Genomic DNA, 72089 nt, shown 5'->3' with positions numbered 1-72089 from the left:
TTCCACACCCTAATTAGATTACTTCCACACCCTAATTAGATTACTTCCACAACCTAATCAGATTACTTACACACCCTAATCAAATTACACAACAGCTTACATTACACAACAGCTCACTTTACATACCCTAATCACATATTACACACTCTAATCAGACATTACACACCCTAATCAGATTACACACACACCCTAATCAGATTACTTACACAACAGCTCAAATTTCACAACAGTTCAGATTACACACCCTAATCAGATTACACACGACAACCAGATTACACACCCTAAGCAGATTACACATCCTAATCAGATTACACCCCCTAATAAGAGATTACACCCCCTAATAAGATGACACCCAACAACCAGATTACACACCCTACACCCAACAACCATATTACACACACAACAATCGGATTACACACACAACAATCGGATTACACACACAACAACCGGATTACACCCAACAACCGGACTACACACCCTACACTCAACAACCGGATTACAAACTACAACAAGACTACACACAACAACCAAACAAAACACAACAACCAGATTACACATCGAACAACCAGATTACACACAACAACCAAATTACACACAATAATCAGATTACACATCTTAATCAGATAAAAAAAGATTACACACCCAACAACCGAACTACACACCCTACCCTGACTACACACCCACAGAACAATCAGATTACAAATACAACAACCAGATTACACACAACACAACAACCAGATTACACACCCTAATCAGATTACACACAACAACCAGATTACACACACAACAACAAGATTACACACCCTAATCAGATTACAAACGAAAACCAGATTACACACCCTAACTAGATTACACACACAACAACGAGATTACACACCCTAACCAGATTACACAAGATTACACACCCTAATCACAAATTACACTCTAATCAGATTACACACAACAACAACCAGATTACACCCAACAACCGGACTACACACACGCACAACAACCAGATTACCCACATAACAACCAAATTACACATACAACAACCAAATTACACACACAATAATCAGATTACACACCTTAATCAGATCACACACACTAATCAGATTGCACACAACAACCAGATTACACATACTAATCACATATTACACACCCTAATCACATATTACACCCTTTTCACAGACTACACACCCTTTTCACAGATTACACATCCTAATCAACAACCAGATTACACCCAACAAACAGATTAAACACCCAAATCAGATTACACACCCAACAACTAGATTACACACCCTAATCAAATTACACGCACAACAACCATATTACACACCCTAATCAGATTACACAATAACCAGATTACACACAACAACCAGGTTACACACAATAATCAGATTACACACCCTAATCAGATACACAAGATTACACACCATAATCAGATTACACAAAACAACCAGATTACACTCCCTAATCAGATTACACAAGATTACACACCCTAATCAGATTACACAAGATTACACCCCCTAATAATCACAGATTACACCCTTTTCACAAACTACACACCCTTTTCACAGATTACACACCCTTTTCATAGATTACACACGACAACCAGATTACACACCCTACACCCAACAACCCGATTACATCCTCTAACCGGACTACACACCCTAACCAGATTACACCTTAACTAGACTACACACCCACCCTAATCAGACTACACACCCACCCTAACTGGACTACACACCCACCCTAATTAGACTACACACCCACCCTAATCAGAGATTATACACCCAACAACCAGCTTACACACCCTAATCAGATTACACCCTCTAATCACATATTACACCATTTTCACAGATTACACCCAACAACCAGATTACACACCCTAATAATCACAGATTACACCTTCTAATAATCACAGATTACACACAACAACCAGATTACACACCCTAATCAGATTACACAACCTATTCTGATTACACACCCTAATAATCTATGATAACACCACCGAATAATTGTTAGGATCGATATCAGTCATTAGCTCTGATACCAGTTGTTAGAATCGCACAACAACGCACACGCTCGATCTAGATGAACACAAAGAAAATGATAGAGAAAATTGCAAGGAGAACTCTAGCTAAAAGGATTTTTTATTGATGACTTCAGGTATGTACAACAAGAGAGAGTACAGAGAATAGAAAGTACATTTTCAAAGCTCTACCGGACCAGATATATATATGGTTTAGTTTACTATATATAGCTTTACCAGATTTAGTCATCTACTATATATAGCTATTTACCATGTATAGCTTTATTGGATATAGCTTTACCATATATAGCTTTACTATATATAGCTTTACCAAATATAGCTTTACCGGATATAACCGTTGACCAAGTTATAAATAAGTATCAGGCTCCATAGCCTAACAATTCTCCCACTTGGAGACTAATCTAGTCAACCAAGAATTTCACTCTCAAACGACCATGAGCATCTTCACTGCACCATACCAATTGAGGTTTTGCACAACCTCAATATTCCAACATCAACACATTTTGTCAACATGTTTGCTAGATTCTTTGCACCCTCTATCTTCTCCAAACACGTCACCATCTTCAACTAACCTTCAAGTGAAATGGTATCGCCTTCTGTGTTTTGAATGATAGACTGGGTTCCTCGCCAACAGCATGAGTTTCAGGAGTTTCTTGAGTATCTGCTACAACATCACTATGTGAATCTTTTAGCAACTCAACCTCAACTCCCACTTGCTTCACCTCTAGTTTCTCAGCAAGAGTCTCAGGAGTTTCTCGAGTATCCGCTACAACATCACTCTGTGAATCTTTGAGCAACTCAACCTCAACTCCCACTTGCTTCACCTCTGGTGTTTCAGCAAGGGTCTCAGAAGTTTCTTGAGTATCCGCTACAACATCACTCTGTGAATCTTTGAGCAACTCAACATCAACTCCTACTCGCTTCACCTCTGGTGTTTCAGCAAGAGTCTCAGGAGTTTCTTGAGTATCCGCTACAACATCACTCTGTGAATCTTTGAGCAACTCAACATCAACTCCCACTTGCTTCACCTCTGGTGTTTCAGCAAGGGTCTCAGGAGTTTCTTGAGTATCCGCTACAACATCACTCTGTGAATCTTTGAGCAACTCAACCTCAACTCCCACTTGCTTCACCTTAGGTGTTTCAGCAAGAGTCTTCCGGCCCATGCAACCTCCTCTAGAATTTCAGCGACGCTTCCAGCCGACACAACCTCCTCTGGAGTTTCAGCGACGCTTTCGGCCGACACAACCCCCTCTAGAGTTTCAGCGACGCTTCCGGCCGACACAACCCCTTCTGGAGTTTCAGCGACGCTTCCGGCCGACGCAACCCCTTCTGGAGTTTTAGCGACGCTTCCGGCCGACGCAACCCCCTCTGGAGTTTCAGCGATGCTTTCGGCCGACGCAACCCCCTCTGGAGTTTCAGCGATGCTTTCGGCCGACGCAACCCCCTCTGGAGTTTCAGCGACGCTTTCGGCTGACACAACCCCCTCTGGAGTTTCAGCGACGCTGCTTCCGGCCGACGCAACCCCCTCTGGAGTTTCAGCGACGCTGCTTCCGGCCGACGCAACCCCCTCTGGAGTTTCAGCGACGCTGCTTCCGGCCGACGCAACCCCCCTCTGGAGTTTCAGCGACGCTTCCGGCCGACACAACCCCCTCTGGAGTTTTAGGGACGCTTCAGACCGACACAACCCCCTCTGGAGTTTCAGTGACGCTTCCGACCGACACAACCCCCTCTGGAGTTTCAGCGACGCTTCCGGCCGACACAACTTCCTCTGGAGTTTTAGCGACGCTTTCGGTACTTTTCTTCAATTCTTTAACAGTCTTTGTGAAGCTAACTCGTTTATGTTTGCTCATAACGCAGTTCTCACAAGGACTCATAACAATCTCCGCATCAAATACACCTTGTTCATAGCCGTCGATTTTTTTTTTTTATACATATTCGACAGCGTCTTCAACAGACCTGACGTTGTCTTCTCCTTGATAATGTTGAACGCCACGTTTCTGGATAGCGTCAACCGGATCAGCCCCAAGGCTTATCGATCCTTGAGCTTCCACTGTTCCGTGGTCATGGTATCCGGCTTCACCCCCAACAGAGGTTCGTGAAGATCTTTCTGGTACAGATAATCTTCAATCTGCATCTTCCAGAAACCGAAATCGGATCCATCGAACTTCTCAATTCCAATCTTTGAACTTTCTATCTTCACAGATCGTGGTGAATTTTGCCTTGCTCTGACTTCGGCCTGGCTCTGACTTCGGCTTGGCTCTGATACCAGTTGTTAGGATCGCACAACAACGCACACGCTCGATCTAGATGAACACAAAAAAAAGGATAGAGAAAATTGCAAGGAGAACTCTAGCTAAAATGATTTTTTATTGACGACTTCAGGTATGTACAACAAGAGAGAGTACAGAGAATAGAAAGTACATTTTCAAAGCTCTACCGGACCAGATATATATATGATTTAGTTTACTATATATAGCTTCACCAGATTTAGCCATCTACTATATATAGCTATTTACCATGTATAACTTTACCCGATAGAGCTTTACCAAATATAGCTTTATTGGATATAACCTTTGACCAAGCTATAAATAAGTATCAGGCTTCTTAGCCTAACAATAATCACAAATTACACCCAACAACTAGATTACACAACAACCAGATTAAACACAACAACCAGATTACACACAACAACTAGATTACACAATTACACACCTTAATCAGAGTACACACCCTTAATCAGATTACACAACAGCTCAGATTACACAACAGCTAAGATTACACACCCTAAGCAGATTACATACCAGCTAAGATTACACACCCGAATCAAATTACACAACAGCTCAGATTACACACCCGAATCAGATTACACACCCTAATCATTACACACCAGCTCAGATTACACACCTTAATCAGATTACACAACAGCTCAAATTACACACCCTAACCAGATTAAACAACCAGATAGAACCCAACAACCAGATTGCACACCCACCCTAATCCGATTACACAACAGCATAGATTACACACCCTAATCAGATCACACACGAATCCTAATCAGATTACACAACAGCTCAGATTACACACCCTAATCAGATTACACACCCAACAACTAGATTACATACCCTAATAATCAAAGATTACACCCCCAATAATCAGATTACACCCCCAATAATCAGATTACAGCCCTTACAACAATCAGATTACACACACACAATTAGATTACACACCATAACCAGATTATACACAACAATCAAATTACACACAACAACCGGATTACACACAATAATCAGATTACACACCCTAATCACAGAATACACACCCTAATCACATATTACACCCCATAATAATCACAGATTACATCATTTTCATAAACTACACACCCTTTTCACAGAGTACACACAACAACAAGATTACACACCCTAACTAGATTACACACCCTAACTAGATTACACAACCTAATCAGATTACACACACACCCTCATTAGTGATTACAAACCCCAATCAGAGATTACACCCTCTAACAGAGTACACACAACAACAAGATTACACACCCTAACTAGATTACACACCCTAACTAGATTACACAACCTAATCAGATTACACACACACCCTCATTAGTGATTACAAACCCCAATCAGAGATTACACCCTCTAACAGATTACACACCCTAATCAGATTACACCCCCTAATAATCACAGATTACACCCTCTAAGAATCACAGATTACTCCCAACAATCACAGCTTTCACTACCTAATAATCACAAATTACACCCAACAACCGGATTACACACAACAAACAGATTAAACACAACAACCAGATTACACACCTTAATCAGATTACACACCCTAATCAGATTACACAACAGCTATAATTACACACCCTAATCAGATTACACAGAACAACCAGATTACACAACCTAACCAGATTACACAGAACTACCAGATAAAACCCAACAACCAAATTACACACCCACCCCAATAATCACATATTACACCCCTAATAATCACATATTACACCTTTTTCACAGATTACACCATTTTCACAGATTACACACCCTTTTCACAGATTACACACCCTAATCAACCAGATTACACACAACAATCAGATTACACACCCTAATCAGATTACACATCCAACAACTAGAACAAACACCCTAATTAGATTACACACACAACAACAAGATTACACACCCAAATTAGATTACACACACAACAACCAGATTACACACCCTAACCAGATTACACAACAACCAGATTACACACAATAATTAGATTACACACCCTAATCAGATTACACAAGATTACACACCCTAATCAGGTTACACACAACAACTAGATTACACAACGACCAGATTACACAAGATTACACACAACTTGATTACACACCCTAATCACATATTACACCCCCTAATAATACACACCCTTTTCACAGATTATACACCCTTTCCACAGATTACACACAACAACTAGATTACACACGCTACACCCAACAACAAGATTACACACCCTAATCGGACTACACACCCTAATCAGATTACACACACACCTAAATCAGATTACACCCAACAACCACTCCCTAATTAGATAACACAACAGCTTAGATTACACTCCCTAATCAAATTACACAACCCGTCAGATTACACAAAAGCTCGGATTACACACCCTAATCAAATTACACACAAGCTCAGATTACACATCAGCTTAGATTACACAACCTAATCAGATTACACACCCGCTCAAATTACATAACCTAATCAGATTATACACCCAACAACCAGATTACACACCCAAATAATCAAGATTACACCGCCTAATAATAAAAGATTACACCCCCCTAATAATCAGATTACACTCCTTAATATTACACCCCCTAATAATCAGATTACACCCCTAATAATCACAAATTACACCCAAGAACCAGATTACACACCCTAACCAACAACTAGATTACATCCCTAATAGTCACAGATTACACCCCCTAATAATCAGAGATTACAGCCAACAACCAGATTACACACCCTTATCAACAACCACATTACACACCCTAACCAACAACCACATCCACATTACACACCCTAATCAACAACCAGATTACACACCCTAATCAACAACCAAATTACACACCCTAATAATCACAGATTACACCCTTTTCACAGATTACACCCAACAACTAGATTACATAACCTAATCTGATTACACCCTAATAATCACAGATTACACACCATAATCAGATTACACACCTTAATCAGATTACACAAGAGTTAAGATTACACACCCTAATCAGATTACACAACAACATAGATTTCACACCCTAATCATAGATTACACACCCTAATTAGATTACTTACACACTCTAATAAGATTATTTACACACCCCTAATCCGATTACACAACAGCTCAGATTACACATCCTAATTAGATTACACACAATAACAAGATTACACACAACAACCAGATTACACACCATAACCAAATTACACATCCTAACCAAATTACACCCACCCTAACCAAATTACACATCTTAATCATATTACACACCTTAATCATATTACACACCCTAATCATATTACAAAACAGCTCAGATTACACACCCTAAAAAGATTATACACTAGCTCAGATTACACACCCTAATCAGATTACACAACAGCTCAGATTACACACCCTAAGCAGATTACACAACAGCTCAGAATACACACCCTAATCAAATTACACAACAACTCAAATTACACACCCTAACAAGATTACACACCCTAATCAGATTACACAACCGCTTAGATTACACACATTAATCAGATTACACATTAATCAGATTACACAACAGCTCAGATGACACACCCTAATCAGATTACACACCAGCAACCAGATTACACACCCTAATAATCAAATATTACACCCTATAATAATCACAGATTACACACCCTAATAACCAGATTACACCCCCTAATAATCACAAATTATACCTCCTAATAATCACATATTACACACAACAACAAGATTACACACAACAACCAGATCACACAACCTAATCAGATTACACAAGATTACGCACCCTAATCAGATTACACAACCTAATCAGATTACACAATAGCTAAGATTACCCACCCTAATCAGATTATAGAACCTAATCAAAATACACAACTTAATCAGATTACACAACAGCTCAGATTACACAACCTAATCATATTACACAACAGCTCAGATTACACACCCTAATAAGATTATACAACAGCTCAGATTACACAACAGCTCATATTACACACCCTAATCAGATTACACAACCTAATCAGATTACACACCCAACAACCAGATTACACCGAACCACCAGAGTACACACCTTACAACCAGATTACAGACCCTAATAATCACATATTACTCCCCTAATAATCACAGATTACACCCTAATAATCACAGATTACACCCAACAACCAGATTACACACCTTAACCAAATTACACACCCTAATCAACAACCAAATTACACACCCTAATAATAACAGATTACACCATTTTCACAGATTACACCCAACAACCAGATTACACAACCTAATCTGATTACACACCCTAATAATCACAGATTACACCCCCTAATAATCACAGATTACACACAACAACGAGATTACACACCCTATTCAAATTACACAAGATTACACACCCTAATCAGATTACACAACTTAATCAGATTACACAACAGCTCAGATTACACAACCTAATCAGATTACACATCCTAATCAGATTACACAACAGCTCAATCAGATTACACAACCTAATCAGATTACACACCCTAACCAGATTAAATAACAGCTCGGATTACACAACATCTCATATTACTTGCACACCGTAACTAGATTACACACCCTAATCAGATTATGTAACAGCTCAAATTACACAACTCATATTACTTACACACCCTAACGAGATTACACACCCTAATCTAATCAGATTACACAACAGCTTATCAGATTACACAACAGCTCATTAGATTACACAACATAATCAGATTACACACCCTAATCAGATTACACATAGGATTACACAAATTACACAACAACTAGATTACACACCCTAATCAACAACCAGATCACACACCCAACAACCAGATTACATACCCTAGTCAGATTACACATCCGTCAGATTACACACCTTAGTCAGATTCAACAACCAGATTACACACCCTAGTCAACAATCAGATTACACAACCTAGTCAACAATCACCCTAATCAGATTACGTACCAAATTACACACCCAAATCAACAACCGGATGACACACCCTAATCAACAACCAGATTACACCCAACAACCAAATTACACACCCTAATCAGATTGCACAACTTTACACAACAACCAGATTACACCCCCTAACAAGATTACACACCCTAATCACATATTACCCCCTAATAATCAAAGATTACACCCCCTAATAATCACAGATTACACCCTTTTCACCGACTACACCTTTTTGATAGACTAACCAAATAAGATTACACACCCTAATCACAGATTACACACTATTTTCACTTATTACACACCGTTTTCACAGATTACACACCATTTTCATAGATTACACACCATTTCACAGATTACACACAACAACCAGATTACACACCATAATCACATATTACACACCCTAATAATCACATATTACACCATTTTCACATATTACACACTCTAATAATCACAGATTACACCGTTTTCACAGATTACACCCTTTTCACAGATTACACCCTTCAACAAGATTACAAACCCTAGTAATCACAGATTACACATCCATTTCACAAATTACACAACCTAATAATCACAGATTACACCCTTTTCATAGATTACACCCAACAACCAGATTACACACACTAATAATCACAGATTAAAACCTTTTTTCACAGATTACACAACCTAATAATCACAGATTACACACCCTAATCAGATTACACCCCCTAATAATCACAGACTACACACCCTAATAATCACAGATTACACCCTTTTCACAGATTACACAACCAATAACCAGATTACACCCCCTACTAATCAAAGATTACACTCCCTAATCAGATTACACCCCCTACTAATCAAAGATTACACTCCCTAATCAGATTACACCCCCTACTAATCAAAGATTACACCCCCTAATAATCACATATTACACCCAACAACCAGATTACACAACCTAATCAGATTACACACTCTAATCAACAACCAGTTTACATACCCTAATTAGATTACACACTCTAATCAACAACCGATTACACACCCTAATCAACAACTGGATTACATACCCTAATCAACAACCAGATTACACACACTTATCAGATTATACACCCTAGTCAGATTACACACCCTAGTCACTTATTACACCCTCTAATCATATTACACACCCTAATCCTCAATCAGATTACACCCAACAACCAGATTACACACCCTAATCAACAACAGATTACACACCCTAATCAACAATCAGATTACACACCTTAATCAACAACCAGATTACACCCTAATCGGATTACACTCCATAATCAGATTACACTCCCTAATTAGATTAGATTACACAACCTAATTAGATTAGATTACACTCCCTTATTAGATTAGATTACACTCCCTTATTAGATTAGATTACACACCCTAATAAGATTACACTCCCTAATTAGATTAGATTACACTCCCTTATTAGATTAGATTACACTCCCTTATTAGATTAGATTACACACCCTAATAAGATTACACTCCCTAATTAGATTACACCTCCTAATAATCACAAATTACACCGCCAAATAATCACAGATTACACATCCTATCAGATTACACACAACAATCAAATTACACACAACAACCAAATTACACACAACAACCAGATTACACCCAACAACAAGATTACACACAAAAACCAGATTACACACCTTAATCAAATTACACCATAAACAGATTACTCCCTAATCAGATTACACCCCTAATAATCACAGATTACACCCAACAACCAAATTACACCCCCTAATCAGATTACACATTCTAATCAACAACAAGATTACAAACCCTAATCAACAACCAAATTACACACCCTAGTCACATCACACACCCTAGTTAGATTATACTACCTAATCACATATTACACACCCTAGTCAGATTACATACCCTAATCAATAACCAGATGACACTCCCTAATCAAATTACAACCCCTAATCGGATTACACTCCCTAATCAGATTACAACCCCTAATCAGATTACACCCCCTAATAATCACAAATTACACGGCCTAATAATCACATATTACAAACAACAACTAGATTACAACCCTAATCAGATTACACAACCTAGTCAACAATCAGATTACAGAACCTAATCAACAATCAGATTACATAACCTAGTTAACAATTAGATTACACAACCTTGTCAACAATCACCTTAATAAGATTGCACACCAGATTACACACCCTAATCAACAACCAGATTACACACCCTGATCAGATTACACAAGGTTACACACCTTAGTCAAATTACACAAACCACACCCTAGTGAATAACCAGATTACACACCCTACTCAGATTACACGCCCTAATCAGATTACACACCCTAGTCAACAATGAGATTACACAACCTAGTCAATAATCACCCTAATCAGATTGCACACCAGATTACACAGATTACACACAACAATTATATTACACACAACAACTAGATTACACACCCTAATCATATTATACACAACAACCAGATTACACACCCTTATCATAGATTACACAAGATTACACACCCTAGTCAGATTACACTCCCTAGTCAGATTACACACCCTAGTAAAAAACAAGATTACACACCCTAATCAACAATCAGATTATACACCCTAATAAACAACCAGATTACACACCCTAGTCAACAACCATATTACACAACCTAGTCAACAATCAGATTACAACCAGATTACGCACCCTAATCAACAACCAAATTATGCACCCTAGTCAACAACCATATTACACAACCTAGTCAACAACTAGATTACAACCAGATTACGCACCCTAATCAACAACTAGATTACACACCCTAATCAACAACCAGATTACACACCTTAGTTAGATTACACACCCTAATCAACAACTAGATTACACACCCTAATCAACAACTAGATTACACACCCTAGTCAGATTACACAGCCTAGTCAGATTACACACCCTAATCAGATTCACACCCTAGTCAGGTTACACACCCTAATCAACAACTAGATTACACACCTTATACACCCTAGACAGATTACACACCTTAGACAGATTACACACCCTAATAAACAACCAGCTTACACACCCTAATCAACAACCAGATTACACACCCTAATAAACAACAAGATTACACACCCTAATCAACAACCATGTTTCACATTACACACCCTAATCAACGACCATATTACACACTCTAATCAACAACTAGATTACACACCCTAATCAACAACCTGATCACACACCCTAATCAACAATCAGATTACGCACCATAATCAACAATCAGATTACACACCTTAATCAGATTACACACCCTAATTAACAACCAGAGTACACACCTTAATTAAAACCCCAAAACCAACCACAAGATTACACACCCTAATCAACAACCAGATTAAACACCCTAATCAGATTACACACTCTAATAAACAACAGAAATCAACAACCAGATTACACACCTTAAAAAACAAACAGATTACATACCCTAATCAACAATCAGAAATCAACAACCAGATTACACACCCTCACCAGATTACACACCGTAATAAACAACCAGATTACACACCCTTAAAAACAACCAGATTACAAACCCTAAAAAATAACAAGATTACACACCCTTAAAAACAACCAAATTACACACCTTAAAATCCTAATCAGATTACACACCCTAATAAGAGATTACTTACACAACCTAATCACAGATTACTTATACACCTTAATCACATATTACTTACATACCCTAATAATAGATTACTTACACACCCTAACACACCCTAATCAGATTACACACCCTAATCACATATTACTTACATACCCTAATCACATATTACTTACACACCCTAATCAGATTACACACCCTACACACCCTAATCTGATTATATGCCCTAATCTTATTATATATCCTAATTAGATTACCACACTCTAATCAGATTACACAACAGCTTAGATTACACACTCTAATAAGATTACTCAACAACTCAGATTACACACCCTAATTAGATTACAGAACAAATCAGATTACACAACAACTCATACTACACAACAACTCAGATTACACACACTAATCAGATTACACACCTTAATCAGATTACACACCCTAATCAGATTACTTACACACCCTAATCAAATTACTTACACACCCTAATCACAGATTACTTACACACCCTAATCAGATTACTTACACACCCTAATCACAGATTACTTACACACCTTAATCATGATGGGAATAAACTCTTCATCCACGTAGCGGAAGCATTGGAAACCGTTTTGATTTTAATTAAGAATTAAAACTAAGCAATAAATAGAGAGTAAGAACTCTACCTTTGTAGAAACCCTAGCTTGCAAGACTCCTCGGAGTATTCCAACAATGTAGAAGTTCTTCAACATTCCACAAGATCTTTCTCACTATGACTCGAACATAAGGTCAAGGCTTATGGGAGTCTCTTGAAAGAAAATCCTACATAAGGTCAAGGCTTATGGGAGCCTCTTGAAAGAAAATCCTAAAGGGAGTGGAGGAAGAGTTTCGAGAATTCTCTGGAGATGCAATTTCATTCTCAAGAGAAAGTGGGAGAGATTGATATGTGTTTGGCTCAACCCGAGAGTCCTGGACTCTCGGAGAATATTTGCCAAATAATATATTTGCACATTGAATATATTAGGATATTATACCTTATACAAATCATATTTAGATATTATAAGATATCCTAATATATATTTAACTAATTTGAATCTCATTCAAATTTCAAATATAACTGATTTGAATCTCATTCAAATTTCAAATATATTAATGGATTTAAAATTTAATTGTATCAAATACAATAAATATACTTTTCTTTTAATATATCTAATATATTAAATATTAATTTGAACCCTTCAAATTAATATATTTTTCTGCATTTATATTTAACATATTTGATATATTAAATATTAATTTGAACCCTACAAATTAGATATATTTTCTCTCTCTATTTAATATATTTAATATATTAAATATTAATTTAACATTTTAAATTAAATTGATTTTCTTTTTATATTTAATATATCTAATATATTAAATATTAATTTGAACCTTTCCAATTTTCTTTCAAATAAATTGAACCTTTTAGCGTTACTATGCTCTAGCAGAGGGACCTTATGGACCTATAGATTATGAGCTCTAATTATACAAAATTAATTAATTATACTCTTTAAGTTTAATTAATCAATTTTTATTCATTAACTATAGGTCACTCCACTATAGACCTAGAGTTGCACTCTTATGCACTGTAGGACAAATTATGTCCATCGATATAATCATTAGATTACACAACATAATCAGATTACACACCCTAATCAGATTACACAGGATTACAAAAATTACACAACAACTAGATTACACACCCTAATCAACGACCAGATTACACCCAACAACCAGATTACACACCCTAGTCAAATTACACATCTGTCAGATTACACACCCTAGTCAGATTCAACAACCAGATTACACACCCTAGTCAACAATCAGATTACACAACCTAGTCAACAATCACCCTAATCAGATTACGCACCAGATTACACACAACAAACAGATTACACACCCAAATCAACAACCGAATGACACACCCTAATCAACAACTAGACTACACCCAACAACCAGATTACACACCCTAATCAGATTGCACAACCTAATCAGATTACACAACAACCAAATTACACCCCCTAATCAGATTACACACAACAACAAGATTACACCCCTTAACCAGATTACAAACCCTAATCACATATTACCTCCCTAATAATCAAAGATTACACCCCCTAATAATCACAGATTACACCCTTTTCACAGACTACATCTTTTTGATAGACTAACCTAATAAGATTACACACCCTTTTCATAGATTACACACCCTAAAAATCACAGATTACACTTTCACAGATTACACCCTAATCCTTTTCACTGATTACACCCTTCAACAAGATTACAAACCCTAATAATCACAGATTACACACCCTTTTCACAAATTACACAACCTAATAATCACATATTACACCCTTTTCATAGATTACACCCAACAACCAGATTACAAACCCTAATAATCATGGATTAACCTTTTCACAGATTACACACCCTAATCAGATTACACCCCCTAATATTCACAGACTACACACCCTAATAATCACAGATTACACCCTTTTCACATATTACACCCAACAACCAGATTACACAACCAATAACGAGATTACACACCCTAATCAAATTACACACTCTAATCAACAACCAGTTTACATACCCTAATTAGATTACACACTCTAATCAACAATCGGTTTACATACCCTAATCAACAATCGATTACACACCCTAATCAACAACCGGATTACATACCCTAATCAACAACCAGATTACACACACTTATCAGATTATACACCCTAGTCAGATTACACACCCTAGTCACATTACATACCCTAGTCACTAGTTACACCCTCAACCAGATTACACACTCAAATAAGATTACAGACTCTAATCAACAACAGATTACACACCCTCATCAACAACACCCTAATCAACAACCAGATTACACACCCTAATCAACAACCAGATCACACCCTAATCGGATTACACTCTATAATCAGATTACACTCCCTAATTAGATCAGATTACACACCCTAATAAGACTACACTCCTTAATTAGATTACACCCCCAAATAATCACATATTACACATCCTAATCAGATTATACACAACAATCAGATTACACACAACAATCAAATTACACACAACAACCAGATTACACACCCAACAATCAGATTACACACCCTAATCAAATTACACCATAAACAGATTACTCCCTAATCAGATTACACCCCTAATAATCACAAATTACACCCAACAACCAGATTACACCCCCTAATCAGATTACACATCCTAATCAACAACAAGATTACAAACCCTAATCAACAACCAAATTACACACCCTAGTCACATCACACACCCTAGTCAGATTACACTACCTAATCACAGATTACACACCCTAGTTAGATTACATACCCTAATCAATAACCAGATTACACCCAACAACCAGATTATACTCCCTAATCAGATTACAACCCCTAATCAGATTACACCCCCTAATAATCACAAATTACACGGCCTAATAATCACAAATTACAAACAACAACCAGATTACACACCCTAGTCAGATTACACAAACTAGTCAACAATCAGATTACACAACCTAGTCAACAATCACCTTAATAAGATTACACACCAGATTACACAGATCACACACAACAACCAGATTACACACCCTAATCAACAACAAGGTTCCACACCCAGATTACACAAGGTTACAAACCCTAATCACAGATTACACACCCTACTCAGATTACACACCCTAGTCAACAATGAGATTACACAACCTAGTCAATAATCACCCTAATCAGATTGCACACCAGATTACACAGATTACACACAACAACCAGATTACACACCCTTATCACAGATTACACAAGATTACACACCCTAGTCAGATTACACACCCTGGTAAAAAACAAGATTACACACCCTAATCAACAATCAGATTATACACCCTAATAAACAACCAGATTACACACCCTAATCAACAATCAGATTATACACCCTAATAAACAACCAGATTACACACCCTAGTCAACAACCATATTACACACCCTAGTCAGATTACACACCCTAATCAGATTCACACCCTAGTCAGGTTACACACCCTAATCAACAACTAGATTACACACCTTATACACCCTAGACAGATTACACACCTTAGACAGATTACACACCCTAATAAACAACCAGCTTACACACCCTAATCAACAACCAGATTACACACCCTAATAAACAACAAGATTACACACCCTAATCAACAACCATGTTTCACATTACACACCCTAATCAACGACCATATTACACACTCTAATCAACAACTAGATTACACACCCTAATCAACAACCTGATCACACACCCTAATCAACAATCAGATTACGCACCATAATCAACAATCAGATTACACACCTTAATCAGATTACACACCCTAATTAACAACCAGAGTACACACCCTAATTAACAGATTACACACCCTAATCAACAACCAGATTAAACACCCTAATCAGATTACACACTCTAATAAACAACCAGAAATCAACAACTAGATTACACACGCATATCAACAACCAGATTACACACCTTAAAAAACAAACAGATTACACACCCTAATCAACAACCAGAAATCAACAACCAGATTACACACCGTAATAACCAACCAGATTACACACCCTTAAAAACAACCAGATTACAAACCCTAAAAAATAACCAGATTACACACCCTTAAAAACAACAAGATTACACACCCTAAAAAACAACCAAATTACACACCTTAAAATCCTAATCAGATTACACACCCTAAAATCCTAATCTCACGCACCCTAATGAGAGATTACTTACACAACCTAATCACAGATTACTTACACACCCTAATCACATATTACTTACATACCCTAATAACAGATTGCTTACACACCCTAACACACCCTAATCACATATTACTTACATACCCTAATCAAAGATTACTTACACACCCTAATCAAAGATTACTTACCCACCCTAATCAGATTACACACCCTATAGACCCTAATCTGATTATATACCCTAATCTTATTATACACCCTAATCAGATTACACACTCTAATAAGATTACTCAACAACTCAGATTACACACCCTAATTAGATTACACAACAAATCAGATTACACAACAACTCATACTACACAATAACTCAGATTACACACCTTAATCAGATTACACACCCTAATCAGATTACTTACACACCCTAATCACAGATTACTTACACACCCTAATCACAGATTACTTACACACCCTAATCATGAAGGGAATGAACTCTCCATCCACGTAGCGGAAGCATTGGGAACCGTTTTGATTTTTATTAAGAATTAAAACTAAGCAATAAATAAAAGAGTAAGAACTCTACCTTTGTAGAAACCCTAGCTTGCAAGACTTCTCGGAGTATTCCAACCATGCAGAAGTTCTTCAACATTCCACAAGATCTTCCTCACTATGACTCGAACATAAGGTCAAGGCTTATGGGAGCCTCTAGAAAGAAAATCCTAAAGGGATTGGAGGAAGAGTTTCGAGAATTCTCTGGAGATGCAATTTCATTCTCAAGAGAAAGTGGGAGAGATTGATATGTGTTTGGCTCAACCCGAGAGTCCTATTTATAAGGACTCTTGGAGAATATTTGTCAAATAATATATTTGCACATTTAATATATTAGGATATTATACCTTATACAAATCCTATTTAGATATTATAAGATATCCTAATATATATTTAACTAATTTGAATCTCATTCAAATTTCAAATATATTAATGGATTTAAAATTTAATTGTATCAAATACAATAAATATACTTTTCTTTTAATATATCTAATATATTAAATATGAATTTGAACCCTTCAAATTAATATCTTTTTATCCATTTATATTTAACATATCTGATGTATTAAATATTAATTTGAATCCTTCAAATTAAATATATTTTCTCTCTCTATTTAATATATTTAATATATTAAATATTAATTTAACATTTTAAATTAAATTGATTTTCTCCTTTATATTTAATATATCTAATATATTAAATATTAATTTGAACCCTTCAAATTTTCTTTCACATAAATTGAACCTTTTAGCGTAACTATGAGCTAGCAAAGGGACATTATGAACCTATAGATTATGAGCTCCAATGATACAAAATTAATTAATTAAACTATTTAATTAATCAATTTTCATTCATTAACTATAGGTCACTCCACTATAGACCTAGAGTTGCACTCTTATGCACTGTAGGACAAGTTATGTTCATCGATATAATCATTACAAGCAAGTCGATCATTCACGAGTTGTTCATAATTACAGCTGGGTCAAAAGTCCGTTTTACCCCTGTAATTATATCTTTTACCCTAAGTATTACTGATTCTCTAATGAACAATTTGTCTATGATCCAATCATAAACCAAGTCCCTCTCGGGCCAATGAGAGGGTGGGACCCCATTGTTCAAGTCTCGAAATCAGTACTTAAGAGAACAACTCATCTACTTTCCTTATATGGAAAGTAGTGAATTCATCTCATGATATTATGTTCCCAACTCCCTATGTGATCAAGTTCCCAAAATAGTGGGCATATTGAATCGGCTAAGAGAGTCATTCTCACCCATGTAAATAAAAGGACAAACCCTCACAAGCAGGAGTTCATAACTCATTCAGGATTAAGATCGAGTCGCATATGATCATCATGTGAAATATTAATCATCTCAATTAACGGATTTACAAAGAGAGGTTAAATATTTCTTGGTCGAGTCTCATACAAACTCATTGTATAGAATACCCCCACTTACATGTCTCCACATGAATGATTTGGATCAAATCATTTGTAACGATTACAAAGTGGGCCGTATCAATAGTATTACCAGGATAAGGCACCCAACCTTATCCATATACTATAGACTCTTTAGGTTATTACTTCAACATGATCCTCTGGTATGTCAACCACATACTATTCAAGATTACATTAATAACCTTGGATTTTCATACGATGGATAATAATTAAATTACAAACAAAATAATGAAAATTATTGTCAAAAACTAAATAATTAATTACGAGGCTTTAGGGCATAAATCCCAACAATCTCCCACTTGCACAAAAGTTGGTGAGACATGTGTCCTAGGAGAAGATGAGACATGTCTCGTAATCCTAGACATTCTAGATGACCCTCAAACACTTTAGCCTAGAGAATCATTTTATATAAATCAAAATAATTATGATTAAAAGTCATCTTGGTCACTACACGATGCTTTCTCTCTCAATATCATTCTTTATAGATTGATCTTTTATAATTTCCTTACTATTAGTCTTTGTATCATTATCATAAGAATGAAAGTGACGAACTAAATCACATATGAAGCATCTTTCATATGTTTAAGAAATTATTATAGTCATACAAGTCATTTTGTTGCTTTAAAAGCAAAAAAATATTTCACTTGTATATCATACTTCACCATCTATGGTAGAATTGATCTTAACATAAATTTAGAGATGTAACTAGTGTATCACTTAAAGATCAAATCTTTAACTCCATACACAAAATAAAAAAAAAAAATCTCATTATCCATCAATACTCGAGAAAACTTTAATTTTTCACTTAATGGTCATACCATTAGTTTAACTAATATAATCTAACTAACTATATATTTAACGTTAATTCTCATATACGCATTAATTATCTCCCACTCAAGAAAGATAATTAATCATACCCTCAACATTTGAGGTTACTTATGATACTATTCATCCGACTTCATATTTCAATGATCATTATCATTCTTTGAAGTCTTGGATCAAATATTTGACAAAAATTTTGTCAATATAATATACATGAGACAATATTAACGTTTATCCTTAAATCTTTATTTTTAGGAGATACAGAATTATCCCAAATCATTTATTTGTAATTGGTTAGATAGTCTATTTATGTTAGATGGACAGATTACATCATAGTAATGTGTCATCAACATAAAATTTGAGAAAATCCAGTAATCAATAATTTTCTTGTTTTCACAAGTTCATTACAATTTATTTAAAGTCATAGCTTATCAAACCTTCCATTGAAAAATGTATACGTTAAATTCATTTCAAAAATGAACTTTTACTCCTTTTAGCAAATCTTTTGATTTTGATCTTTAATAATAAATCCATATAATAATATGGGTCAATGCATTCTTTTTAGATTTCTTTTCACAAAAGAATTCTAAATATTCATTTAACGTATCTCACGTAAAAATGAATTAGAGAATAATAATAGACTCTAAATGACAACATGAGAGAAGTCTACGTATCCATTCATATTCTATGAGTTTAACCTCATCAACAATATCTACAACTCCCTCGATTTTATGACTTTAAAATATTTATCCTTCCTCATCATCCCTCATAATTATTGGGTAATAAGCCTTCAAATGGGTCATCGAACCTGACAATTTGAATTTTAGTAGGATTGAATCATCTCATAATTCTCCCACTAGGATGAGGCTTATCCAATTAATGACCACGATCCACTTGACTCTCAAGCCAAATTAAATTGTTAACAACTTTCGTTCATTATTAGCGGCTTCACTTGGAACTATTTAATTAACACTACCTCACTTATTAAGGGTGTGTGTCCTTCTATTTGAACTTCTTTAGAAAATTACATTTGTCATACAAATATGTTTTTCTATTTAGAATTAAATAAAGGACTATTTTGTTTCTCTTTAGGAGTAGCCTACACGTGTTGTAAACTCTACATTTTCATAATTGTCTCAGGCAATCATGTTCACCATGCAATCCGTATTGCATATCCTAACTAGAGTTTGGTAATGACTTATAATTTCTTTTTTTAATACGTGACTATATCTAATATAGTTTTGTTTTCTCCCCTTACATCACAATTTTACAAAATTGTATTTTGTTTAGAGTTGGAAATCAATTACACTTTCTATCAACTAAATTTAGTACACAATGTCCTCGTATTATGATCCGATCATAATGTCTTGATAGATTTACCAAAATGAATTTAACTTTAGTCTCATTTTTCTTGAACTTTTCAAATATATATATATAGTAAGTTACATTTTATAAGGATACTTATATATTAAATAATCATCAATCAAATTGATAAAATATTAACCATATTCTTTGACTTTTGCATGCATCAGACCACTTGGGTCAAAAATGCTATTTGGTCTTCCAGCTTTTTTCAATAAAAACCCAATGATTATCTTGCATGAAAAGCGAGATCTATAGACATGTAAAGTAATTAACTCCAACGTTTAGAGAATTAACTTTTACTAGTCTTTTCATTGTATTCAATTTGACATTAATCAAATGAACGGCAAAAAACAAGTATCATCTTATAGAGAAAACAATTTGTTTTTTTATTCTTGATTCTCTAATTATGAATATCTCAATGTTTCGTAGCATAGTAAGTGTTAACATTTTAACACATACTAATTGTATTTAATTTGAGCTGAACATATTTTCAAACAATTTTGAAAGAACTACTTAATAATAAACTTTGAGAAATTGAATTTCCCTCGTGGTTACTAAAAACACCATGTTCAGCATTTAGTAACAATTTTGACTTAACATCTTAATGTCTCCCACTACACCAATTGAGACTGATTTCCTAGTGTCAACCGGTAGAATCTATTCTACCTCATCAAGTATTTTTCAAGAATTACATATAAATGTAATGAAGAACAAATCTTGATAGTAGATCTTATATCAACTATCTACCTAGTGTCACTTAGTCTCCACAAAAAATCTAGTAAATCAAATTTACTTTCTTTTCTTTAACTAGAATAATTTCAAAAATTTCTCTCACTATGACTGTCCTCCTTAATTAGGAATTATTTCCTATCATAGCTTTAGTCATAACATATTTCTAGAATTTTTGTAATACTTAATTTTGAGATCATTGAGATAATTATCAAAACTTTCTCAATCATATGCTAATATTATTTTTCCAAGTATTAAAACTTTCTCAATCTGATTTATTAGTAATGAAAATTAAATAATCGAGAGAATTTAAACATAATATTTGAAATATATAAAATATTATTTAATTACAAACAATCAACTATTCATTCAATTTCAGCATAAGAACAAACAATTTTATAAAGTGAACCCTATAAACCATTTCTAATGCTATGGTACTTTAGTGATTTAGAACAAGTGTCGCCGTAGGGTGGGTCAAGCGTTCCTTCACTAAACTGAGACAATCTCAACCAAACATTATACCAGAATAACTCTTATTCTTATAATATTAAGTTACCATTACTATCAAGAGAGTTTAATCCTCTTATTGTCGGTTCTAGCGACAACGATGGCGTTCCCTCGCTACGGCGACGTGGGTGCTGGGCGGGGGGGGGGGGGGGGGGGTTCTGATATGGGAAGGAGCGCGGGGTGGTGTGGGAAATAGTCGGATGCGGGACCGTGAGCATTGAGTGGCAGTGGCTTAAGAAAGAAAAGTGAAAAAGAAAGAAGAGCGGCGGGCGGCAGTAGAAAGAAGGAAGAGCGGCGGGCGACAGCTGGCTAAGGGTTTGGTACACATGCTGAACCCTAGGGCTTATTTTTATAATTCTTATTTTGTTATTGAGCCATGGGCCCAAAACGTGGGCCTCACATGTAGAGTGCTTCAAAAGGTGTCTTGTTAGATAACAATGGTGATGGTGTTCTATTTATAAGATAAACAGCAGTTAAAATGCATTCTCCCCAAAAATTAAGTGGAACCTGTGATTGAAAAAGAAGAGACCTAGCTTACGTTCTACGACTCCATTTTGTTGTGGAGTATAGACACAAGTGCGTTGAAATTCAATGCCACAAGAAGTAAAAAATGTTTGCAAAGATAGGAACTCAGTCCCATTGTCTAATCTAAATATCTTGATAGTAGTATGAAATTGAGTTTGAACGAATTTAACAAAGTTTACTAACAAATGATGTACTTCTCATTTGTGTTGCATAAGAAAAACCCAAGTACATTGAGTAAAATCATCAACAACAATGAGAAAAAAAAACACAAACCAGAATGAGTTGGAATTTTATGTGGTCCCCAAACATCATAGTGTAACAAATCAAAGGCAGAATGAGTTGTTATTGAACTTCTTGAAAAAGACTAAATGCCACAAATCAGATGACTAAGATACTTGATTTGCTGAAGATTTTATTGGAGATGATGAAATATGATAGAGACCTCCGAATTGTTTACTCGAGCCAATCATCTTCCCCATAGCTAAGTCCTGCATAATACAAAAATAAGAATAGAAGGTGACATAACATTTCAAGTCATTGGTAAGTTTGCTGATAGACATTAGGTTTAAATTGAATGAAAGCACACATAAAATATTGTTTAATTTAAGGTCAGGATTAAAGGAAACATTGTCGGTATGTGACACATGTGTCGTCCCTCCATTAGGCAAATTTATCATAGATATGGTAGTAGCCTTTGGTTCAGTCATAACAGAAGCTTTGGATACTATATGATCAGTAGCTCCACTTTCTAGAATCCATGGATTATAATTTGTAGAGTTAATAGATAATGCAGATACTGGAAACAATCCTGTAACATTGATGTTATTATCAGAACTACCAAAAGGACGATGATTGAGTGTAGATAAGGCTTGTACAATCTGTTATAATTGTTTAGAAGAAAAATTTGGGATAGAATTAGATAACTGTTCTTCTATATTCAATTGAGAAACATCGGTCATATTTGCAAATGATCGATATCCTCGATTGTTGCGTTGATTGATTTGTACTGCCCTTCTAGAATTATTTTTCTGTTGACATCGATCTTCTGTATGTCCCCTTCTATCACAAAATTTACCGTGAAACTTAAGGATTCGACATTCATCAATTGTATGACCACTTTTATTGCAGTATTCACATGATTTTTCCTTGGCGAATTTTGAATATGTTGTTTTCTTCTGCACTGCTGATGTAATCAAGAAATTTTTAGTAGGTTCAGAAGTTACTTGATGCTGCATCTCTTCTTGTACAAGTAATGAATAGGCTTGCCTCAAATTAGGTAATGGAGTCATCATCAATATGTTAGATCTCACCGTTTTATAAGACTTATTGAGCCCCATGAGTAATTGCATCAACTTGTCTTCTTCGCGTTGATCAACATGTATTTAACGTTGATTACAGGTAAATGGTGTGTGGTACGCTTCCAATTCATCCCAGAGTGCTTTAAGCGTGGTGGAATATGCTGATAGTGTCATGGTTCCCTGTGACATCATTGCTATCGACTGTTGTATCTGAAAAATTGCTGGTGCATTCTTTTGTGAGAATTGATCGTGAAGATCAACCCACACTTGATGAGTTGTCTTGTCGTGAATAATACCCTCAATGATACCTGCATCAACTGAATGAGTTAACCAAGATATTATCATACTGTTGCACTGATTCCATAGTTTATTTTCGGTTGAATTTGCATCTTGACACAGTTTTTCAATTGTGCCATCAACGAAGCCAATTTTCTTTTTGGCAATAAGAGAATGCATAACTGATTTACTTCAGGATTGGTAATTTGTTTCATTTAATTTGATTGGAACAAGTGAATATCCTAGTTGATCAGGGTAGTGAATATAATAAGGATGTGTTAAATCAACCTCCGAAATTTTGAAGCTGGATTTAGCTGATTTCGCTATAGATGAAATTTTGATATTTAAGAATACCAAGATCGGTGCTCTGATACTATGTTAAGAATCTCATTGATATTCATAATGTTTAAGATACCAGCTAGTTACTAATACCTACCAATAAAAAAAATATAAAGTAATTAAATATTAAGAATAAAATAAAATATACTATAATTTAAAATCAAATATTAAAGAAAGAATATTAAGATATAATATCTAAAATATATTTCATAAATAATATATACTCTAAATCACACCAACCCTAATTCAATTTAGACCATTTCATTAATATTTAAATATATATAAATGAGAAAATATATTTATGAATATAGCAAACTTATTGTTAGCATTAATTATTTTTAGTATTTTAAACGGTGTTGAAAATAACTATTTCAACTACTTTTCAATTATTCAAATGAAGGACAAGATATTAGACGTGATGATGTGGCAGTTAAATCAAAATGAGGACAAATGAAAATATGACGTTTATAATTTTGGAAGAGTAATAAATGGTAGAGTTTTTGTTTTGAATTTCTAAATAAAATTATTTATACATAATATAAATTAAATCTAATTGTTACTCACATTCATTTTTATTATTATTCTATTATATTATTATATTAATATATTTTGAAATTTTGGTGATTACTAACGTCATTTTTATTATTATTATATTATATTTATAATAAATTTTGAAATTTGAATTTAACGATTACCCACATTATTTTTATTATTATTATTATATATAATAAATTTTGAATTTGTAATGTGACCGTTACTCGATTTTTATTATTTTTATATTATATTATAAGAATAATAAATTTTTTAAAAAATTATTATTTACTTTTAATCTCCCCTTTCATTTCTCTGAGTTGTTGCACTCTCCAAACTTCCAATTTTATTTTTCTTAAGCTTCATTGTTTGTTGTTCTCTCCACGCTTCCAATTTTATTTCTCGTTCATGTTATTTTTTGGAGGGATTTTTATTGTATTGTGAGAAAATAGCTGTGAGTGCTCAAATTGTAAATCTACTATTTTAGAGAGTTGTGGTGTGTTACTACAAAATTCCAATACTTGTACCGTTTGATCCTGAACCATGGAAAGAATTGAGTTTGCTCTTGAACTCGTAAAAAGAGCGGTAAAGCAGTTGGGCTCTGATTGGTGAAAAGAATTGAAAAGTGCATATTCTAAGTGTTTATTGTTTTGACTTGAACTACTTTGTTGTATTAATTATTATTTTCTACTTATCTTTAAAAAGTTTCATAATTAGAAAAATTAATCACGTTTAAATACGTTAGAACCCTATTCACCCTTCCTCTAGGGTTGCCATACCGATCCAACAAATGTAACATATTAGTTACCTTAAGTAGAGATAAAAAAAAGTATAATTTTGTAAAAGTTTGAACTTGAAACTGATATCATGGACTCACATCAGTTGACTTGGATTTCATTATGCTATGTTTATGTGTTTTATGCCTTGTGGTCCTTGTATGCACTGTATTACATTATGCTATGTTTATGTGTTTTATGTAATAACAAATGATGCTATGCTATGTATGCATATGATATCCATTACGCATGTTGTGAAATGAAATACTATGCATGTCATGTCATGTCATGTCATGTTTTGTCATGTAAAGCTATGTGGTGGATTATGTGATGACTACTATGTATACATCATGCATATATGTAATATGTCATAGATGAAAGAAAAAAGAGAATGATGTTAATGCTATGCTATGAATGTAAATCATGTATGTATGTATATCATGCATTGGAATACTTCCTCATTATGTTATATTAATACTGATGTGTACCTTCGATATTTATGTTCGTCATGATATCATGCGAGTCTTTTCTTTTCTGCGGTGTTTGGTGACACATTGTGCCTGACCAAGTCAGGCCTAGGGAGTATGTATACAGCCCGCCTGGTAGGTTCATGTGCGCATGCATGAGCCATGTGTGGGGAAGGACCACACATCCAACCTTGCCTAGAATTGGAAAAGTCCAAGGTCATGTTACGGTTTTAAAGAATAGGTCTCATCATCATATGTGTGTGATTGCATTACTAACGCCAAAAATAAGGTGATTTACTAAATATTTCTTAAAACGCTTATGTACGGATGACGGTAAATGCTGAAATGGTCATGAAAGTCAAGATAGGGTAGTATATGCATTGATTTTCATTTAGTAATTAACAGGTGGCTTTTCATTTTCGTATTCAAATACTATGTCATTTCTATTCTCTTGGTTTAAATTAAAGTGTAAGTCTATGACTTGTTTTTTTAAAAAAATTATTTTAATTTTAAATTAAACCCCAAAATTTTCACAACCAAACCCAACCCTCTATTTTTGAGTTTAGGGTGGGGTCAAGTTCCGGTTGTTCCAAATTGAGAAGATACAGAAGTGGAGAAAAAACTACGGCCGACCGAAGAAGTCCGACGAGGAACACAGAGCGTAGAAGTCCGACGAAAATGGAACGGAAAGCCGAGCGGAGAAACAGTTGGCACGACGTCGACGAAATCGAGTGGAGAAATGAGAATAGAGAAGAGAGTCTAATGGAGAAATAAAGAGGTGCCCGACGAGCTAGATCAACGTCTGAGATGAGGACATCAACGGAGAAGTTGAACGCCGTGAGATAAGAATGATGAAGATGAGCACAATGAGATAGATGAAGAGAGAGAGAAAGTCAGCACTGTTAAGAAGAGAGAGACCATAACAATAATTAATCCACTATGGTGTATCGAACGAAAGAGAAAGTCTGCACCTTGAATATTGCATGTCATGTGGTAGGGTTAGACAAGATAGGTGGGTTGTATGAGCTTCTACAGCGTGGCTTGGGTCTTTTGTATGGTTTTCGGGTTGGGTCGGATTGTCCCAATAATTTAAAATTTGAACCTTAACCCGAACTCCTTTTAAACTCAACCCAACCTTTATAATTCGGGTTGGGTTCTCGGGTGGGCGGGTTAGGTATACACCCCTAGGTTGTATTAAGTTTTACTATTTAAACCCGACTCAACTTAACTCATGAACTTCCAATTCAGTGCAAATCCACCGAGAAAACTATGAAGACGAGAAGATATGGGACCGATTAAGGAGACCAAAAAGCTCCAAAGAGCAAAAAGAGAGAGAATTTGAAGTGTTGCATATAAATATGATAGTGTGGTGCCTTAAAAGTCAAACCAGGACAAAAGCAACATTCCCACTTCCTTTGGTCAATTTATCGTCCACTTTATTTATTCCATAAAATTAATTATCATAAACTTATACATCATTTTAATACCTTAATTAATCAAATAAAAAATTAATTCAAAATATCACTCAAACTTAATATTTTTTAATCCACTAAAAAAAATCATAACGAAAATGAATTATATATTTGATTGTTTAATAATTATAATAAAAAATGAATCTATGAAGCTATATCAAGTGTACTATTCTTTCCGGTGTTCTAAAGTTTAATATAACATCGAAGCTATATCAAGTGTAAAATTAACATTCTAAATTTTGATTCTAATCCTGAACATAGAACGTTACGCTTATGTCGAATAACCCAAGCTCACCGCTAGCAGATATTGTCTTCTTTGGTCTGTTAGGAGGAGGTTTTCACCTCCTTTGGAGCCTAATGTCTTTGCTGGCACACTACCCAGTGTCTGGCTCTGATACCATTTGTAACAACCAAAGCCGATCGCGAAGATATTGTTATTTTAAGTCTTTTTCTTCTAGGTTTCCCCTCAAAATTTTTAAAATGGGTATGTTAAGGAGAGGTTTCCACATCTGTATAAAAAAAATGTCTCGTTCCCATATCCAACCGATATGGGATTTCACAATCCACCCCCTTCGAAGTCCAACGTCCTGGCACACCACCCGGTGTCTGGCTCTAATACCATTTGTAACAGCTCAAACCGACCGTTATAAGATATTATTCTCTTTTTTAAAACGTATCTGCTAGAGAGAGATTTCCACTCATTTATAAAGAATGTCTCGTTCCCTTCTCCAACCAACGTGGGATCTCACGACTCGTATAAATAATCCTTAAAAATATATTATTGAAGAAAATTATGAAAGTCAAAGAATATAAAATGAAGTCCACCATCCCACTATCCAACAAAACAAGCAAACACATAGGTGTTTGAAGCATAAAGAAGTAAGAATAATGGTAAGTTTCGTTTAGTGGGTTAGCAAAACAAATGTTATATTGCACAAATACAAAGATATCCACTCCACAAACCAAACTTTGTCGTCAAGTATTCTATTTAATCATTTCTTTTTGCTTCCTTTTTGTGTTCTTAATGGAACCTCTCCTCTTCCTTCCTCATCTCTTCCCCCCAACCTAACCACAATCATTTTCCCTTTCTTTTCTTCAATTTTTTACTCAACCTTAGTCCATCATGCCACCTACCACCTATGATCCAAACGGGTGTCAGTTCTATCGTTGTTTGAAGCCGTTTATTATGTGATATGAAAGTAATTCAAGAGAAAGTTTTGGAACGGATTACCTTGATGATCAAGAGTAGAGAAAACTTGTGATTTGAATCACTCTACAAGATGTTTGATCAATACTATTTGAATGACTCTAGTATGTAAATTCTAAACGTAAGAATTTGTAAAGTAAAAGCTTAGTTCTCAACCAAGTAGCTCTCTTAGGGTTCCCTTATCTGGGATCTCTAAGGAAGAGGATCAAGTTGGCCCTTATGAATGGCGTCATGCACTATCTCCCTTCAACCCTTTGAACGAAATGCGGTAAAAGGAAGGAAAATCCATGGACCAACCCCATCGTCTCCACCCATAAGAATTACGAGATCACCCAAGGACGTGTTTGGTATCTAGGAGTCGGGAACCGACCATATAACCTTGTTTGTTATCCGTTGTCCGATTGGGCAATAAGGGTCGGAGAAGGGTTGTAACTTATAATAACCTTATAATAATAAACCTTAGCAATGGTAACTTAAGACACTATTAATGTAACTTATAGTTTAAAGATAATTATTTAATACTTAAAAAATACCATAAAATCTTCTTAAATCTAAATTATCTACCTGATTAAAACACTTTATTTTGTATAATCATATTGAACGTTTATTACTAGACAATTCTATCGTGTTATTTTGTATAATCATATTGAACGTTTATTACTAGACAATTCTATCGTGTTGGACGTTTATGACGAGATAATTCTATTGTGTCGGCCTCATTAAATAATTTATCGAAAATGACACTAATGGAGCAAGTGGTAGAAGCTGTGACAAGTGCAGAATGACGCCAAGTAAAATATGGACAACAGTAGGCGCCCAGTTGTTGAGAAATGGAGCAGAAACAGAGAGGCCAAGCCGCCATGTATTTTCTCTCAGCACGCTTGTTGACCATTTGTCCTCCTTTTATATATATAAAGCACCCCACTTTGGCTTTGAAACCGAAGGAATGGCTGGCCAAATTTGCCTCTTCCTCCTTGCATGCACGAACATGAGCCTTCCCCTGCTGCCTCTGCCCCAAATATAAGCTTCCATCTCCACTCTAACACTGCCTCTCCCCTGTCTTGAACGAATCAAAATGGGTAACTCTTGTGCTTCCTACAGAGCCATCTTGCCTTGTTGCCTCAAGGTCGATGCAGCACACAAGCAGGTGGAACCTTTGGAGATTGTTAAACCAGACGGGAAGGTGTTGGAGCTCACGACGCCAACGCTCAAACCCAGCCTCATGGATGATTCAGACAAACCCAGCAGCACAAGGAGAGTCAGAATCGTTTTAACAAAGAAGCAGCTCAAGCTGTTGGTGGACAAACAAGTGTCAATGGAAGAGCTACTTATGCAGCAGATTGAGAAAACCACGTTGTGCAGTGTTCTTGAATGTTCATCATCTTGGAAGCCTGCACTGGCAGCCATTCCTGAGGGAAATGAGGCATAATGGAATTTGTAGAACGAAGTTAGTTTAGTTTACTGTCCGCTATGCGTCCTTTTGATATTGGGTTTCTAGAACAATTCATAACAATCAAGAGAGACAGAATTTGCCATTATTGAAACAAACTTGTTTTATATGTATATATACATCATTAAAATGCACAAACTATCACTGGATCTCTATATCCATGACATTGCGTTGAATTTTGGTTTTTGGGAGTGTGATGTAAAGAACACCATTGTTAAGTTTGGCCTTGATGTTGTCCTTGTCAACGCCATCAGGAAGTTGGAGGCGGGTGTGGTAGGCAGAGGCGTTCTTTGTGGACCAGCCCTCCTCATGGCTGCTAGTGTCCTCATGGCCGCCTTTGATAATCAAGAAATTGTCTTCAATAGATACCTTGACATGTTCTTTGGAGAGGCCAGGCATGTCGAAACGCATCTTGATTTCGTTTTCGTGTTCTTCGATGTCCCATGGAGCTCGGACCTCTCCCCTGCTCCACATGCCTCCTGGCCTCAACATTGCTGCATCGTCGAACAACCTGTCTACTGTGTCCAGCATTTGCCTCATTGTCCTCATTGGAGATAAAGGGTCGAAGATTCCTGCAAAAGGGTAATTGAATCAAACTTCAGCCAACATTTTTACAAATGGGTATGAGCTTAATTGATGAATTGATCAGTAAAGGACTTACCATACGGTGAAACATCCATGGCCAGCCGCTTGGGGCTGGGGCGCCTCTCCACGGACGTGCCCTGGCTCTGGCCGCTTGGATTGACATGCACCTCCAAAGATGTGTCTTTGCTGTGGTCGCCGCCGGCTCCGGCCTCAGCTCTCACCCTGAAAGGCAGGGATGTGAGTCGGGGCGGTGGGGCTTTCTTGAGGGGTCTAGGCTTGAAGGACAACAGAGGTGAAGCAGAAGAGGAAAGAGTGGACGCCATGGCTGTGTTGGATTTGTAGTTGGTGTTTGGTTTTTGGAAGGTGTCTTACAGAGGGGATGAAGAAGAAGAGATTTATAGAGAAATGAAAAGAGGAGAAGAATGGAGATGGGTCTGGAGATCATACACCTGTCACTTGGAATGCTCCAGATTTCTGCTACAACTTCTCAATGATTCTTGAAGGGTCTAGGGAAATGACAGAAATTTGAAGCTTTTCTGAAATGACATAAAATTCTTCCCAAATTTGTTCTTACCATCAATGGAAAATCTCTAATACTACCCTTCACCAACGACATTTTCCTAAATTTATTCCTAAATTTTCATTTTCGTTTCCAAATTAGTTCGAAAGAACTCGCAATTTTGGAACATTATGCCCGATATGAACCCAGTCTAAGTCTCTCTGAAATGAGAAATCATTCAAACATCGAACACCTATAATGTAAACAATAAATGACATTAGAATGCTTTACATTAACTTCAAAATAAAATTTGAGAAAAATGGTGGAAATCACTTCTAAACTATAAGGGTGGTTACGATCACATAGTTAAACTTTAAGTTTGATTGATCGTCCTCTTAATCTTAAGAAAGTATGGTAATAAGACTCTTCAATAGTGTAAAAACGCACTACCAAAGAAAAGAAACTTCCCTCATCAACTTTAGGGAAGTTTCTATGGGCATGGTAATATCATTACAACTAGCTAACAGCTCGGTACAAACCTAAATCTGATAACAACAAAGATCATACACTAACTAAATAGATTATCCAAGCAAAATTTAACATCTTAATGAGCATACAAAGCAGAAAGTTCTCTCTATGTCCAGCAAGGCCCTTCAGACTGTCCTGGCTTGGTCTCCAATGTCTACTCTGCTGCTTGAACATGTTGGGAACCATCATTCTGGTTCAGCTTTTCCAGTGCCGAAATTCTACTCTCCATAGAATCATGCAGCCCTCCCATCTGAATAACCATTAGGAAACAAAAAGTTGTCATGAACGTGTCCCTGCGCCACTCCATTCCTCCCTCACCAAACAATCAGAAGGGTGATAGAAACATGTTACAGAGATCTTATACATTTTAAACGCTGTTAACAAGAAGTTTCAGACTGGTAATTGGAAGAAATTATAGACCAAATATGGTAATGATTATAAGAAGGTGATCTGGGTTATGTACTTATAATTGCCGATAGAACAAAAATGTGTCACATTCCTTCCACACCCAAACTTGATACTAGGTTTTTCCAAAGATTAACAATTCAGCAATGCAGTATAGTGAAATCTTACCAGTGTCAATCTTGTTGTCAATGAGACACCATAGGAGTTTAAGGCTCCAAAGGCTCATCTCTATTAAGCATGCATACATGTAGCGTTAATATCATTTGCATGTACGATTCTCAATGGAAATAAATGCCATTCTCTAGTGAATCTTTTGAGTCAGCTATATCATATAGTTAGTTCCACTTCATAGAGCTGAATTGACTTGTAAACTTCACTGAATCTTGCATTTCAAAACATCAACGGTAATTCCCAAAATCTGAAGATGAAATGGGCTCTTTCTTTTCCTTTCCTTTAAGTTCAAATTATAAAATTGGTCCTCATGTTAAAACTAAGTTCATATGATTTTGAAAGTTATAATTTCATTATTATGATTTGATACCACTTCATTGATAGTCTCTCATGGTCTGATAAAACTGTCAAATGTGGTTTTATCAAACCATTGGGAGGAATTCTAACTTTTAAATTTTTTTTAACTATAGGGCTAAATTCTAACTTTCTGAGCATAGGGCCAAATTTGTAATTTAACCCAATTTGGTATCGCCTTCCTCCACACATCTCACTCTAGATTTCTACTGCAATTTGGTAATCTCCTTCCTCCACACATCTCCCTCTAGATTTCTACTACCAAGATAATGCCTCTTATCTAATCAGCTCCACGAACTCAACCTTCTTACAGATTCTCTCGTCTTTGAGGTGCCTCACTCAAAAGGCCTTCCTCTTCCTATTAAGAAACTTTACTCCCTCAAGATCTCATAAACTTCAAATTTACTGTAGAATAGATCTGATCTATTCTATATTTTCAATATTCACAAACTTATTAGCAAAAAATAAAGGTTGAATTCTGAGTTTAGTAAGACTTATTAAAAACAAAATTAAAAATTTAAGGACTTACTAGACACGTTATAAAGTTCAGAAATCTATTAGATACAACTTGAAAGTTTAGACCTATTAGATACTTTTTAAAATTCAAATACCTATTAATCAAAAGTTCATAGAAGAGCTCATTTAGGCGTTACGTATAGAGTTCAAGACATTTCTACTACCTAAATGCCTAGAGTTCATTTTTTTAATATCTAGGCATTTAGGCGTTAAATATAGAGTTCAAGACCTTTCTATTGCCTATGTCGTAGCAGTGTGGTTGTTCGACCATAGTAACAATCAATCCCAAAACGTGAGTAGAGTTAAATTACACCAAGTGGAGATAATAGAAACAATCGATCCAACTCACCCAAAAGTGGGGGGAGGTGACAAATCTAAATTGGAGGAGGAGACCATACCCTTCCATCAAAAGTCGGATCTGGAACGGTGGAAGCTGAAACACCACCACTCGAAAGCATTGACAATCTCTCTAGGGCCCTGAAGTTCTAATTTGCTCTACGGAAGAAAGTAGGGGAGACAATGGAGCACTTGGAACAAGGTCTTATATACGTCAAAGCTAGGTTAACCATAGATCTGCCAAAGAGGACTATTGACTATGTACCCACCCACTATTGACTATGGATCTACCCACAATTGCATGACAGAGATCAAAGCAAAATGCTGGAACATACTCAAACACTGAGATACAGGAACGATGAAAACTATCAATTCGGTAGCACTGCCCATATTAGGAATTGCAAAGAGAACCGTGATCATGCTAGGGACTTTTAGTGAACAAACCGACTACTTGATTGTCAAGATGGACGATTTCGACGTTGTGCAAAGGATTCAATTTCTTCTCGAACGTAAAGTCATTCTTATGCCTCAAGAAAAATGCATGGTGATTAAAGAATCCAACCCCACCATTGTTTAGACTAGCATCAAACAACCAGAACCGTGATCATGCTAGGGACTTGTAGTGAACAAACCGACTTCTTGATTGTCAAGATGGACGATTTCGACGTTGTGCAAAGGATTCAATTTCTTCTCAAACATAAAGTCATTCTTATGCCTCAAGAAAAATGCATGGTGATTAAAGGATCCAACCCCACCATTGTTTAGAGTAGCATCAAACAACCAGAAAGGGTGAAGATGACATGGGCGCTACAGCTGAAACGATGTTTCACGCACGACAAGCCCACTTTTATGGTTATTCCAATAGTTGAGGATAAAGGCTCAACTAAACCAGTTTCTACAGAGATACAATGGGTACTAGAAAAGTACAGAGACGTAATGCCAGAAAATACTCCAAAAGCTTTGCTGCTACACAGAGGGATAGATCATGGGATTGAGTTATGGTCGGGTGTCATAGTCGCACTCTTGCGGAAATTGCAATGCGATTGTACAAGTCTGCCAACTAAACTTGGGTCGCCGTTGCCACAAACAACCTATGTTCAAGCCTCCGACATCACTCTTGGAAAACGAGATTAGACAAAGTTTTGGAAAAATGTTTGGATTAGTTGAGACCTGAAGTCAGTTGTTGTTCACATTGCTGGGTTCAAGCAAAGTCTTTTGACAGGGACATCAACCACTTAAGTGGGAGAAGATTCCACAATCATGCTTGTCCAGAGCAAGCAAGTTGCTTGTAGCTGCATGCCCATTCCAAACTATTCCAAACTCTTTTACCTTGCTTTCATGTTATCTACTTGTTTACTTATTAGTATTATTATAATTTATGTGTATGATTCACCACTTTTTACGTCCACACCTACTAAAGGCAATTTACGTCAAAATGTATTAGAGAATGATGCGACTAGTAGTCAATTCTTTCTACTTGAGTTATATGTTATCAATATCGTTTTTAATTACTGGCTAGCTAATAACATTATTTTCTCAAATTTCTTTCTAAACGTTTTCCAAAAGTTTCTCTATCTCATTTTCTAAAACTATTTTCCAAAAGCAAGGTTGGAGGCTTAAGTATAGATCATTTGTGCCACAGTGAAGCAAGTTTTAGTTGACTGACTCACTCGATGACAAGAATAAGTGTCCCACAATCACGTTGCAAGTCCCAAAGGAGTGCGATTGTGGCATTTCTTCCTCTTCTGTAATTCCTTTTCTTATTAAGCTAAGAAAGGAATTTCAGCAACTACCTAGAACAAGTCGCCCAACATCGACGGAAAATTCTGTAGTGACCAGTTTCCATCAATATGATATACTAGCCATGAGTTTAACTATCTATCCACTGAGCAATAACATCTGACCATATGATATGAAGAACCAGACTTTTATGCACCGACAAGGAAACCACTAATTCCATTTTTCTCCTCAAGTTTTCGCACAGAGATGAGTTTTTAAACTAGCGTCGAATACAAATCTAAATCTCCAGCTCGCCTGAATCAAAGCTAGCCCGATAATTCAAAATTTTCACATTGGGAGGGAGAAAAACTAAACTTGGGTCGCCGTTGTAGTAGAAAAGATTGAACTCATCCCAGATAGAAACTAACGCTTAAAACCCAAGAAATATAAGCATGAGCCCAATTTGTAGTAGAAAAGATATTTGAACTTTAATAATAGTTATACACATAACTCAAGAGTTCAATGACATTAAATATTTGTGCAATTATACTGTAGTATCCACTCTTCACATGGAAGTTTGATGGCCCTGCAGGCATTACACTTTTAAGTTCAGAGCAAATCAAAATTACATACAAAAAGTGGAGATGAAAAGCCAGAAACCATTAGGAATTTGACAAACGCCCGTTTATAGACCACAGAGATCGATCGAGTATTACTATCAGATTCACAGTTGTAATGATTCGTTTGAATAAAAAATCAGAATGAGACATCTGATGAATCCATGTCATTAGAACACAAACACCCCTAACAATAACCCCAAAAAAACCGAGAAAATACAACGAGAGTAGAAAACAGTTCGACAAGTCCCTTCGGAGAAATTACAGATAATTGATCATTCAAAACTGGACGATTTTCTGCTTCAACGTCTCAGTATTATCCGATCCTTTCCTCCAGAAGCCCTCATTGCGCCATAAGATTTGAGCACATTCCATATAATCTCTGGAAAATCCACACAAAAGGGAATCCTCCATAAATATCAACCATGAAAATTCAAGTATTACCCTAAACTCAAGAATAGATACTATGGTTTATTACCAAAACAAACTTATTGGACCATAAGAGTTTAAAGAAGCCAAAGAGAAATTAAAAGAGATACTATGGCCCAGGAGAGGATGCATTAGTGGATGATAATTCAGAACAATCTATCAGAACACGGAACGATGTGCTTTCTTATAAAAAACAACCACTAATTGATTAAAACAGTTGAGCATCACAACCATCTTGAGAAAATCACTACCAATAATAGTAACAATTCAAATTGTTTTCCTCTCAACGTGAACAAAGACACACGCAAATGCAGATAGCATACAAAAGAAAGCTTAGGGAAACCGAACTCAAAACTCCAATCTAACAAGAGTACTTACTATCTTCTTGAAGGCAAGGGAGCAGCAGCCATCCTGTCACGGTACATACAAAGTTTAAGACATTAAACTTATGTTCAATCATTCATTCACGACGAAGAGATATTGAGCAAAAGAATATTGACCATAGAGTCCACAAGCTAGATGGTTTAGAATAATACCTGCCCTGATGTTTCCCAGAAAAATTGGCACTAGACCTCCCATCAGTTGAAGGTAAGCTTTGACTGCTCCCACTTGATGTTCTATCAACAGCAGCCCCATTTTCAAACCCCAAAAACACAGATGATTCACCAGGCTTGGCTTCTGAGACGTTCAGTTCACGATTATCCTTTGGTCTTGTATAAAGTTTCATGTTTACTAGACCTCCACCAGCAGCAGAATGAAACCCATTTTTTGGTTGATTCTTCATTTGTGTGCCCTGAGGAGAATCCTTGTGCATATTTGGAGTAAAAACAGAAGTCTTCTCGGCTTTCATGTTTTTTGAATCAGAAGATGGAATCCTCTTTGACCGATTAGTATGAGCCATTGGGGTCATAGCAACAGAAGGCAAATGTGATGAATAATGAGATGAAGCTGCAGCTGCGGCGGCAACCTTAGCAAAAGCTGCAGTAGCTGCTATTGTCTTCTGTGCTCCTTCACGAAGCTGAATATAATCTCCCTCAATCACAAATAACTGATCACAAATAAAGAATAAAGCATTAATTGATTCAAAAAGAAAAAGAAAAATTTAGTAACTTTTACAGTCACACTGCTAGAGATATAAAATCATTTAATATGCATCAAGTTGTGGAGAATCTCACTTCAGGGTGACCAGCTACAAAATCTTCGAGCTTACCATACTTCTTCTCATAATCACGCCAGTGTAAAGGTGCAAGCATCTTGCACAGCCTATTTGGCAGCTGCATTTGAAAGAGCAAATAGCTTCATTTAAGAAAAGGGCAACAAAATATTATTTTCTAAAAGTGTAATCACCACTATGATAAAGTTGTCAAAAATAAAACTCACTGTTGAACTTATTTGAATTCTACCACCAGCTGGAATAGTGCGAACAATGCAAGCCAATAATGCTCTTTCATCCAGAAGGGCAGGTTCTGAGGTCTTCCCTGCCATCATTGGAGCTTTCGGCCCAGAAGAAACAAAAGCTTCAGGTACAACCACCCCAGAGCCAGAAGCATTGATGACCATTTCACTGACATTTACATTGTGAATGGAGGAAGAATCAGAGGATAATGTACTGACAGCAGGACTTAATTTTCCCCCATTTAACCCTTGCTCCTCAGGAACTTGATCACCTGCACCCAAACTATTTTGATCCTGAGGCAAACAAAGTATAGCTGAAGTTAAATCTTGAACCAAAGAAGCAATCACCAAATAATAAAGGGAAGGAACACAGAATGTTCACCTTTTCATTGTTGGGCTGAATAGAAGTGGAACCAATCCTCAGGGCATCATGAAATTGAGTGGTGACATGTTGCAAGCTCGTATCAGGTTGGGGGGCAACTTGGTATCCTCTATCCACTGACTCAAGCTAAAAAATACATATGTATTGTCAGGATTGCAAACAAGACTAAAAAAACCATGTAACTAATTAATTATTTGGAGTTTAAATCATTTAAAAGACCTGTGTTTCTCCAGAAGACAATGAAATCCCTGAATCAGGTTCTCTTCTCTCTCTGCTATGAACATCCAGATAATCTGGTTCAAGAGCTTGCCCATTATCAGTCATCTCATAGGGGTAATTAGCATTTGATGTCATTATGCTTTGGACATTTTGAGATGACTGAAGCTCATTCTGAACAGATACATTGGAACCCTCTGAAACAATCTTCAGAAGATGCATAATATTTAATTTGCTTCCTACAATATTCAAAGAAGAAAAGAAAAAAAAAACAAATATATTAATGTCAGTTACCTGCTCAGTCTGCCATGGTTGGATGGATGATATAGTTGGTAATGAAGAAAAATGCCCCATATGAGATTGGGGAACTTGGGATGGTACAGAATGAGGAACCCCAGGTTGATGCATCAAAAAAGGATGCAAAGCAGCCATCTGCCCAGGTGGAAGGTAGGGTGGCATCCCGAGGAGAGATGATGGAGCCAGTGGAACACCGGATACATGGTCAGTCTGCAACAAAAACAGATCAGCTATATTATTACAGAAGTCAACAATGTTTTTTCATGTGCATGCTGCAACAGCAACAAGGGATGAGGGTTCAAAATTATTTCTCCTTCGTTTATTGTTGATCCATTTTAGAAGTTTTAAGATCAATAGTTGGACAGGAGGACACTTACTCCCACCTGGATGGATGAATTGCCCGTCAAATTAAAAGATGGAACATTTTCTGAATTTCCACTTGACAGCGCCCCATTATTTCCAGTTGAAGCTGCTCCACCTAATTGGTTACTATTGGTTTGTCCATATTGTGGTACATCTTTGGAATTTGTCTGAGATATATTTGATTCATCATTGTAAGTCCCACTTCTTTCCCTTGCATCAGCCAACTCGAGTTGGAGTTGTTGCAATGCATGCACATGAAGCCTTTCCATCTCTGCAAACTAATATTTAAAAAAGAAAATGATAATATTGATGACAACAATAAATTTCAAAGGAAAAATAAATAAAGCAATATTAAAAAAAATACAAATAAGATCTTAGAATAATTAAATAAACGACCTTATGTGCTGCAATGGTTCCTAAAGTAGAATCAAAATATTGTAAAATATGAAATTTGATATTGTAGAGATCATTAATAAATAGCTCAGAATGAGGAAATCTGGAAATACAGTAACAGAAGAATTCATAGATTTGACAACAAATGGTTTTGATGATCCAAGAAAAGGACTATAGTCATAATTGTAAGTCTGTAAGCTATAATAATACTTGATCAAAAGGCCAAAGAAAACCAACCTGACGCTGGCAACCAACCCATAGCTGGTTATACTGCTCCGTTCGTTCACGCAATTCAGCTTGTAAGGAGTGGTTTGTAGTTGATTGCAAAGCATCCATTTCCTGGACACGAGCAATCCAAGAATGGGCTTCCCTCAATTGTTCATCTTTGTACAAAATGGCTTCTTGAGCTATCCTATGCTGAATAATAGGAAACCATAAGATCTTTATGAAGTTGCGTAGTTGTAATATAACCATACATAACCACGTGAATGACAAAATCAGGGAAACTGTTTGCAAGAAATAAAAATCATGTTTCACAGAAATCTAGACAAATACAACAGCCATATGCCTTGACAATAATAATGAAGTAAGGTAATATATGCATTGTGATCACGAGACACTCCTTAGATGATAAATCTAGAGGATCAATTGAGGCAATGGATGTATTGTTATCAAGAGACACTCCTTAGATGATAAATCCACACGTTGAAAGGAGAAAATTTTAGAACAAACATCCTCCCAATAAAAATAAAATTAAATTAAAAAAAGATATTCATGTCAAGGGCGAACTCCAACAAGTAAGAAATACAACTGAGGCTTTAGAAATCACTCGGAACAGCCACTGAAACCATCCTTTGTAAAGGACCAATCAAGTACACTTTTAAATCAACAAATTCTATCTTGCTTGGAGATGAGAGACAGATACTGCCTCATTGCATTAAAGACAATATTTATTGTTAGCATTACCTTGCATTATTACAAGTTCTCTCTAGCACAAGCACATGATTTTATTTGCTTTCTTTAGAAACTTTATAGTATTGAATTAAAAAAATATTCAAGCTTGTTCAACAACTCAGATAATGTTTTCAAGTTTCTGCAGTATCAATACTTGTACTTGAGAACAAAATATAAGAACATAACCAAGAATACCCGAATTAATCCTACATTTGGGGGTGTTTCTTAATCTTCCATCCATCACAAAGAAATGAATAAAAAAAACTCCTAAAGTTTCTTTACCACACAATACCTTAGGAAGTACTTACAAGGAGGTTTAAAGAGAATGGTGGAAAGGAAGAAAGATGATATAGAGAATGAAATTGATTTTCAAATTAACCGGGAAGAACAATTCAATTAAAAAATTTAAAAAAATAAAATAAAAATTTAAAAAAATAAACCCTAACCAGGAAAAGCAACAAACCTGCTCCTGTAACTCGAGATGCTGTCGCTCCTTCTCATGGATGTGTTCTTGAAGTTCATGCATTTGTTTCATTTGCTGAGCTCTTTCAGCCTCAGAATGATCACGTTCTCTCCTACAAAGGATATGTTTCTAATTTTCTTAACTTTATAACTCATTATGGCAGCATTATAGAACACGAGGCCTTAATAGAAAAAACGCTGTTTATAGCAGAGCCAACAAAAATGCAGATTGTGAATATTTGTACAGCAATAAAATTACAGTATTTAAGTATGTATAAGAGCAAGCAAAAAGTAAAATCAATGACTCATTTAAGGAAGAAAGATTTGTACACAAAATGTAACCTGTAAGTTGCTATTTCTTTATCTTGTTCCCGCAGAAGATCATCTTTGGCCCAAGCCTGTCAAGAAATTATAAACTAGGAGGGTTATTAAAAAAATATTGGTTTTAAACATTCTTACGCTAACAAACCAAACATGAGGGAAAAAAAAAAACCAAACCGCTTCATTGTCTAATTTAATTGATTGCAATTCTCTATCTTTATCTTCTATTTTCCTTTCCAATTCGTGAATAGCTTGATCTCTTTCACAAAGTTGTTCCTGTACGATCACAAGTATCTCATTCTAGTATCAAAGTAGTCCAGGTCTAATAACAGTATCAGTAATCAATTAAAAAAAAAAACTTCATTTATTAAATTCCACTTTTTTTACGAAATGATATAAGTATGAAATTAAACGTATTAATTTCCACTTTTTTTTACGAAATGATATAAGTATGAAATTAAACATATTAAATTCCACTTATAAGTACTATGCACAAATCTTTAGTGGAATGATTTTATATATAATTTCACGAAGCTCATTTGCAAAATCAATAGCTTCTGACTATCAAAACCAATTAACAATGCAACTGTGGCAAATGTATTTCTGAACCATAAATGATATAGAAGATTAAAATGCAGCTAAAAACAATTACAACACGAGCTTCGCCAGACAACTTGTCCAAGCATCTATTCGTAGAAAGTAAAAACCTGCATCTTGATGGCAGCATTATTGCGTTCTTTCATTTGAGCATCAAAACTCTTCTGCATTTCCAATATTTCTGATCTTGCAATAACTTGAGCTCTAAGTTCAATTTCCATCTGTTGAAGATCCTCTCTTTGTCTAGCGACATCATTGAGCCGCCGCTGCAAAATATCATTATCTGGATTCCCATTTATTGAAAGTGAACAGAAGTCAACATCAAGGGGTTCCCTTCCCTGCTGCACCTTGACATAGTTCAAATCATAAGATAATTCATGAGGTTCATATAATGATTCATGAGGTTCATATAATGATTCACGAGGTTCCATAAGATAATTCCAATACCAGAACTTTCTTACCTCATATATAGTCCTTTCATCTGATTGCAACTTTGATCGTTCCAGCTCCTGCACATCAAATAAGCTTCGATAAAACTAATAACGGTTACAACTCATACATGATGCTCTATACAATTTAACGGAAGTTTCATAATTGGGGCAGGACATAAGCTAACTTCAGTATGCTCAGGGTGGGGGGTAATAATGAACGCAATGTTCAATCGAAATCAAACATAGTAGAATACTCTTTTTGGCCCGCTTTAAGGTCCTTCAAACAAGAATTTTTTAAAGTTCCCGATGATTTCATATTAACAGATTGAAAGGATTCTTGTATTCTCCACTCTTACATTTGGATTAAGGTTTATTTCCTTAAAACTCAAAATTGAAAACAAAACATGTATTAAGCATGACTTCAAGCTGTCCTCCCATTTACCACGAAAAACCAGGGTTCTACTTCCAGACCTGAGAATAAGATAAACTCGTACACAAAACAACAACTACAATGATATGAGAGGCAACAAAAAAAAAAAATCAGTACAAGTATTTAACAGGACAAGTAAAGCGATAAGACATTAAGATAAACAAGAGGTGCGTTCCTGTCCTTTACAATTCGTCAAGTGAAATATAAGCCCAAGGCAAGAGATCGAAAAAGAAACGGTAGCCGATTAGTGCAGAAACAAAAAGAAGCGGCAATGCGAGAAACCCTTAAATATAAGGAAAGCCCTACCTCATCGGCGGCATCTCGAGCGGAGTGATTGTCAGCAACGGCACGCCATTCCTGGCGGGAGAGCTGGGGAGAATGCATGGAGAGAGAAGCACCACGCGCTGCAGCCGTGGCTTCCATGAAAAGATAAAAGAGCGTCAATGCTCCAAATCGGTCTGTGTCGGCCTCTGGGAATGTCCAGAAACCCTAGCTCCGGAGGGGCTGGAAGGGCACCCAGGAACTGGGGGAGATGAACAACGGGGCGCAGAGAAGAGATTGGGAATCAGGCAGTGAGGGATTTGGAAGGGCGAAGAGGCAGTGAGTAGGAGAATGAACGCGATGATAGGGAGGAGAAAGGGGGAAGAAGGAAGACGGTCGACGACAGGAGGGGGTCAATTTATTTAGGGAAAAGGGGTCTTTTCGCAAATTTCAATACTTTTGTGGGTCAAACTGTGATTTTAGAAAAATACAGATACAATACTAATGCTTCTTCCTTATGGATTACACCCAATAGTCTTCGTCTTTAATCAAAAATATCTATACCCTCTTTTCCTTTTCAATTTATTTCGAAAATAATCAATATTTTTAATTAAAAAAATAAATAATTAATAATCAACTCAAATATAGTTCAATCAATCTATTTAAACTAATTTGCATTTTGTTTCGACAAACAATTGGTAATTTTTGGCACATCATTTAATAAAACTAATGATGCTAGACATACCACCATTAAGGAAAGGTGGTAAATTCGGCAATTGGGAACCATTGACTAGTAACCACTATGGTAATTGACAGTGGGCAACGGTCGATGGTCATTAATCTTCATCACTGGTCACCCATCCCTCGTCCCAATCGTTGGTTGCTAGCCTTTGGTCTCGATCGAGAGTCACTGATCCTTAGTAAGGGTCAAAAGCGATTGGACTTGAGACCATAGATCATGACCAAAAATTGATTTCAGCAATTGGTAGTTAGTAACCAAGTATCGGGATTAGTGTTTGAGACTAAGAATCGATGATCGTGAGCAATGACTTCTTAAATTTGAAGTTGTTTGTTCATATCGATGACGGGCTATTGATGATCAATCGATAGTGTGCAATTTTAAAAATCGAGAAACGGGTAGCAGATTAAAAAGAGGAAAAAAATAAACGAAAACTCTAACCCTAAGGGCTCGACTATAGATAGTCGAGTCCACAATTGGAGTGTCCCCCTCTCTGACGCACGCATATCAAAGACATCGTCGCCACTCAGCTGCACCACTGTCGTCGCCCATTGTTGTCTCCATCATTATTTCTCTCTTTTGCTTCTTTCTCGTCACCTTCCACACTCATTTGTTCCTCACCGCTTGTCATTGTCGTTCACGACCAACGTCGTCCAAGGAGGGACTCGAACACTTGAAGCCACGAGTCCCACTGCCTCCCTCGCGCACCAGCCGTTGCAACTATTGCCCCCACATTCACCACCACAACTACCTGTCCATGAGACGATCGTTGTCGCTATTATCAAGTACCACGTACCGTATCATTCAAAAAGGGAAAAACCCTTGGAAATCTAGGTTGGAAGTCGACATAATGACCCATAAGTTAAGCACTTTTGAGATAGTCGGAACTAGACTCAAGCTTACTTGAGGAGTGATCGTTGAAAACGATTTTTGGTGAGTACATTACATGTTAGTTTTCTTGTTGCTTTATTTGGTTAAATTATATGTCTTTGAAATTTCTTTAGAAAGGATACACAGTGTCACGGTTATGTTTGTCCAAGGCATGTTGCCTATGCCCGCATGTTGGATGTCCCGGTCATATTTGTTCATGGTCGCATGCTTGATCCAAACCCCTTTTACATGTTTTCATCTCAGATAGACCTTTACTATTTAATGTTGTGTCAATACGGAGATGTATGACCGGTCACCAAAATCATGTTTACACCCACCACAGCTAAAATACCCCAAAATGTACTATAGGGAATATGACTAGTTGTCACTTTTTTCTACTCGGATTATATTTTATCAAACTCGTTGTTGTTGCCTAATCGCTTTTAACTTATACCATTGTTTATTCAAATTGTTTTCGACGTATTTCCTCGCTCACGTTTTCTAAAACATTTCTTGTCGACGTTGTCCACGAAATTCAAATTTCTCATGGCTGACTTGTTCGCTGAGTTAGAACAAATGCGCACAATCTTGTCCTACTACGGCAAGAGTGAGATTGTGAACTCTAACCGAATCGAACCACATTGGGTATAAAATCAACATTTAAAGTGTTTAATAACCGAACGAAACCATATTAGTTCAAAGTGCTTAATAATCATTCTTTATTATACTTAGTTCACAAATTTGAACTCTAATCGAACTACTTTTAGTATAAAATCAACATTTAAATTTGGTTCGGTTCGATTTTTTAGCTTGGTTGTGCGTCTCTAACATGTATCAATAGGAGGTTTAGATCTATGAGTATCGATAGTCAAATTAACACATATCATCGATGGCCTCTTCAAGTAATGATAATCTTAAATCATTAGAATCGTATGCTTGATGGCATGATGTTCAACACTCGTGGGACATAAATGATACACGAGATTCAAAAGATAAACTATCCATTCAATTGAGATGGGTACATATGATCGAGTACAAGAACCTCGTAAACACTACATGTAAATTGTTGTTCTCGTTCTTGTTGAACTCTAGTCTCTACCATTGGCTCGCTCTAGTTCTCTTTATAGCTTTAGTTACTTTTTGTTCTAGCTCTAGTTATCACGCTCTTGCAACAGTATAGCTCTCGCTCTATATCTCATAATTTGACTCTCACTCTCACCAATAAGCTATTAATGCTCTCACGCTTGCTTTCTCTTATAAGTGACCCTCACTAGGGGTGTTCATATGACCCCACTAATTCGGACTACCTAACTCAAATCATAAATGTCGTGTTGGGTTGGATTCGATTTGTTTTCTCCCGTTTGGGTTGGGATAAGGAAATCTGGTCAGTTAAATCTAAGAACCCTTGTAAGGACTTTGGACATGCAAACCCCTAATTCAAAAATATTAAAACCCCGAAATCAATTTAATTTCACCCCAAGGAAAAATAAGACTCTCATTACTTTATTGATTTAATATCTCAAGATAAGAACACTTGTTTGAGATTTGAATCACTCAACCAATAAGATTGATCATGTTAAAATATCATCATTAACGCAATAGGGTTAAGCCCAACAATTTTGTGAGTCTTTATATTTATGTTAAGAAAATGATTTAGGGATTTATGAATAAATTTAGGAAAATGATTTGGGGATTTTATGAATAAATTTAGAAGAATGATTTAAGTATTTAGGAAAAAGGTTCACAAATTTTAGGAATAAATTGTGTAGCCTACTGTATATACCCCTCCATCCTACCTAGGTTATCCTCCCAATCCCAAGAAATTTTGGGAATAAATGTTTTCGTTGTAATCTCTTCTCGATTGGTCTTTATAAAGAGTGTGAGTGTTTCCCACAAATACTTGTATTTAACAAGTATCAAAGCGAGGTTAGTGTAGGTTGTAGATCTCTTGGAATTCTTAGTATGGTTTATGGTTGCAGCTATGTCAGATCTTTCACATCAGAGACGATTTCTTAGGATTATTAGTGAATGAGTTTCTTTGTGTCGTGAGTAGTTTGTGACTTTGCAAGTCTTGTGTCGAGAGACTTGTTTGGTATTACTGAGGTATAGCCAACACGATGGGTGATTTTCAAATTGTTGGAGGAATTAAGATACTCAACAACAACAACTACAACACGTGAGCAACATGCATGATATCCTATTTACAAGAACAGGACCTTTGGTAACATGCATGATATCTTATTTACAAGAACAGAACCTTTGGTAACATGCATGATATCCTATTTACAAGAACAGGACCTTTGGTAGATCGTTCGTGGGAGTGAAACTACTTACAAGAACAGGACCTTTGGTAGATCGTTCGTGGGAGTGAAACTACGCTGACAAGGGAGGATTCTATCAAAATTAGTGCAACCTATTTTAGATGGAATTCATCCTCATTAGTAGGAATAGTTTATTTCAGCCGAGCTTTTGTAGAAATGGTTATTTCAGTAGAGTTTTTGGAGGAGCTATTTATAGGATTTATTTTTGTTTAGATAGGAGCCACATTAAACCATTTATTTTATTTCAATTGTTCCTATATCACCCTCTTTGAGTAATAATAATTCCATATTTACTCACACCTTCGAGCATGAGATATTGTGATAGTTGGTATCAGAGCCAAATTTTGTGTGTCTAGTCAGGCAAGACAGTCAAGAGAAGTGAACCCGAGAGTTGATTGAAGACCTTGTAAGTGTGTCAAGAGTGCCGAAATAAGCAGGACAGTTGCTGGTCAGAATTATAATTAGTTGGGGGTTGAAGCCAAGACTACCCGAGATTCATTAGTGTCGTGTGTCGACATCTCAATTTGGGGAGATCTACCCGTCAAGCAAAACTAAGCTCATCTAACAAGAGCTTGCAGTTCTGAAGTAAGACAAGACAGATGAAACAGAAAGCGCCATGACGGTGCCTTCCAAAGAACCATTCACATTAGAGGAATAGTGTCAGTGATTACAAGCAGAGAAGCCGAGAGTCGAGAAAAGACAAGTGTCGGCCAAGTGCAAAAGTTGTATACAATGTAAGTCCTTATGGGGGGGGGGGGGGGCGACCTTACTGCAAAGAGGCAGTCGAGTTCGAATGGGGAAGAGCAACACCAATAAGTCTCTCACCCCGTAAAGGTGCTCAGACATACGAGCACACATGTATTCCTTGAGTCACCACCTTGTGCCTAAGGTGGATGACTCCACAACAGATGTCAAGACCAATATCCGCTCGAGAAGTGAGCATCAAGCTAGAAGTTCAAGTACAACAATAGCCACATGAAGGTGGCAAAGTACAAAGAGTTGGCCGAAAGACAGCGCCAACAACTAAAGAGACTGTCAAAAAGTTTTTTGACTTTGCTCAATAGAAGACGTGGTCGCGACCAAAGAGTGTCGCGGCTGGGCTTGCGAGCCCCACCCCGAGGGGTGCTCCAATTTATGTGATCCAAAGATGATACACACACTGGGGCCAAGTTGGCCTCAACAGGGCAAGGTGCCCTTCTTTAAGTCCATAGTCGTCTGGGGAGTGTCTGGAAAGAGAGTCAGCCTCACCCACAACTATAGTAAACGCTGAAGAGTCACGTCTACGTTGCGAGTCTAAGTGGCCGAGTCCAAGATGGGCGAACAATAGAAATAGGTCCGAAGGGGGATAGCCGTGGATAAAGGAACAAGCCAAAGTGAGGCAAGTTCACCCAACAACTGACCAAGTCAAGAGTCAGAACGTGGTGCCACCTGACAAAAAGAGAAGTCAGAAGTGTCCACTCGAACTTGTCCCAAGTTGGCACAAGACTTCAGCAAGAAGAGCATTATGACAAAAGATAGTCAGGTGCTCAACAATAGTATACTTTTCTAAAGCACAACCAAATCAAGCGAGTCGAGTCGCCAATAGTCAGGGAGTTTGGATCGTCATCGGGATGATGCCGAGATTGAGTTGGGGAGAATTTCACAATAGGTGGGGCGAATGCGCCCAAGAAAATCATTGAGGATGATGACTAAATTAAGTGGGGGAGAATGTCACAATCTGCAATATGATTGTGACCCGAGTAAGTCATCGAGGACGATGACTAAGTTAAGTGGGGGAGAATGTCACAACCATACTATGAAGAGAGTAGGTTGTGACCCTCACGCCATGACAAGCAAGGGGGCGTCCCCCAAGAGACGCCCATCCGGCCATATGCGGGCCAACATAGAAGAATGTCATGATGCGATCGAGGAGGACGATGCATCATCCAACACACCACCACGCAAAGTGGGATTGAAGACATGTTGAGACATGAGCAAGATAGAGACATCAGCATAGACATGAAGAGGACAAGATAGGCTTGTTGAAGGGTCGGGTAGGGCTCAGGCCTTAACCTCAAAAGTCGGGGTTTTGGAAGGAATTTGGGCATGCGGTTTGGGAGTTAAGTCTGTCCATATGAAATATGAATGCTCGCCAAGTTTAGTGTCAATCGGACATTGGGCAGACAATGCACGACACCGTATGACACCTCACCAAAATCATGTCTACACCTGGTAGAATAAAAATGGCTCAAAATGTACTATAGGGGTACCATGGTGTTAGCTCTCCACCACCCCTAGGCTCTGTGGCCTAAGTGAGCTACCCTGTGGCACATACGTGTGTCACAGTGTGGGCGAGCGTGCCGAGACGAGTGTCTCGGGCGACTTCCTTTGAAATGAATTTTTGAAGGACAGTATCGGACGGTACGGGTGTGCCGGTATTGCGCTCTAGCCCGCGTGTTAGAGGTTGCTACATACACCCGCTATCCGATACGATATCCGTAAATGACTCGGCATGGGCACGGGAGGGCCTATGCCTCGATAGAACCCGGATGGATGGATGTTTGGGAAGTTCCGATGAGATGAACGACACGCGGGCCCATTCTCGGTGGCATGATCTAATGAGTTATGATGGCCGACGACATCCCAAGACTCGGGATGGCGTCAAGACATATGGACCCTGTCGATGAGGATCGAGATGGCAAGATGAGATGCGACATTGTATTGAGAGACCTTGGCCCGAGCAAAGGCAAGGTCGAGCCGAATGAGTTGGCCTAGCGTAAAAGGCAAGTCGAATGTGTCGCATACGATCGAACATGCACGCACAGGCGGCGTGTGTGGTTGAACAAGCTTGGATTCCGCACAAGCGATATTCGATTGGCGAAGACAAACCTCGCCTAAGGTCCGACGAAGCCACAAAGCCGAGGCGAAAAATATATATGGGGCTTAATTCTCCTTAAGGCTAGTCGTGAGCGTGTATTGCAACGCCGCACGGTCAAGAATGTAAGACCATGACAGTTGGTATCAGAGCATCATCAAAGTCAGAAGATGCTTAATTCCCCTTTGTTTCCTTAATACAAGGGTGGGCAAATCAGCCTACAGTAATTGAACTAGAGAATCTTCTTTCCAATCAAGAAGCCTTGATTAAGCAAATGACCAGCAACAACGAGTTTTCCCCAAAGTCAGAAGATGCATTGCATGTCAAAGATCAAAGGAGACAAAATTATCATTCAAAGCCTTCATCAACCAATGGGAAACAATTCAGAAGTGAGGAGTCGTTAAAGAAGCCATTTAAAGCTTGTTACAAGTGTGGAAAACTGGGTCATTTTAAACAAGATTGTCGGGTGAAAGTGGTGTGTCATCGTTGCGGAAAGTCAGACCATATTAAGCCAAATTGCTGAGTTAAAATGCAGGAATCAGAAGCAAATGTCGTACATGAAAGTAAAAGTTCTTCAGATCCAATTTGGGAACATTGCTTAACTACTGAGATTCTTGACCAGCCAACAAATGTGACCTCAGCTGTACATCAAGATGGTGCTTCTGCAAGTGCTCATGCCTTTATAGACTACAATGAAGAATGGATCGTTGATTCTGGTTGTTCTCATCATGCAACTGGAAACGAAACTCTTCTATCAGACGTCCGTCCACATTTTCAAAAGAAGGTCATTATGACAGCTGATAATTCAATGCATCCTGTGACGAAAGAAGGAGATTTGAATGATGGGAGTGTTCTACTCAAGGACGTTTATCATGTTCCGGGTTTGAAAAAAAACCTTGCTTCTGTATCACAAATAACAGATTCAAGAAGGTATGTTCTTTTTGGTCCTAAAGATGTCCAAATATTATCTAATGTGAAACATGTTGCTGCTGATATCATGTTCTGTGGAAAAAGAAAAGAATCTTTGTATGTTTTATCAGCCATTGATGAATATATCAAGAAAGTTGGTCATAATGCAAGTTCAACTCTTTGACATGCTCGTTTGGGTCATGTGGGTTTTCAGTTGTTGCAGAAAATATCCACAAAACAACTTCTTGATGGTGTCCCTGTCTTTAAAGATATTCAGCATGATGAGATTTGTCCAAGCTGCCAATATGGTAAGTCTCATCGTCTTCCTTTCACAAGCTCAAAGAGTAGAGCTTCAATAGTATTAGAGTTGATTCATTCTGACCTTTTGGGACCGACGCGAACAGCAAGTTATTCCGACTTTCGTTACGTGATGGTGTTTGTGGATGATTTCTCTCGCTTCAGTTGGGTATACTTCTTAGAACACAAAAGTGAAGCTTTTTCAAAATTTATTCAGTTTAAGCATGCTGTAGAAAAAGAATTTGAATTGAAAATCAAGTGCTTGCGCACTGATAGTGGTGGAGAATATCTTTCAAATGATTTTATGATATTCTGTAAGGAGCATGGGATTCAGCGTCAATTGACTTGTCCAGAAACCCCGCAACAAAATGGGGTGGCTGAGCGTAAATTAGCTCATCTTACATCAGTTTGCTTGTCTTGGCTGCATGCGAGGAGTCTTCCAAGAGAGTTATGGGCGTTAGCTTTTCAAACAGATTGCCATGTTGTAAATCGGCTACCTCCATGGCTGGGGACAGAATCATCATCATTCGAGCTGATTTATCATCGCAAACCCAATGTGAGTTATTTTCGTATTTTTGGATCTATTTGTTACGTTCATGTACTGAAACATAATCAAACTAAACTTGACCCCAAAGGCCAAAAAAATGCATTTATGTTGACTATGATACTCATGGAAAGGGTTGGAGGTGTATGGATCTGGAAACAAAGATGGTTATTGTGTCTCGTGATGTGGTGTTTGATGAAATTTCAAGTTACAGAGACGATGCAGATAACAGCAAAAGTACAACTACTGTTGCACTTTTTCCTGACGATTCTACATTAGGGAGAAAAGAATTTCCAATTGCGACAGACATTCAAGCTGAAGAAAACAAAGAAGCCACTACAAATATTGAAGTTGCCACAAGAAAAAAATCCTCAAAGACAGAAAAAGTTACCAGGTCATTTGTCTGTAGTTGACATTAATCAATTTTCTGTTTTGTCATGTTTTTTTATGGGAGATACAAGTGAAAATGAGCCGAGGTTGTACAGTGAAACCAAAGGAATTTCATAATGAGAAAATGCAATGATGGAAGAAATTTCAGCACTTCGAAAAAATGACACCTCGGAGCTTGTACCAAAGCCTCATGATGCCGATTTAATTACTTGTAAGTGGGTTTACAAGGTGAAGAAAAAGGCTAATGGTAGAATTGATAGACACAAAGCTCGCCTTGTTGCTAGTGGGTTCTCTCAGCAATATGGTCGAGACTATGACGAGACTTTTAGTTCGGTCGCAAGGATGGTAATATTACGGACAATCATCTCTTTAGTTGCCAATAAAGGCTAGAAATTATGGCAGCTTGATGTGAAAAATGCTTTCCTTTACGGAGAGTTGGATCGTGATATTTTTATGGAGCAGCCGCAAGGATTTACCTCTAAGGAATATCCTGATTACGTGTGCAGACTTAAGAAGGCATTATACGGACTCAAACAAGCTCCTCGTGCTTGGTTTGGTAAGATTGCTCAATATCTTAATTTTTGTGGTTTTAAGTGTTCATGTGCTGATCCGAGCTTATTTGTTAAGAAAACAACAACTGGATGCACCTTGCTCTTACTTTATGTTGATGACATGATTATTACTGGTGATGATAGTGTTGAAATCAGTAGTCTTCAAGATGCCCTGTCTGTTCGTTTTGAAATGAAAAGATTAGGTGAAGCTGATTGTTTCCTGGGTTAGAAATTAAGAAATGTGATGGTGGTTATTTTCTGTCTAAAAAAGGATATGCATCAAGTTTATTGCAGAGGTTTCGTATGGAGAATTCAAGAGAAAAAACTACTCCTATGGAACCAAATCTAAAATTAGCTAGAAATGAAGGGAAGTCACTAGCAGATGCGACATTCTTTTGTCAACTTGTTGGTAGCTTATTCTACTTAACTATCACAAGGCCAGACATTGCCTTTTCAGTAGGAGTTGTGGCTCAATTTATGGATCAACCACATGAGTCTCATTTAATTGCAGCAAAAAGGATTCTTTGTTACATCAAGGGCACTGTAAATTATGGATTAATGTATAAGAAATCAAAGTCATTTTTAATGAGTGGTTTTGTAGATGCGATTGGGCTGGTGACGTGAACGACAGACGCTCTACAACAGGTTTTTGTTTTACAGCAGGCTCTGCTGCAATTTCATGGTGCAGTAAGAAGCGAAGTACCATTGCTTTGTCAAGTTGTGAAGCAGAATATGTAGGTGCTACAATGGCTACTCAAGAATGCATGTGGCTCAGAAGGCTTATTCAAGAAATGATGACTACTCTTAATCAGCCAACTCAAATCAATTGTGATAATGAAAGTGCAATAAAACTCGCTGAAAATCCGGTGTTTCATGCTCGTTTGAAACATATTGAAACTCATTATCACTTTGTTCGAGAGAAAGTGTTATCGCAGGATGTTGAATTGCTGAAAATACATACTAATGAGCAAGTTGCAAACATATTCACTAAGGCACTTGCCAAAGTAAAGTTTGAAGCCTTTCGTAAGTCTCTCGGAGTGATCAAGAAATAAGCTTGCACTAAAGGAGGCTGTAAAAATTAGTGCAACCTATTTTAGATGGAATTCATCCTCATGAGTAGGAATAGTTTATTTCAGCAGAGCTTTTGTAGGAATGGTTATTTCAGTAGAGTTTTTGTAGGAGCTATTTATAGGATTTATTTTTGTTTAAATAGAAGCCCTTGGCTGAGTTAAACACAAGCCACAGTAAACCGTTTATTTTATTTCAATTGTTCCTGTATCACCCTCTTTGAGTAATAATAATTTCATATTTACTCACACCTTTGAGCGTGAGATATTGTGACAGATTCTAACGGCGCCTTGCTCAAATGGAGAATCAAAGCAAGCAAAGTAACGTTTGCCTTGAAGACCACAATTGGAGAAGATAAGTTGGAGCATATTTGGGATGACAAGGCACCGAAAGAAGCATGGGACACGTTCGTGATGTTGGTTTCAAAGAAGAATGATATGAATTTCATAACGTGTTGTTATCAATTTCATAACGTGACATGACGATTGCTCAGTACTTCAACAAAGTCAAGTCGATCTGCAAGAGATTACTGAACTAGACCCAAAGTCCGCAATTGGAGAAGATTGAATGAAGAGGATCAATATCCACGGATTGCGATCAGAATATAGAAGCTTCATTATTGTTGTACAAGGATGGCCCACTCAACCATCTAGAGTTTGAAAATTTATTAGCTAGCAAGAAGCCATGGCTAAATAAATGGGAGGCATCACATTGAAGAGTGAAGAAGAAGCACTCTGTACAAGTGAAAGTCGGAGCAATAATAAGTCTTCTAACAAACGTGGATACAAAAATGGTGACAAAAGAAGAAGCCACCAAGGAACTGCACAACTAGGAATAGCTCATAAGAATGACAACAAGAGCTCTCAAAGGAAGATATTTGAAGGTATTTGCTACAATTGCAAGAAGGAAGACCACATGTCCAGAGATTGTTGGTCCAAGAAAAAATCGATTGAAAGCAATGTGGCATCCTCTAGCATGGAGATGGAGGAGGAATGAGATGCAGAGGTACTTTATGCCATAAAAGAAGACGAGCTAGCACTCATGGCGATGATGGAAGATCATATCGATTATGAGAATGACTGGATCATTGATTCAGGATACTCAAACCACATGACTGGCAATCAGAGAAAATTACAAGACAAGAAAGAGTACAAAGGGAGTCGCATGGTACGCACAACAAATAACACATAGTTGTCGATTGCTCAGATTGACAATACGACAATCATGCACGACAATAAGTTTGATATAGTATCACTACATAATGTTTATCATGTACCGGGTATAAAGAAGAACTTGTTGTCAGTGTCACAACTAACAACATCAGGAAACTACATCCTGTTTGGGCTAGAGGATGTGAAAGTCTATGAGGATGTTAAGATAATACGAAAGCTGACAATAGAAGGACGAAGAGTGGATTCCGTTTACGTTCTATCTGTAGAGTCTGCCTATGTTGACAAGACCCAGAAGAACGAGACAACAGATCTATGGCATGCAAGATTCGGACATGTTGGCTACAACAGGTTGAGGTTGATTATGGAAAAATTCATGCTCAAAGGTCTACCTCAACTTGAAGTCAAAACTGATGTTGTTTGCGCTGGATGTCCATATGGTAAAGCTCATCAATTACCGTACAAAGAATCAAGTTTCAAAGCAAAGAAACCATTAGAGTTCATTCACACTGATTTGTTTGGTTCAGTCAAACAAGCATCGATCAGCAGAATGCGGTATATGGTGACATTTATTGACGACTACTCAAGATATGTGTAGATTTTTTTTATGAAAAAAAAGTCTGACACATTCTCAAAATTTCAAGAATTCAAGATGATGATCGAAGAAGAAGTAAGAGTGAAGATTCATTGCCTATGTTCAAACAAAGGCGGAGAATACACGTCAAATGCGTTCGATCAATATTTACACAAATGTGGGATACGACGTCAATTTACATGTGACAACATGCCACAACAAAATGGTGTAGCAGAAAGAAATAATCGACACCTTGCAGAAATATGTCAAAGCATGTTACACATAAAGAATGTTTCAAGAAGATTTTGGGCTGGAGCTATGCGAACTGCTGCCCATGTGATCAACAAGCTTCCCCAACCAAGGCTAGGATTCGAGATACTATGAGATATGAGACCTACAGTCAGCTACTTCGAGTATTTAGTTGTGTTTGCTATGTATTTGTGTTTGATCATCTACCTAGCAAGTTTGACAAGAAAGTAGTCAAGTGTATATTTGTTGGATACGACAATCAAAGGAAAGGGTGGAAGTGTTGTGATCTAACAAGTGGAAAATACTATACATCAAGAGATGTATTTTTTTTATGAAACATCTTCATGGTGGTCCTCGGAGAAGAAAGTCTTACCAAATTCAAATAATATTGAAGAAATTCTACAACGGGGAGCAAACTACGCACACTCAGCCAAGTATTGATGTGTTTGTAGACCCAAGTGACAATGATGTTGATGAGCAAGAAGTCACTCAATCAAGCGAATTTGATGAAATGGAAACGACATATCAACAACTTAGGCGATCAAAAGGAATCCAAAAGCCAAATCCTAAGTATGTTAATGCAGCTATTGTAGAAGACAGAATCAATAAATCATAGACATATGAAGAAGCATCACAAAACTCGGTAGAAATTATAGCCTTGGACCAGAATCAAACTTGGAAACTAGTGTCATGACTAGGAGATGTCAAACCCATCTCTTGCAAGTGGGTCTACAAAATAAAGCGTCGACTAGATAGATCAATCGAGAGATACAAGACTCGACTCGTAGCTCAAAAATTTTCTCAACAATATGGACTAGACTATGATGAAACATTCCGTCAGTGGCAAATATCACTACCGTACGAGTCCTGCTAGCATTTGCGACAAGTAAAGATTGGAAACTGTGGCAGATGGATGTGAAGAATGCTTTCTTACATGGAGAGTTAAACAAGGAGATTTATATAAACCAACCAAAGGGATTTGAGAGTGTAGCTAATCCGAATCACGTATGCAAGCTTAGAAAAGCTCTTTACGGACTAAAGCAAGCACCGAGAGCTTGGTATGGTAAGATTGCTAAATTTCTTGCCCAAAATGGTTATTCAGTTGCGCAGCAGACTCAAGCTTGTTCATCAAAGAAAGAGAAGAAAAATTTGCATTTGTGTTGGTCTATGTGGACGATTTGATTATCATCGGGGACGACGAAAGAGAAATTTATCCGTACGCTTTTAGATGAAAGAGCTAGGAGTTGATCAGACAAATGAAGGATTGTTTCTCTGTCAACAAAAGTATACAAGAGATATGCTTCAGAAGTTCAGCATGTTAGACAAGCAAGCTTTAACACCGATGGAGACAAATGCCAAGATTTGTGCACATGAAGGCAAAGAGTTGAACGATGAAACGACATACCGACAACGAGTAGATAGTCTTATCTACCTAACTTTAACTCGGCCTGATATTTCTTATGCAGTTGGAGTCATGAGTCGGTAGATGCAAAGCCCAAAGAAGCCTCATTTAGATGCAATTCGATGGATCTTGAGATATGTCAAAGGTACAATCGACTATGGTCTTCTGTACAAAAGAAGCAAAGACTAGAAGCTAGTTGGATACTGTGATGCTGACTATGTAGGAGATCACGATATTCGAAGATCAACCATTAGGTATGTGTTCAAGTTTGGTCCGGGAACAATTTCTTAGTGTAGCAAAAGACAACCAACAGTATTATTGTCAACTACAGAAGCAGAGTATAGATCGGCAGCAAGAGCAACTCTAGAAAGTACATAGTTGAAACTCTTGATGGAAGATTTGCACCAGAAAATTGACTATCCAATATCACTTCATTGCAACAACCAATCTGTGATTTGCCTAGCAGAAAATCTGATGTTTCATGCTAGAACAAAGCATGTGGAGGTGTACCACCATTTCATTAGAGAGAAAGTTGTGAAGGAAGAAATCGAGATGCAGCAGATCAGGATCGATGACCAAGTGACATACTTATTTACAAAAGGGCTGAATACTGGCAAACATGAGAGCTTTCGTTGTCAGCTCAACATGGTGTAGAGAATGAGAATTAGTGCTGAGGGGGAGTGTTAAAATATCATCACTAGCACAATAGAGTTGAGCCCAACAATTGTGTGAGTCATCATATATTTACGTTAGGAAAATGATTTAGGAATTTTAGGAATAAATTTAGGAAAATGATTTTGGTATTTTAGAACAAAGGTTCAAAAGTTTTAAGAATAAATTGTCTAGCCTCTACTATAAATACCCTTTCATCTTATCTAGGTTTTCATCAGTGTCATGTAATCTCTTCTCGATTGGTCTTAATAAAGAGTGTGAGTGTTTCCCACAAAAAGTTGTGTTCAACAAATCATGTCAAACTGAATGATTCTAAATATATAATCTAAACTACATGAAATTGCAGAGAAACTTAGACATTGGCTAAAAGAAAGCACGAATGTTTTTTTTTTCTTTCTACATTTTCCAAACCTACCCTGTAGAGACAATATACCTAGCTTTATGTAGCCTCAAAATGAAAACCATTAATTTTACAAGATGCATTTCAAGAGTTGTAACTTTCACACTTTATGACCACTATATAAATGTAACGTTAAAATAAACAAAAGCCTTAAAATACATTAAAGAAACATAAACTCTCGATTATCATTCACCTAAAATTTGTAACCGTCCGTGAATAAATGAAGCTTGATTCTTCATTAATGTGACATGAATTGCAACATCTTGTGATAATTTGAACAACATTTTCTTCACATACTCTTTAAAGTTTATATGCAGATTGATATCTTGATTCATATCAGGTTAGGTTGAATTTTTTAAAAGTCGAAAATTCGATTTGGTTTACATGTTTACCTCTTTTTTTGCTCGAGATAAAAATAGGGTTACAACCCAAGTCACGATAAATAAGATTTTTTAAATAATTAAAAAAATAACACTCCAATAGCCCAATTTGAACACAGATTGGAACTCTATCCAGTTACCTGCTACTCTTTGACTTCTCATCTCCTTTCATTTTCTTCCCATTTTTTATTATTTAAATCCCACAGTGGGAAAATGTTAATTAAATCTTTTTAAATTCTCTACTTTGCAAAATTCTTCTAATTTCACTTTTTTTTTTTATTTTTTATTTTTTATTTTCCTACCATTTATTATTATTATTATTATCATTATTATTATTATTATTATATAAAATATCATTTGTAATTAATTTTTAATTTGATGGCCGTGTTAATTATTTAATTGAAATTTTGTACAATTTTATTAAAATTATTTATTTGAGAATAATTAAAATATTTAACGCTAAATAGATTTAAGAACTTAAAATTTAAGACATTATATAAAATATTTTTATTAATGAATGAGAATTAAATTAGTTAATCTTTTTAATCATTTGACTTAATAAAATTAATTACATTAAAATTGTAAAAAAATAAATAATTAAATAAACATGTCGACTCTTATTTTTCAAATTCTATTTTTTTTTTAAATTCTTGGTCACCTAAATTGACGAAATCATATGCCACGTGTCAGCAGCCTATTCATCAGCCTCATCGTTAAATTAAATCAAACGAACGGCATGTCTGTTCCTACTTCCAATTTACCTTCCTCCGACGACTTTCCAACCTCCATTTTCAACGCTCACCTTCTCTCCGACGACTCTTTCTTCTTCTTCTTCTTCTTCTTTCTCTTCTCAGAGGTCTCGAATTCAGAACTAAATTTCCACAGATTGCCATTTATGCTTAAACCATTCTCCGATTAACGTCTTCCTTCCAGCTTAACTTTTCCCATGGGACACCACTGTAGTAAAAGCGTTTCTGATGTCAGTAACCACGCTGTGATTTCCGGTGGCAGCCGTCCGAGTTCTTCGCCCATACCCGAAGATACCCGGCACTCCAACTCTGTCTCTGCGACAGCGAGCCCATTTTCTAGTCCTCTGCCTTCTGGAATAGCGCCGTCGCCAGCCAGAACTCCGAGGAGGAAATTCCGATGGCCTCTACCGCCTCCTTCGCCAGCCAAGCCCATCATGGCCATTCTACGGCGAAAATCGCGCAAGGCTTCGATACAAGAGGAAAACCAAATTAGGGAAGAGGGGTTGGGAGAGGTTCAGTTGGATAAAAGCTTTGGGTACTCGACGAACTTTGGCGCGAAGTTCGAGCTCGGGAGGGAGGTGGGGAGGGGTCATTTTGGACATACTTTCTGGGCTAAGGGTAAAAAAGGCGACCTCAAAGGAAAGCCTGTGGCCGTCAAAATCATCTCTAAATCTAAGGTTCGTCTAGTTCAATACTCATTTCTTCAGCTCAATCTGTTCCTTGATTTAGTTCATCTAAAACGTGAGATCCTGATCTAAAACTGCTTTAAAATCCATTTACATAAGTGGGAACGAAAGACTTACATTATTTTGATGCCAACTCGCTGCTCGGACTTATTTGGTTTGGCAGATGACATCGACCATTGGAATCGAAGATGTTCGCCGGGAGGTAAAGATACTGAAAGCATTGTCCGGGCACAAGAATCTGGTCCATTTCCACGGTGCATTTGAAGATGCCAATAACATTTACATAGTTATGGAGTATGTGCTTGTAGATATCTGTTTTTGCCAATAGCCCTGCATTTTCTGATAGCTCAATCAAGTTAATATCAACCCTTTTTCTGAATTTGGTATCAGATTGTGTGAAGGCGGAGAACTGCTAGAAAGAATAGTGTCAAGGTAAAAATGGTTTGATTCATTTACTCTGAGAAAAACGTCGATCAACTCGATTACAAGTTCATAACGTATACCTGCAGAGGAGGAAGATATCAAGAACAAGAATCGAAAACGATCATTGTGCAGATACTCTGTGTTGTTGCATTTTGTCATCTACAAGGGATAGTGCACCGTGACTTGAAGCCAGAGGTACACATCTTCTTTTAGCTTCAAGTCATTCTTTGGCTTTGAATAAAGTTCCCTATTACTTGTTGTAACTAGCTTTATCCACATTCACTGTACCAGAATTTCCTTTTTATGAAGAAAGATGAGAACACAGGGCTCAAACTCATTGATTTTGGTCTCTCTGACTTCGTCAAGCCAGGTAAATACATGTTGCCCTTGATAATATGTTCTTGCCTCTGTTCAGTTCATTAAACATTTGCATATATTATGAAAGATTGGTGGAGAGAGATTCATATATTACCATCCAAGCTTCTGGGCTGTCCTTGAGAAGTTGCTGCTTTCAATTCCTACTTGATTTTCACTTTGCCATCTCATTAGGGGTGAGACTGTTATCACAACACCTATAGTTCTTCTACAGATGAACGTCTGAATGATGTCGTCGGCAGTGCATACTATGTTGCTCCTGAAGTACTCTACAGATCCTACAGTTTTGAAGCAGACATGTGGAGTATTGGTGTCATAGCATATATACTGTTGTGTGGGAGCAGACCTTTCTGGGCAAGAACTGAATCAGGAATCTTCCGCTCTGTGCTAAGAGCCGATCCTAACTTCGATGATTCCCCTTGGCCGACCATCTCTCCAGAAGCTAAAGATTTTGTGAAACGCCTTCTAAATAAAGACCATAGAAAAAGAATGACAGCAGCACAAGCTTTAAGTAAAATCTTCAGGCTCATTTTTTCTAGTACCAATAAAATGTTATACAAGTATATTTATTGATAAGCAAACAATTTCGCACCTTTGATTCACAGCACACCCGTGGTTACGAGATGAAGATCTTGCCGTGCCCTTGGATAACTTCATATACAAGTCAGTTAAGGCATATCTTCGTGCAACTCCTTTCAAGCGTGCAGCATTGAAGGTAATCTGTCACTGCAATTGAACATAACACAAATGGTGCATCAATAACTTTAACGACATCTCTACATTATTGTAGGCACTTGCAAAAGCTTTGACAGAAGATGAACTTTTCTACCTCAGGACCCAATTCAAGCTTTTGGAGCCACAAAATGGATTTGTAACCATTGATAACTACAAAACGGTTAGGCTCCCGCCATTCTTTTTGCTTCAACGTTTACTTTGTAATCTTTACTGTTGATGCATACATATTATGAGTTGACCTTATGCAGGCTCTTGTGAGAAACGTAACTGATGCAATGAGGGGATCCAATGTTGCTGACATTCTGAAGATGGTGAGATCACTTTTACTTCTTGGCCTTCAATTTAGACACCTTTTGTGAGATCCCATATTGATTGGGAAGGAGAACGAAACAACCTTTATAAGAGTGTGGAAACCTCTCCTTAACAGACGCGTTTTAAAGCCTTGAGGGGAAGCTCGAAGGGAAATGCCCAAAGAACACAATATTGACTAGCGGTGAGCTTGAGTTGTTACAAATGATATCAGAGCCAGACACCGAGCGATGTACCAACGAAGAGGTTGAGCTCCGAAGGGGGGTGGACAAGAAAAGGCGGTGTGCCAACAAAGCTAGGCCCTTAGGGGGTGAATTTAGGGTCCCACATCGATTGGAGAAGGGAACGAATGCTACTAAAGACGCTAGGCCCCGAAGGGGATGTGGATTGTGAGATCCCACGTCGGTTGGGGAGGAGAACAAAACACCCTTTATAAGGGTGTGGAAACCTCTCCCTAGCATATACATTTTGAAGCCTTGAGGGGAAGTCCAAAGATGACAATATCTGCTAGCGGTAGGCTTGGATTGTTACACCTTTTATGCATATACCAAAATGAAGTTACATTCTCTGCAACTCTGGCATAATGCTCTCCGGCCGTGGTTGATATTCTTTTTCACTAACATTTCCAACTTGTATTTAGATGGAACCTCTCGCTAACAAAAGAATGGGCTTTGAGGAGTTCTGCGCAGCTGCAATCAGTGTATATCAGCTGGAGGCTGTTGCAGGATGGGAAAGCATCGCCACCCGAGCTTTCGAGTATTTCGAGCAGGAAGGAAATCGAGTCATTTCAGTACATGAGTTAGTTCAGGTAAGAAACAATTCGACGCTTGGAATTACTACATTTTACACAACTAACAACAGTGAATTGAAGTGCAAGTTTAAAATGTGTTCAGGAAATGAATCTGGGTCCTATAGCTCATTCTTTTCTCCAGAATTGGACAAGAAGTTCTGATGGGAAACTCAGTTTTTTCGGATATACAAGATTTCTACATGGTGTTACAATCCGCTACTCTAATACAAGACATTAACACACAGAAGAAGCAGATAGTTCAATAGCTGTACACTTGATTCATTTTTTCTCCTCATTGTATTATCAATTTGATTCCTAGCAGCTTCAAAACACTGAATAAAAGAGGACCATGCGATTGAGAAACATAAAAAGAAATGAGGCTGTACCATGTATTGCATTCTTTCCCATTTCACCGCCCAGTTCTTTGTAATCCTTCCTACATGTAAAAACAAGGCAGAGATCAGAATACAGATGTTACTGAGACTTGTCAAACTGATATGCTATATTATGTTCTTTCATTCTCCCAAACTTAAGTGCTCAATTGAAATAAACGTTTGAAGATATAATTTTCAAGATTTTAGAATTCTTCATTCTGTTTCTTTTTTATGTTTTTCTGTAAACATATGGGTTTAGTCTTGACATAGCGAGGAACTTCCAAACGTAATGAATATATGAATAAAAGAAAAGCAATGAAGGGAAACAGAAAAGTAAGAATACTGATGGGGTTGAGGTGGGGTGAGCTGATGTCGTCCATTCCATGTGGGCTATGGATGGTCATAATTGGGAAGTCAATGATGGCATCTGCAAGACTGTAATGCAATACATACTGTAAGTGGAAGAAGCATAATAATGTTGTAAAGAGAATTTGACTTGGCGTTATTCAAGGGAGGATTTAGTATACACAGAAAAACGCGTCAGCAAAGCTGTAGGTGTCATTGCCAGAAAGAATAATAAAAAGTTATTACATCCTTACAAGCAAAGCAATCTCCACCCACCCCTTTTCCCATGGGATAGAGATCCCTCATTTTTTTGAAGTCAAACGGGCCTCTTTAAAAAGATAAAAGAGTTCTAATGGTCAAATATCCTTCCGAGAATCAATTTCAGACAGTTTTGATTACGTTATTTGAATTTTAACTAGGAAGAAACAGAGATTAATCATCATGATTGAGGCTGAAGAAGCTCGTATATGATACAACATTCAATGGCAAGCTAGACCATGTTGACAGTGACAATAATTTGAATGTATAAACAGAGGAAATTCCAATTCCACTTCCAGAAAGCAATGGTAACGCATGAATTGCTATTGGTTATGTGTATCAGAAAATTAACAAACAAACAAAGAGGACCCAAAACTAAGAACTAAGGTCGGTATTCATCAATATCAGCAATGGGGATGAGACGAATCCCTAAAACAGGAGATGGGAAGAAGATGATGGGGGTGATGATCGTGATGAATTATGCCCTGGAGAGTACGGAAGTCGTCGACAGGGCAAGGGATGGCGATAGGTCCTTTCTGGTCGAAGCCATACTCGTCTTCGGCCTCCTTCAAGAGCCGAGCGAACAAAGGATGGTTAACATAAATGACAGGAATCACGAACCGCTCTTGCTGTTGGCCGACGAGAATAGCCAAACACCCCTTGGGAGTCTCCACCTTGTTCCGATGATGATGGTGGTGAAAGTGAGGCAAATGAATATGGAAATGGAAATTCAGATGCAGGAGGTGCTGATGCTTGTCGCCACCGCCGCCACCACCGCCACCGCCGCCAAACCCCATCGGAATTAGAAGAAGAAGAAGAAGAAGCCGCTGCAGCTGCTGCAATTGGAAGCTTGTCAAAGAGTGAAGATCCAAGCGTGAGAGGAAGAGATGACGAGGGTGAAGAGATTGAAAGAGGAATCAGTGAAGGAGGAAGGGATATTGCTCATCGAGGCTTCACCCTAATTCCGATCAACATATATAAAAGTGAAAACACAGCAGAAAAAGGGAACGCCGGAGTGGTGGTAGCGGACGCGTCGTATTTATACTCGGAAAAAATAAATGGAATTTAATTTCATTTCCAAGTCCGCGTGAAAAAGCAAAGGCAGAACCCCGGGAGATGGCCAGGCCGTCATCTCTCTTTTTTTTTTTTACTTTTTTTTTATTCCCTTTTTTAAGGGGCATTTATTCTTTTCAAATTAATTTTAATTTTCTCTTTAATAATATTTATTTCTTTTCTCTATTCATCTTTATCTAAATACGTTAAAAAATAAATTGAATAATTTATGGAGATAAAGATTAAAATTAAAAAATTAAAAATTTCACAAAATAAATATTAAAATAGGGGGCGAGGACGGGGAAAAGGTTTTCTATCTTCGCCGCTCTAGTGAACATCTCTTTCTGTATCTGTATCTGCATCTGCAAATAAGCTCCAAATGTTTGTTCGGTTCCAATCCAAGGCTCTATCTATATCAATCGAAAGTGCAATTTTGTAGCTTATAAGCTTACTACAGAAAATCATTCACTATGATTTAGAGGTGTTTATATGACTCGAAAACCTCACCACCTCAGACTACTCAACCTAAACCATAAAAATTTTTAGAAACCTACTGTTGGTTCATGGTTTGACTTTTTTTTTTTTATTGAGTCAACTCAACCAACTTAAAAATAGAGTTATAATGGAACGTAATCCAATCATATTTTTAAGATTATAACGAAAATGAATAATATTTAATAACCGATGTTAGTTATAAATCGCGCCATGTAATTGTTGAATATTTTATATTTACGAGATTAATTATTATTGTAACGTATGGTGGATAAGTAATATTTTTTAAAATAATTTTTACAACTCAACCGAACCGGACGTTGTTCACATTTCAAGTGTTCAAAGTTTAAATTGGCTTAAAAGATTTCACCGACCTAACTCGACTCATATTATTTCGATTTGTTTTTCAAACGAAGAAAAATCTATTTATTTGCCGACTAATTTAATTATTATTATTATTATTATTATTTACTTCTGAAATAAATTTTAAAATACATTTTCCAAGAACCTCTTATTCTCCTTTAACGGATTTCGTCGATATTCGTTGCTTCCAGATAGTCAAAACATTTAATATTACAAAACATTTACTGCTTTTATACGTGTTTCTTTTTTTGGATTTTTTAAAATTTTAATTATATTCCTTTTCTTTTACCATGTTTCTATTAAATTTTAAATAATAATAATAATAATATTAAACTCATAAAAAAAAAAAAAACATTTTGATTTCATCATAAAAATAAATATTCGTTGACTAAAAAAAGGATAAATAATTAATTACAACACCGACATGAATTTAATGTAAATTAATTTTTAGTACTAAAAGGATTAATCAATTCTTATTTCTTTGTTCTTTACGTTGAATATTTAAGTATTTAAATGTTTTAAATTAGAAAATAGGGAAAAAAATCATTTTTATTCTCGACTTAGGTTAAATGGAAAAAAAGAATCAATTTTCGATTTATTGAAAAAAGTAAGATCTACACGGAAATAGTCTTTTATGTGAAAGATCATCCAAATAATGAGGTTGTCGACATGACTTTTGTGATGAGGAGTTCAAGCACGATTAAAATGTGGTTGAAAGCGGAGAGAAAGTGATGGATAAGGCGATGTTCGCGAATACTAAGGATGTAACGACACTGAGGTCGAAGAGAGAAAACATTAATTTCAACGAGGATGATCCTAAGCCCTGCACGTGCTATTATTTAAACATAGCAAATAAGAAGAACTCGGTTTTGGGCATGCGTTGGAAACCTTTCTAATGATGATTGAAACAAAAACTTAATCGATGTTATAAATCGATAAAAATGGAAGCATTAGGGCTAAAACTGAGTGAATGACAAGCTGAATTAGAATAGAATAAGGCAATAAGTACCCTATGCTAATGCCTTTGCTGTGCTGTGCCTTTTCCTCTTTTTCTCCAGCTTTGTGGGCATTGGCGGTACCAAAATCCGGCTGGTTAAATAGACCCTGGATAAGGAGGGTATAACCTTCTTTTTGCCTTTGAGTTGTTCATTCTCTCATCATTATCCCACCTGGTGCTGCCAAGTTCACCTGGTTTTCAATGAAGGGGTCAACATTGAAAGAAAGCATGTTTCCATCGTGCAAATGTGTAACGACCTAAGCCTACCGCTAGTAGATGTTGTCCACTTTGGCCTGTTACGTATCGCCATCAGCCTCACAGTTTTAGAACTCGTATGTCTATACTAGGGAGAGATTTATGTAAGATCTCACATTGGTTGGAGAGGATAACGAAATATTCCTCCCATAAAAGTGTGAAAACCTCTCCCTAGTAGACGTGTTTTAAAATTATGAGACTGACTGCAATACGTAACGAGCCAAATTGGACAATATCTACCAAATGGTATCAACCCAAGCTTACCGCTAGTAGATGTTGTCCGCTTTGGCCTATTACGTATTGCCGTCAGCCTCACGGTTTTAGAACGCGTCTATACTAGGGAGAGATTTATGTAAGATCTCACATTGGTTGGAGAGGGTAACGAATATTCCTTATAAAAGTGTAGAAACTTCTCCCTAGTAGACGTGTTTTAAAACTATGAGACTGACTGCGATATGTAACGGGTCAAAGCGGACAATATCTACCAAATGGTATCAGAGCGCATCGAGTGGTGTGCCTGCAAGAACGCTGGATCCCAATAGGGTGGATTGTGAGATCCCACATCGTTTGGAGAGGGGAACAAAGCATTATGAAAACCTCTCTCTAGTAGACACGTTTTAAAACCGTGAAGCTGATGATGATACGTAATGAGACAAAAGAGACAATATTTACCAGTAGTGGGTTTGGGTTTAGAATGACTAAAAAAAAAAGGTTGAGATTGAAGTTAAAACTTCAAACCACCTGGTCTGGAAAACATTCTGTATCATCCTCCCGGTGGACGCTCGAGCTCCATCCTCCAACAGGTCCGATTCCTCTTGCGTAAGGCGCCAGCCAAGAGCCCCCAGATTTTCTTGAGCTTGTTTTAATGTCTTAGCTCCAGGTATGGGTATAGTTCCCTTGGATATGCACCAGTTTATAGCAACCTGTTACCAGCTCGGATCATGTGCATTTGTTTGTCAAAACCACAGTATCTAAAGAAATGCAAATCACACACAATTCCATTGAAATTAATTACTTGTGGTATTGTCTTGCGCCTTTTCTCTGCAATGTTTCCTAGTGTACTCAGTAAAGGTTCCAATCCTGGTAGAATTTGCCTGAACAGAAGACCTCTGGGAACGCCAATGTGTAAATAGCATAAAATTCAAAGAGAAATGTAAAACAATCAATTGATTTTACCGAGGTCCAGATGGAAGCTTGGAGGGTGAGTATTTTCCTGTCAGCATTCCCAACCCCAAAGGACTGTAAGCGATTAAGCGGATGCCCAAAGAATCACATATCTTCTTAGTCTCCAACTGTTCGTCTCCTATGCTTAGTAAAGAAAATTGCACCTAAAATGAAAGAGTTAGCATTCACAAAGTCCAACTGCCATTCAAGGTTTCCTATGCAGTCATTTAACAGTCATCGTTCTTGGAACAAAAACATTGTGGCAGAAAATAAGAGCAGAGTAACAAGGTTTCCTATAAGAGCATACCCATCATAGGCTGGCTCAGTTGGTGACAAAAGTGAATGGACTTTGAAGAAATGAGTTCAAATCCTATGGTGGGTATCTGTGAGATCCTACCTCGGTTGGGGAGGAGAACGAATCATTCTTTATAAGGGTATGAAAACTTCTCCCTAGCAGATGCGTTTTAAAAACCTTGAGGAGAAGTTGAAAGGAAAAGTCCAAAGAAGACAATATTTGCTAGCAGTCGGCTTGGACTGTTACATACCTCCCTAGAATATTAAGATCTTAGACGATTTCCTTGTGTAATAGCCCAAGTCCATTGCTAGCAGATATTGTCTGCTATTGTCCGTTATGTATCGCTATCAGCCTCACGATTTTAAAATGCATCTACTAGAGAGAGGTTTCCATATCCTTATACGGAATGCTTCGTTTCCCACTCCAACCAATGTGGGATCTCACAATCATCCCCTCTTGGAGGCTAACGTCTGGTGTCTGACTCTAATATCATTTCTAATAGCCCAAGCCCACCGCTAGTAGATATTGTCCGTTTTAACCTGTTACGTACGGTCATCAACCTCACGGTTTTAAAACGCATCTACTAGAGAAAGATTTCTACACCCTTACAAGGAATGTTTCGTTTCCCACTCCAACCGATATGGGATCTCACACGAATTCGTATCCTCATAAGATGTTAGCCTTAAACCATTGGTCAAGTACATGGTGGTTGATAAGCTTGTTCATACTAAATACCTGAGCAGAGCATAAGGGAACTCCTCGATCTTTTAGGTAGTCATGTATCTTCACCAGTTGCTTTGGTCCATAGTTGCTCACTCCAACTGCTTGAACCAAGCCCTGTAATACACCAACTTTATGAGTACAACATCAAAATGAAACGTATGGTTTCAGATATTCTGAATTCAAGTTTAATGATGAGAAAGTTGAACCCATTTGAGCAGAAACTATAGTAACCTGATCATACATTGCCACTAGTCCATCCCAAAGAGCCATCTCTTGCAAAGGAGCATAGTTCGCTGTTGACCAATGTAATTGTCCTATACCAATTTTCTCAATCTGCATCCGATCCAAAGACGCCCTAAATAAAGCTCATTGTCATCCAACATGTGTGGTAGTAAATTTACAAGTTAAGGAGAAAATATTGACAAATTTTGAGTGGATTTGGATCTGAATCATACTTGCATGCTTTGACAAACTGGCCCGGTGTTAGGCGCCATGGATACGCAGCAAACTTGGTGGCTATCACAATGTCATTTTTCTCTGGAGAATTAGGGTTAGGGCAAACTTAATTCCTTGCGCGCTTTCAATTTTAGCAACAAGCCAGAAAATAAATGTTAATACGAATAAGAGAGCAAACAGGACCTTGAGATTCTCGGATGAATTTTCCAAGTAGCTTTTCGCTTTGGCCATTTAATCTTCCAGTACCATAGGAATCCGCCGTATCGAAGAGATTGATTCCGTTCTCCACAGCCAAATTGAAAATCTGTTGAAGCTCAGCGTCCATGGATTCCTGGTAGCCCCACAACAGCTGGTTCCCCCACGCCCAGGTTCCAAATCCCATTGGAGATACACTCAGAGGGCCCATCTTCACCTATAATCAAACAGGAACGCCATTGAAGGCAGGGTAGTTTGTTTCCATTCAATTTGGATAATGAATACAGACCTTCTGCCATGGCCAAAAGAGAGGAAGCTTGAGTGGCTTGAAAGCCGCCGGAGAAGAAGAAGAAGAAGAAGAAGAAGAAGAAGAAGAAGAAGAAGAAGAAGAAGAAGAAGAAGAAGAAGAAGAGGAAGCCTTGTTCGATGCGGCCACAGCGAAAGATCTGAAGCAGAAGGAGGGGCTGAATGTGGAGGAAGCCATTCCTGCCATTGTTTGGAGGTCGAGACCTCAAGGTGCAAGTAAAACGAAGGAGATGGAGAAAAACAGTTGAAGATATTTGATTCATTGGTTATGTGGTGGAGCACTCTACTCAGTCATCGGGTCGGGCCCCACAAATTTTAAAATAATTAAAAATATTTAACTTGTGACCAATGTTAATATTACGTCATAAATGTTTAATATTTGGATAAATAAATTTTTTTAAAACGGTCCATCAAATTTATTTTTATTTTTTATTTTATATTTGTGGAATGGAACGAAATTGTAAACAGAATGTCATTTAATATGTGAGATTGGCCCTTATGGAGGCCTGTACTGAATGGAGGGAAGATTTCCTGTCTAGAAAGTGAATGAGAAAGCAGCGGGAAGAGATTTCTCTTTGTTAGATAAATAGAGCTCGAGATGAGAATATATTCCTCGTCCATACTCTGCTTAATACAAATAATAATTTATAACAGAGTGAACCCCTAACAATTAAAATAAAAAAGTATTCATTAATTTTTTTTTAAAATGACTTTTTTTTTTTAAGTAGAATAATCAAGAATTAATAGAAATTTTTTATGGATAAGAACGAGGGGCATAAAAGTCATTTGGTAAAAAACGTTTTTGGGACAAATTTTAGAATAAGTTAAAAGGATTTGAATGAATTTCCTTTTTCAGAAAAAAGGAGAATTTAGGGTCATGTTTTCCAGATTCTACACGATATGAGATTCGAGATGCGCGCCATTGGTCTCAAAACAATGGACGCCGTTCCAGTCGACTATAAAAAAACGCAGGTTGGTTCGAGAGATCTTGCGTTTCGGGCACTGATATGGCAATGGAGAAGAGGATTTTTGATTCAGAGGAAGATTTGGCTGTTTCTTTAGCCAAATACATCGCCGATTTGTCCGCGCACTTCGCAAAGAGCAGGGGTCTTTTCACTGTGGTTCTCTCCGGTGGATGTTTGATCGAATGCCTCAGGTTCCCTTTTCCAATTCTCTTTCAATTTCATCGAGATTCAACGTTGTTCAAATTTTAGGAACTTGATCGATTTTTGCTTCTTTTTGGGTGATTCATGAACTGGTTAAGGGGAAATAACTTCTAGGATGTTCGATCCTTTGAT

The 72089-nt window shown here is 37.1% G+C and overlaps 5 protein-coding genes and 1 long non-coding RNA gene across 18 annotated transcripts in view; 2 read left to right on the top strand and 4 right to left on the bottom strand.

Annotated features, from left to right (window-relative positions):
* Positions 1–31455: 31455 nt before the first annotated feature.
* Positions 31456–32564, bottom strand: HSP21 (heat shock protein 21). The gene is made up of 2 exons (XM_023695845.2): positions 32060–32564; positions 31456–31970 (listed from the first exon to the last, which is right to left on the bottom strand). The coding sequence occupies exons 1-2, from the start codon at positions 32304–32306 to the stop codon at positions 31540–31542; spliced, it is 678 nt and encodes a 225-aa protein (XP_023551613.2). The 5' UTR covers positions 32307–32564; the 3' UTR covers positions 31456–31539.
* A 4670-nt stretch (positions 32565–37234) lies between these two features.
* Positions 37235–44485, bottom strand: LOC111808561 (uncharacterized). Of its 5 annotated transcripts, none has more exons than XM_023694637.2 (16): positions 44105–44483; positions 43399–43446; positions 43048–43284; positions 42518–42616; positions 42362–42417; positions 42021–42132; positions 40841–41020; positions 40225–40488; positions 39845–40057; positions 39554–39757; positions 39335–39460; positions 38938–39246; positions 38733–38831; positions 38094–38605; positions 37936–37968; positions 37235–37510 (listed from the first exon to the last, which is right to left on the bottom strand). In XM_023694637.2, coding segments are annotated over exons 1-16 (2610 nt in total). In that variant the 5' UTR covers positions 44222–44483; the 3' UTR covers positions 37235–37509. The 5 variants fall into 5 exon arrangements, with proteins under 5 accessions (XP_023550405.2, XP_023550407.2, XP_023550406.2 ...); XM_023694639.2 differs by having other exon boundaries at positions 40231–40488; XM_023694638.2 differs by having other exon boundaries at positions 43048–43278.
* A 15455-nt stretch (positions 44486–59940) lies between these two features.
* Positions 59941–64897, bottom strand: LOC111808085 (uncharacterized). Of its 5 annotated transcripts, none has more exons than XR_015411489.1 (7): positions 64233–64897; positions 63902–63951; positions 62511–63474; positions 62274–62407; positions 61387–62146; positions 61001–61292; positions 59941–60916 (listed from the first exon to the last, which is right to left on the bottom strand). It is a non-coding gene; the product is annotated as an uncharacterized LOC111808085 (long non-coding RNA). The 5 variants fall into 5 exon arrangements; XR_015411488.1 differs by having other exon boundaries at positions 59941–60910; XR_015411487.1 differs by having other exon boundaries at positions 59941–60662.
* LOC111808081 (CDPK-related kinase 6) lies at positions 60395–63895 on the top strand. 2 transcript variants are annotated; one of them, XM_023693877.2, is made up of 11 exons: positions 60395–60874; positions 61047–61177; positions 61274–61315; positions 61393–61501; positions 61598–61676; positions 61896–62192; positions 62287–62396; positions 62472–62576; positions 62665–62727; positions 63366–63533; positions 63619–63895. In XM_023693877.2, exons 1-11 carry the CDS (start codon positions 60395–60397, stop codon positions 63751–63753), a joined length of 1719 nt encoding a protein of 572 aa, XP_023549645.2. In that variant the 3' UTR covers positions 63754–63895. The 2 variants fall into 2 exon arrangements, with proteins under 2 accessions (XP_023549645.2, XP_023549644.2); XM_023693876.2 differs by having other exon boundaries at positions 63366–63895.
* A 2314-nt stretch (positions 64898–67211) lies between the features above and the next one.
* PLR1 (NAD(P)-linked oxidoreductase superfamily protein) lies at positions 67212–71025 on the bottom strand. Of its 4 annotated transcripts, none has more exons than XM_087117142.1 (10): positions 70898–71025; positions 70775–70852; positions 70474–70702; positions 70290–70371; positions 70066–70189; positions 69847–69948; positions 68829–68980; positions 68668–68761; positions 68394–68575; positions 67212–67588 (listed from the first exon to the last, which is right to left on the bottom strand). In XM_087117142.1, the coding sequence occupies exons 1-10, from the start codon at positions 70976–70978 to the stop codon at positions 67585–67587; spliced, it is 1128 nt and encodes a 375-aa protein (XP_086973268.1). In that variant the 5' UTR covers positions 70979–71025; the 3' UTR covers positions 67212–67584. The 4 variants fall into 4 exon arrangements, with proteins under 4 accessions (XP_086973268.1, XP_086973269.1, XP_023549646.2 ...); XM_087117143.1 differs by having other exon boundaries at positions 70775–70843; positions 70898–70996; XM_023693878.2 differs by having other exon boundaries at positions 70775–70995.
* Positions 71026–71654: 629 nt separating this feature from the next.
* The window catches only part of LOC111808083 (putative 6-phosphogluconolactonase 4, chloroplastic), a 2305-nt gene continuing 1870 nt past the window's right edge, over positions 71655–72089 (top strand). The window contains exon 1 of the mRNA XM_023693879.2: positions 71655–71947. Coding sequence (XP_023549647.2) covers positions 71799–71947 — 149 coding nt within the window. The 5' untranslated portion in view covers positions 71655–71798. The remainder of the gene's footprint in view (positions 71948–72089) is intronic.

The sequence above is a fragment of the Cucurbita pepo genome, chromosome 13, assembly GCF_057944985.1.
Source record: "Cucurbita pepo subsp. pepo isolate OVF chromosome 13, ASM5794498v1, whole genome shotgun sequence".
In the NCBI taxonomy this organism is placed as follows: Eukaryota; Viridiplantae; Streptophyta; class Magnoliopsida; order Cucurbitales; family Cucurbitaceae; genus Cucurbita; species Cucurbita pepo.
The sequence above is the reverse complement of the archived record's forward strand: the minus strand, read 5'-3'. Positions and strand labels throughout refer to the sequence as shown.

What these genes read in the sequence shown, in the direction of transcription:
- HSP21 (XM_023695845.2), bottom strand. Translation starts at nt 32,306, where the DNA reads ATGGCGTCCACTCTTTCCTCTTCTGCTTCACCTCTGTTGTCCTTCAAG. An exon ending in CATGGATGTTTCACCGTATG is followed by an intron (nt 31,971 to 32,059) that starts GTAAGTCCTTTA and finishes ACCCTTTTGCAG; the next exon opens with GAATCTTCGACCCTTTATCT.
- LOC111808561 (XM_087117000.1), bottom strand. Translation starts at nt 44,221, where the DNA reads ATGGAAGCCACGGCTGCAGCGCGTGGTGCTTCTCTCTCCATGCATTCT. An exon ending in AAAGAAATAGCAACTTACAG is followed by an intron (nt 42,133 to 42,361) that starts GTTACATTTTGT and finishes TATCCTTTGTAG; the next exon opens with GAGAGAACGTGATCATTCTG. An exon ending in TTCAGCCCAACAATGAAAAG is followed by an intron (nt 39,247 to 39,334) that starts GTGAACATTCTG and finishes TGTTTGCCTCAG; the next exon opens with GATCAAAATAGTTTGGGTGC.
- LOC111808081 (XM_023693876.2), top strand. Translation starts at nt 60,395, where the DNA reads ATGGGACACCACTGTAGTAAAAGCGTTTCTGATGTCAGTAACCACGCT. An exon ending in GACAGCAGCACAAGCTTTAA is followed by an intron (nt 62,193 to 62,286) that starts GTAAAATCTTCA and finishes TTTGATTCACAG; the next exon opens with CACACCCGTGGTTACGAGAT. An exon ending in TCAAGCGTGCAGCATTGAAG is followed by an intron (nt 62,397 to 62,471) that starts GTAATCTGTCAC and finishes ACATTATTGTAG; the next exon opens with GCACTTGCAAAAGCTTTGAC.
- PLR1 (XM_023693878.2), bottom strand. Translation starts at nt 70,978, where the DNA reads ATGGCAGGAATGGCTTCCTCCACATTCAGCCCCTCCTTCTGCTTCAGA. An exon ending in TTCCCTTATGCTCTGCTCAG is followed by an intron (nt 68,981 to 69,846) that starts GTATTTAGTATG and finishes CTTTCATTTTAG; the next exon opens with GTGCAATTTTCTTTACTAAG. An exon ending in AAGCTTCCATCTGGACCTCG is followed by an intron (nt 68,762 to 68,828) that starts GTAAAATCAATT and finishes TGGCGTTCCCAG; the next exon opens with AGGTCTTCTGTTCAGGCAAA.